We start from the raw sequence: 72,089 nt of genomic DNA, 5'->3' as shown, positions 1-72,089 counted from the left end.
ACTAAATTCTGTGTTAAATCATATACTTTCTACAGAATTTGTTAGTCATGGTATTTTTCAATAAGGTCATAAATAAGCCTGACTAAAGCAACTTTCTGGAAAGAATAATGCTTATCTCTTTTGCTCTCTAAAAGCCCAGAATTTCGAATACAAATTCCAGAAAGACCCAGTTGGTATACATAAAATATACCCTTCAGTTCAGTTCAGTTCATTTGCTTAGTCATGTCTGATTCTGAAACCCCATGGACTGCAGCATGCTGGGCTTCCCTGTCCATCGTCAACTCCTGGAGCTTGCTCAAACTCATGTCCATCGAGTTGGTGATGCCGTCCAACCATCTCATCCTCTGTCGTTCCCTTCTCCTCCCACCTTCAATCATTCCCAGTGTCAGAGTCTTTTCAAATGAGTCAGTTCTTCGCATCAGGTGGCCAAAGTATTGGAGTTTCAGCTTCAATATCAGTCCTTGCAATGAATATTCAGGACTAATTTCCTTTAAGATGGACTGGTTGGATCTCTTTGCAGTCCAAGGGATTCTCAAGAGTCTTCTCCAACACCACAGTTCAAAATTCTTCAGTGCTCAGCTTTCTTTATACTCCAACTATCACATCCATGTATGAGTACTGGAGAAACCATAGCTTTGACTAGATGGACTTTTGTTGGTAAAATAATATCTCTGCTTTTTAATATGCTGTCTAGGTTGGTTATATCTTTTCTTCCAAGGAGTAAGTGTCTTTTAATTTCATGGCTGCAGTCATCCTCTGCAGTGATTTTGGAGCCCCCCAAATGTAAATTCTCTCACTGTTTCCATTGTTTCCCCATCTTTTGCCATGAAGTGAAGGGATCGGATGCCATGATCTTGGTTTTCTGAATATTGTGTTTTAAGCCAACTATTTCACTCCGCTCTTTCACTTTCATCAAGACGCTCTTTAGTTTTTTGCTTTCTGCCATAAGGGTGGTGTCATCTGCATATCTGAGGTTATTCATATTTCTCCAGGCAATCTTGATTCCAGCTGTGCTTCATCCAGCCTGGTATTTCACATGATGTATTCTGTATATAAGTTAAATAAGTAGGGTGACAATATATAGCCTTGACATACTCCTTTTCTGATTCGAAACCAGTCTGTTTTTCTACGTCCAGTTCTTACTGTTGCTTTTTAACCTGCATACAGATTTCTCAGGAGGCGGGTAAGGCAGTCTGATATTACTATCTCTTGAAGAATATCCCTTATAGATTCGGACACGACTGAGAGACTTCACTGACTTATGTTATCTAAATGGAATTTTTAAATTAAGAAAATTTTGTAGAAACTTTTGATTGTTTTACTATTTATTATTAGCACACACTCTGTCTGTCTCTCTCTATATATGTATATAATAAATGTCACATTTTGGTAATAGACATAGAATCAACACTCATGAATCTGCCACCCAACTTCAGAAGCCAACACTGCAAATTAGTTACTCTCTATGTGTTTCCTTCCTGCTATTGGAAACCACTGTTGTGAATCATGAGATTATTCCCTTGTTTTTTAAAAATATAATTTTACCACATATTATGAAAAAATAAAATGTTTTTAAAAGTGTTGTATACGTGATTTTGTTGTTCTTTATTCACTCAGTCATGTCCAATTCTTCTGCCACTCCATGGACTGTGGCTCCCCAGGCCCCTCTGTCCATGAGATTTCCTAGGCAAGAATATTGGAGTGGCTTGGGTTGCCATTTCCTTCTCCAGGAGATTTTCCTGACCCAGTAAGTGAATCTGCAACTCTTGCATTGGCAGGTGAGTTTTTACCACTGAGTCACCTGGGAAGCCCTTGCTAAATACCTGTATAGCAATAGTAAAACCAGATAGAATTGGATTCATATATTTTTTTGTTTGTTTTCACTTTAGTTTCTGTTATGGTTATTATGCTTCATATCATCTCTTTAACTTTGACATTTTATTCTTAAAAACAACTAAATAAAAAGGTGTGGAAGATATTGTTAATACCTCCATTATAAAGTTTTCATGAAGATTAAATGAAGCTGAGAAGGTTAAAGTGTAGTTAAAGTGCTCAAGGGCTTCCCTGGCAGCTCAGATGGTAAAGAACCAGCTTGCAATACTAGAGACCCGGGTTCAATCCCTGGGTCAGGAAGATCCCCTGGAGAAGGAAATGGCAACCCACTCCAGCACTCTTGCCTGGAGAATACCATGGACGGAGGAGCCTGGGGGCTACAGTTCATGGGATCGCAGAGTCAGACACGACTGAGCAACTAACACTTTCATTTTCAAAGTGCTCAAAGCAATGTTTGGTTCATTCTAGATGTACTTATCATTATCATTATTATTATTACTATTATTATCATTATTTTCTGTTACTGTATATGTGTGATTCTTGTTTTTAATTTAATAGCTGTTTAGTCAACCAGCATGTCTCAATCCAAAGCCTTGACTGAGTTCTCAGATAATATTTTTGCTGTTATACCTGTTACTCTTTTAATTAAATTGATTCTTCAATGCTTATTAAGCAGATAATTATGAAAAACATAATTCTATATTAACTCATCATCTGTGCCCTCATGCTCCTGTAGATAGTCAACGTAAACAGAATGCCAAGGAAACTGCATCAGAACAGACTCTGTTCCCATCCAAACAAATCCTACTCCAGTGTCTATATTAAGTGAAACATGCTTGTACTCACCCTTTCAAGACTTTTTAAAAGTTTCAATAACTTACAGTTTATCACTTTATTTTTGTGAGGAACAAAACAAAATCTCTTATTATTATAAATGTGATTCCACAGATAATATCTGTATATTATAAATGTTAGATATTTTATATTTAAAAAGCACAATGTAGTTTTCAAATACATAATTAATAGATATGTAATAATGTTAAATAGTCTTAGAGATTTCCTTTGACTCTGTATGTCCCAATAGTGCTTTACTATATGTGTTATGTGGAAAAGAAAAATTATATCATTTTGATAATTTCTTTTTTTCCCCATTTTTTTTAATTAGTTGGAGGTGAATTACTTTACAATATTGTAGTGGTTTTTGCCATACATTGACATGAATCAGCCATGGATTTACATGTATTCTTATTCTCAAGTTCTTGCTTAGTAGAGCAGGTGCCATCATTTCTTCTGTTCTTTCTGTGAAGTGTAATGTTAAAAGGTACAGTGCTTATAATGGCTTTGAAGAAATTATTGCCCTGAAGAAGTCTACTGTATTATTAACTTGTTACTCAAAAGGTACTTTTAAACCATGCTTACTAAAATAGGCAGTATCATTTCCTCTATCATTTTTCTCCATTATGTGATAAAAAGAAAAAAAATAAGGGAACAAATAAACTGTTTTATTTGTTTACTATCCAGTTTCCAGTTAAGACAGAGGCAAACACAAATGAGGAAATTTAAGATGATGCTCCAATAACATCATAATTCAGTTCAGCCACTCAGTTGTGTCTGACTCCTTGTGATCCCATGGACTGAAGCATGCCAGGCCTCCCTGTCCATTACCAACTCCCAGAGCTTACTCAAACTCATGTTCATTGAGTCAGTGATACCATCCAACCATCTCATCCTCTGTCATTCCCTTCTCCTCCCACCTTCAATCACTCCCAGCATCATAGTTTTTTTCAAATGAGTCAGTTTTTCGCATCAGGTGGCCAAAGTATTGGAGTTTCAGCTTCAGCATCAGTCCTTCCAATGAATATTCAGGACTGAGTTCCTTTAGGATGGGCTGGTTGGATCTCCTCACAGTCCAAGGTATTCTCAAGAGTCTTCTCCTACACCACAGTTCAAAACATCATTTCTTTAGTGCTCAGTTTTCTTTATAGTCCAACTCTCACATCCACACATGACCACTGGAAAAACCATAGCTTTGACTAGACAGACCTTTGTTGGCAAAGTAATGGCTCTGCTTTTTAATATGATATCTAGTTTGGCCATAAGTTTTCTTCCAGGAAACAAGCATATTTTAATTTCATGGCTGCAATCACCATCTGCAGTGATTTTGGGGCCCCCCAAAATAAAGTCTCTCACTTTTTCCAATTTTCCCTCATCTATTTGCCATGAAATGATGGGACCAGAAGCCATGATCTTAGCTTTCTGAATGTGGAGTTTTACACCAACTTTTTCACTCTCTTCTTTTACTTTCTTCAAGAGGCGCTATAGCTCTTCTTTTCTTTCTGCCATAAGGGTGGTGTCCTCTGCATATCTGAGGTTATTGATATTTCTTCCAGCAATCTTGATTCCATCATAATTAGATTCTGTATAAAACTAACTGTGTCATATACTATAAAGGTATAAATAAAATAAGGTAGGGGAATTGTCTGAATTTGAAAGCAATGGTAGGTGTTCCAAAGGAGAATGTTCATAGATTTCCAGCAAAAATAATCACAACTCCAAGTATATGAAAGCCACAATTAAAAATCAAATAGCTCTGGTTCAAAATATTTAAGATAAACATTATTTATATCATTAAAGTTTAAATTCCTCAGAGAATAAGTAAGAAAATACTAATATAATAATAAACAAATGAACACACTGTGAATTGAGAATTTGCAAAAGAAGAGAACAATTATAATACTATTAGCCACCAATTTTCAGAGCCCATTTGAACATGAAACAGTTGATAAAATAAGATATTATAAAAAATTTTGTCCCCAATTCAGTAACATAATCCTTTGGGGAAAATGTGAACTCGGGTTCACAATTTTGTGGTCATATCCTAGTAGCCCTTTAAAAATTTAAACCCTGCACTATAACGAAATCCGACTTCTTCTCCACTCTGCTTGCCTGTTGCCCTTTATGATCTTTTTATGCTCTGCCTTTCAATGGTGCCCTTAGAATGTCTTTTTCTTGGATTTCATTGTGACCTTACCATCTCTGCTATTAATTAACCTTTCTTCCTTTGAACTGGTTACACATTCAGTGGGCATGTTTGTCTTTCTTTGTTCAATCTGAACTGTCTATGAATGTAGCAGAGGAACCAAGGCTCTCTCAGTGAAAGGGCACCAACTCTTTCCACAGTCTACTCCTGGTTCATGGATTCTCAGCAGTCAGTTTGAGACCATAATTGTGTTTATATGTCACAGCAGTCTATGCACAGGGGCTGGCCCTCAATTCTTTCTTCCCTTACAGAATCCTAAATACCATTTCTAGTTCCTTTACCATTTAAGCTTTTAACTAAACAACTTCAAGACAATTCTCAGGGGGAAGATAGGAGGAAAAGTGTGGTTGAAAACTACCTTCTGTTGTGTGTATATTCAGATAACTAGCAACCAAACTACGGAGAGTTCTCTGATCCTCCAGTAACACTTTTCTGAAAGAAAGTTGGGACACACAGCTGTCATAAGACCAGCAAGTCACAGGGTTTATTATTTTTCATTCAAAAGCAGCTGCAATGTGGCACTTGGTCATTTAATGCATACTAAGAACATTTTCAACATTCTGTAGAAAAACATCACTGTTACCTTTTGTCTAAAAACTACTTCTGTGTTCTGGGTAATTTTTTAAAGACTGACAACTATGTTATTTAAATATAGGCAGTTCTTAAAGTTAATTCTATCATTCTATCTATATAGGCTGAACTTTCTTCTGAAATAATTTGAGTAGCAAAGATAAGAGACCAACTGTATTCTCATTTCACATGACATTAGGTCAAGATACTCTGCCTTTGAATTTCAAACTTCTAACTGAGAGGAAGGATTAACTAGACTTCACCAGGCAAATATGACTGAGAACAGTTGAGGAAAATGTGTTGGAAACACCTTCTCTGTCAGTTAAAAGCTGAGAGTCATGGAAATATGTTCATGCTCCAAGGTAAAGCAGAACACTGGGTGGGAATTAGACTCTAAAAAACTCGTCAGAGATGAAAGATCCTTCACCACTCATTAAGCAAAGTAGTCTGGCAGGAGCTGTAACATTAACCTTAAGAATGGATTCCTTGCAGTCATGGATCATTCTGATATGGAATTTCAAAGGCAGCATCCACATTTCTTGGAGGCAGAGTGGCAGTCTACCTCACAGTGTTTGTGGAAACTTTTTGAACACCCCAGTAGAGTCTGTCACCATAAGCTAAATCACTAAAAATTAGGAAAATTTCAGCTCACACTGAAAAAGACATAATCAAACAAATAGGCCTAGTCTGAGTCAACTTGAGAGATCTTTTAATGAGACCTAGAGGCTGAAATTTTCAAAACAATGACAATAAGCAACCCAAATCAGCTATCTTTCTCTCCTAAAAAAAATTTATGACAGTTCAACAAAAATATACTTTGTAGAGAAGTATGTTGTTTTTGTTTTGTTTACATACTTGTCAAGGTAAGTTTCTAGCTGCTGAGAGGTTAACCAACTAGATTGCCCAGTCTGTTCCTGTTCCGGACATCTCTGATCTCTGACCTCTGAATTATAATTCCAGGATTGACTTTGAGCCTCTTCAGTGCAACCAAGAAAGGATATGAGAGGATGATGGAATAAACTGACATAGAGGTTTTTCCTTACCACAAATTTTATTCTGAGTCTCATTGTGTAGATTTTTCAGAAATAGGAAGTTGATATTCAAAATGCCTTCTGATCATACAGCCCTTGGTTAATCTTAACTTATGATACAAATGTATCTCAAAGGTTGGAAAGTCAGGGTAGAAGTGACCATGAAGTTAAATAAATCAGGAAAGAATGATAGTCAGAATCAGGGACTGGTGTCTAGAGTCTCGGAGGTTGCCTTAATGATGCCTGCGAGGGACTGAGCTGTTGAGTTGATGTAATATGATGAGGGACTTTCCCCATGACTCAGTGGTAAAGAATCCGCCCATAATGCAGGAGACTCAGAGACATGGGTTCAATCCCTGGGTTGGGAAGTTCCCCGGAGTAGGAAATAGCAGCCCATTTCAGTAAATTTGCCTGGGAAATCCCATGGACAGTGGAGTCTGGTGGCTATAGTCTATAAGTTCGCAAAAGGGTCAGACACAACTTGGTTACTAAACAACAACAACAAATATGATCAAATGAGAAATCAAAAAAATTGTCTTGTCATCAAACATAATGATTCTATTTCAGTGTTAATATACAGGATCACTTTGGTTACAACTGAATACTTGCCTGAAAAGAGAAATGGTAAAATGGGTATACTTTTTATATTGCATTTAAAAGTAAAATGCAGCTACCTGCATGGATACATGTGAAGAAGATGGTGTTAAAGGTCTACAATGATATGTATTACACACCAGGATCAATGCATCCCTTTCTGAAAACAGACACCATATCTGAATGAAGAGAGGACACAAAGCATCTGTAAAAATAGATGCTTTCTTTGTTTAGAAATTATGTTAGATTGCTTTTTTTATTTCTATGCAGGGAATTGAGAAAAACCTTTATCTTCTTTTCCAATGAGATCTGAAATTTACGACTTGAGGACACACTTCTGCTCTGAAAAATGAATGAGTGTCAAAACACCTCCCTCCACTCTTGATAAGTTTGACTGGTTAAATTCACAGATATTTGGCTTTAGCAGTGGAATTCTGTTGGACTTCTTCTCTAAGTGAGCTGTGGTTCTTTCTCTTGGTCACAAGGTTGCAACACCTACAAAAGCTGAGAGCAGTGAGGTAGTAGTTATACTCTACTTGTCTGTATATGTTGTAGAGAAAAAAAAATCTTGTATTTCAGTGTCCTGCCATTAATTTTTAATGTAGATTCAAGGGATAAAAGTAGCATCTAGCCATCTAGAGTGACAAGAGTCCCAATTTTAGTGGGAGGAACTCATAGATAACTATTTTTAATTTTCTAAATAGAACAAATATCCATGAAAAAGCCAAATATGCAATGTTTATCTTCAGAATATATTTTGCCCTTTTAATGCTCCTTGGGAGGGAATAATCAACACTTGGCTATCTAACCCAAACCATGTTTTCCCAAGGTATGATACTCAGAACCCTGATTTGAGAAGCTGCTTAAAAGGAATCAGATGCTAGAAAGACCTCTGTAATCAAACACATTCAAGTATCATATAGCTAACCAAATTTAAATGAGTTTCTTCTTTTTATGTCTTAGAAGACTGGATATGCAAATATGTCTTAGAATCTGCTATAATATGCAGATTTTCCACACATATGTGAATATAGCACTTTTTTTTATTGATTGTAGCAAGATAAAGGTATTTCATAAAATTAATGTCACATGAAACATGCCTTGCAAAGTACTTCCATAAATGAACCATACTTGTTTTTCCATTTCTTCCAAATAATTTTCTTTTTTTTTAAATAAAAATGTTCTGCTTTCATTCTTTTGTTCTTATTTGTTCAGTTTTCTGACCTTACTCAGCACCCACTGAGCATAGCATAGCAGGAGGTAGAAACTATGCATTGCTTTGACAGACTGTGTAGCCTGAGAGGGTAAGGGCATAGGAAGGTATAAAAAGATGTTATTCTTTTAAAAAAATCAATTTTTTCCTGATCTGCTACATACCTTGTAGACCCATTTCATTATAATATAAATGATTACATAGAATGTCAACCTAAAGTACATCTTGGCCCCAAAGCACTTTTGGGTAGACACATAAACTATTCAGGGATTTCATAAGCCTCTAAACTGTCATTATCTACATACTTGAGTTTAAGTAAAATATGATATCTTAAAAAAAAATTTATGAAAGAGGCTAAAAGTGCCATGAAAGATCACTATAGTTAGTGGCAAATGGACTTTCTTTCATCAATATCCTTCTACTCACTTATTGAATAATTATTATGTTAGATTAATAATCAGTGATTATGTCTTCAGTTAGTTTCATTTCATAATAAGAAAGTTCACCGGCAAGTCATAATGGATAATTATCCTGAAATGATTTGTTTAAATTTTCAGCCTGGTATTCCATATGACTCATTTATATCATAGAGTTAGTAAGTGACATTTCCAAGATTCAGTATTTATAATAAATGAGATTGTTCTGATATGAAACAACTTCCCATAAGTAGGTTAATTACTTAAGCTAAACCACAGCATCCTACAATGACCTTTTCCTCTCTAAACTTCTACTACTGTAAATCAAGCTAAATCACAGTATGTGATATATTTTATATATCTTCTGAGACTTATGAGGATTCTGAATCCTTAACTAGTTTTCTCTCCTAGCCAAAGCTCATATGGTAAGATATGTAGAAGGTATAGGACACACAATTATGCAAGGCTTTGACCTCAGACTCACACGTGGAACATATAGACATGGAGACTTGAGTGGGATAACTTTTGAGTCAGCATTATTACTTTGCTGTTATGGTCCAAAGTCTTAACTGCTCCTTGCTCTCTTTATTTATTTATGCTTGTCTATGGACATCACCAGATGGTCGACACTGAAATCAGATAGATTATATTCTTTGCAGCCAAAGATGGAGAAGCTCTATGCAGTCAGCAAAAACAACACCGGGAGGTGACTATGGCTCAGATCATGAACTCCTTATTGCCAAATTCAGACTTAAACTGAAGAAAGTAGGGAAAACCACAAGACAATAAAGGTATGACCTAAATCAAATCCCTTATGACTACACAGTGGAAGTGAGAAATAGATTTAAGGGACTAGATCTGATAGACAGAGAACCTGATGAACTATGGATGGAGGTTTGTGACATTGTACAGGAGACAAGGATCAAGACCATCTCCGTGGAAAACAAATGCAAAAAGGCAAAATGGTTGTCTGAGAAGGCCTTAAAAATAGCTGTGAAAAGAAGAGAAGTCAAAAGCAAAGGAGAAAAGGAAAGATAATTCCCATTTGAATGCAGAGTTCCAAAGAATAGCCAGGAGAGATGAGAAAGCCTTCCTCAGCAATCAATGCAAAGAAATAGAGGAAAACACCAGAATGGAAAAGACTAGAGATCTCTTCAAGAAAATGAGAGATATCAAGGGAATATTTCACACAAAGATGGGTTCCATAAAGTACACAAATGGTATGCACCTAACAGAAGCAGAAAATATTAAGAAGAGGTGGCAAGAATACACAGAACTGTACAAAAAAGATCTTCATGACCCAGATAATCACAATGGTGTGATTACTCACCTAGAGCCAGACATCCTGGAATGTGAAGTCAGGTGGACTTTAGAAAGCATCACTACAAACAAAGCTAGGGGATGTGATGGAATTCCAGTTGAGCTATTTCAAATCCTGAAAGATTATGCTGTGAAAGTGCTGCACTCAATATGCCAGCAGATTTGGAAAACTCAGCAGTGGCCACAGGACTGGAAAAAGTCAGTTTTCATTCCAATCCCTAAGAAAGGCAATCCCAAAGAATGCTCAAACTACTGCACAACTGCACTCATCTCACACACGAGTAAAGTAATGCTCAAAATTCTCCAAGCCAGGTTTCAGCAATATGTGAACTGAGAACTTCCAGATGTTCAAGCTGGTTTTAGAAAAGGCAGAGGAACCAGAGATCAAATTGCCAATATCTGCTGGATCATCAAAAAAGCAAGAGAGTTCCAGAAAAACATCTATTTCTGTCTTATTGACTACACCAAAGCCTTTGACTGTGTGGATCACAATCAACTGTGGAAAATTCTGAAAGAGATGGGCATACCAGACCACCTGACCTGCCTCTTGAGAAACCTGTATGCAGGTCAGGAAGCAACAGTTAGAACTGGACATGGAAAACAGACTGGTTCCAAATAGGAAAAGGAGCATATCAGGGCTGTATGTTGTCACCCTGCTTATTTGACTTATATGCAGAGTACATCATGAGAAATGCTGGGCTGGAGGAAGCACAAGCTGGAATCAAGATTACCAGGAGAAATATAAATAACCTCAGATACACAGATGACACCACCCTTATGGCAGAAAGTGAAGAGGAACCAAAAAGCCTCTTGATGAAAGTGAAAGAGGAGAATGAAAAAGTTGGCTTAAAGTTTAACATTCAGAAAACGAAGATCATGGCATCTGGTCCCATCACCTCATGGGAAATAGATGGGGAAACAGTGGAAACAGTGTCAGACTTTATTTTGGGGGGCTCCAAAATCACTGCAGATGGTGACTGCAGCCATGAAATTAAAAGACGCTTACTCCTTGGAAGGAAAGTTATGACCAAACTAGATAGCATGTTAAAAAGCAGAGACATTGCTTTGCCAACAAAGGTCCGTCTAGTCGAAGCTATGGTTTTTCCAGTGGTCATGTATGGGTGTGAGAGTTGGACTGTGAAGAAAGCTGAATACCAAAATATTGATGCTTTTGAACCTTGGTGTTGGAGAAGACTCTTGAGAGTCCCTTGGACTGTAAGGAGATCCAACCAGTCCATCCTAAAGGAGATCTGTCCTGGGTGTTCATTGGAAGGACTGATGCTGAAGCTGAAACTCCAGTACTTTGGCCACCTGATGCGAAGAGCTGACTCATTGGAAAAGACCCTGATGCTGGGAGGGATTGGGGTCAGGGGGAGAAGGGGGACGATAGAGGATGAGATGGCCGGATGGTATCACCGACTCAATGGACACGAGTTTGAGTAAATTCTGGGAGATGGTGATGGACAGGGAGGCCTGGTGTGCTGCGATTCATGTGGTCACAAAGAGTCGGACACAACTGAGTGACTGGACTGGACTGAACTGAACTATATTTGCATCTTTTAACGTTTTTTTCTATTGCCTCCAAAACCTTTAGCATATTGGTTTTTGTTTTACTTCACTCAATTTTTTGTATTTTTCATGGGGGAGATGCTTATTTGCTTATTGATAATTGTTATCAGGCGATTACATACTTTTCTTATATAAACATATTTTTTTTTAATTTCCAATTTTATTGACATAATATAATTGAATATCTTATATTGCACAATATAATATAAAACTCACTTCAGTATTTTTGCCTGGAAAATTTCATGGACAGAGGAGCCTGGTGCATCACAGTCCATGGTGTCACAAAGAGTTGGACATGACTGAGTGACTGAACACGAGCATGCACATCTAAAATTTTCACCAAATTACCTCAAAATTTTTCTTTCTTCTTTATTTCCAAATAAGTGATTAATTTTTCCAAAATAAATTTCTTATGACAAATTTAGAATGAGATCCCTAGTCCATTTTATATAGACAAAATAAAATCACTTTTATTCTACAGATAACTGAAATTTTAAAAAGTTAAGTTCTCCAATGACATTTACCTAGCTAATGGTAAAGACAAAACTATCTTAACAACTAGGCTACATGTTATCCATAACATTAAATGAAGGCATATTTAAGGCAAGTGTATGTTCTTTGGTCTTTAGGGGGATGCCAAATCCTGGTACACCAAAAGAACTGTATTATTTGTTCTGGGTTTATTTATGATTTAAATCTCTGCTTTATTTGGTCTTCATTTGTGAAATCTGGATTTATTTACATGTATCTGAACAATTTCATAGTTTAATAGTTTACCAGGTAAATTATCTGCTCAGAACCAATCACATATTAACTATCCCACAACTGTGACTTAAGCTGGCCTTAGAGTTAGCATCTGATTTCCCTAGCACTCATTCTTTCCAGATGGTTATTTGGCAAATAGGAACATATCTGGGTCCCTAGGAAATAAAGAATGCTTCTAAGTGTTATCAAACCTATTTTGGAAATGTGAGCTCTTGATAAAATTGCATTTTGGCTCTTTGTTCTATTACTTTACATGTCAGTTGTGTAGTCCTGCAGAGTTACAGGATAAATTCTTTGCTGAATAGAGTAAGTGATGCTTTTTCTCTTAATTCTCTGCTCAATTATTAGTCAGTGTTCTCATAGGACTCTGATTGAGTGAAAAAAATTATTAGTTTAGAGCCAAAGAAAGCATGTGACTGAATTGTAATCAGATGCTTGATAATACAAACTAGAAGTTCACAGGAAGAACTGGGGGATCTAAGTAATATTTTTCTGCAACATTTTAAAAAATCAAATTGTCTGAATCAACACTGCTGTATAACAATAACTAAAATGACCCTTTTTACTAACAGTTCTAACAAGCACTCCCCTGCCCTTCTATGTGCTAGTCCAATTTGCTCTAAGAAATGGAATTGCTCAAATAACCTGGAGCCAACGGCTGTCTGTAAAGCTGTGCTTATTTATGAATCTAAATCCAAACAATAGTCTCCTTCTCCTCTGTCATATTTCTCAAAGAGACCATATCTATATCACGGTCTACTTTACATGAGCCATAGAGGCTTGATAAATTCTCAAAGTTTCTGATGTCCAGATAACCATCCACAAAACGCACCTGTCATCTCAGAGACAAGCATGATGGAGGCAGAGAGAGGGATAAGACACAGTGAAGGTCTAACTTTAAAGCCAATTCTTTTAAGGAAATATTATTTTATGATAGTCATTAAACTGAATCAATACAATATGTTTTATATGATTCTTCATAAATTTTAAGCTCTTCATCTTTCACTGTATTATTTTTGAGTTTCACAAGAACCAAAGATGTACACAGCACATAAGTAATGATAGTCCCATTTTACATATAATATTAACACATTTATACAGCATCTCATACATTCCTGTTTAGCATGTGTTTAGTATTTGCCTGTTTGGAGTGTGCTATGCTGATGAATTCATTTAGTCCTTAAAGTTTCAGCTCTGAGAAAGTTCTATTATTATCCCCCTTTGCATTTAACGAGGAAACCAAGGCACAGAAAGTAGATAACTTCTCAACATCCCACACCTGGAATGGTAGAATAGGGAAACAACCTAAGTAAACTGACTCCACAGATGTTCATTTTGACCTTTGTATTGTACTGACTTTCACATAACAAATAAAGAAACTAGGGCCTCGTGAAAGTGTGATTTTTTTTTTTTTTTTTTGCATTGCTACATAAGCAGTAATATCATGTGTCTAGTCTAGAGTTCAGCCTGCAGCCATGAAATTAAAAGATGCTTACTCCTTGGAAGGAAAGTGATGACCAACCTAGATAGCATATTAAAAAGCAGAGACATTACTTTGCCAACAAAGGTCTGTCTGGTCAAGGCTATGGTTTTTCCAGTGGTCATGTATGGATGTGAGAGTCGGACTATAAAGAAAGCTGAGCACCGAAAAATTGATGCTTTTGAACTATGGTGTTGGAGAAGACTCTTGAGAGTCCCTTGGACTGCAAGGAGATCCAACCAGTCTATCCTAAAGGAGATTAGTCCGGTGTGTTCATTGGAAGGACTCATGCCGAAGTTGAAACTCCAGTACTTTGGCCACCTCATGCGAAGAGTTGACTCATTGGAAAAAGCCCTGATGCTGGGAGGGATTGGGGGCAGGAGGAGAAGGGGACGGCAGGGGATGAGATGGTTGGATGGCATCACCAGCTCGATGGACATGAGTTTGAGTAAATTCCAGGAGTTGGTGATGGACAGGGAGTCCTGGGGTGCTGCGATTCATGTGGTCGCAAAGAGTCGGACATGACTGAGCGATTGAACTGAACTGAACTGAACTGTCTAGAGTTCTTGTCTTCTGATTCTCATTAGGAGAGGTTACAAAGCTTAAAAAGCATATTGCAAAGTTCTTAATAAAAAATCTGTCTGTTTTTTCAAGTCAAAAGAAGTGCTTTAATTTCTAGATGGATGTTATTCTTTTGATCAAGGAAATGATATTTAGGAAACTGGGGCCCAAACAGCAAACTTTTTGCAATGATAGAGTATGCATTTGTGCATAATATATTCTAAAGTAAACTACAAAGGCTACCTGAGTAAAACTACAAAGGATAAATCCTAGTTAAGAGGACTAAATTGATTGATTTTTTAACAAAGGTTTACCAAAGTCCTACTTATACCAAGCATGCTTCTTCGAGGTTGCACTATGTTAGTGAACAAAAGATCCTGCCTTTGTGTAAGTCTACAGGCAAGAAAATGAAGGGATATAATAAAGCAAAATAAAACAAAACCACAGTAAATAAGGAAATTGTAAGGCAGTAGGGATTATAGAAAAAAGAAAAATGTCAAGTATGGTAATAAGGAATCAGAAATTCAACGTGGTTGATGATAATGGAATGGCTGTGGTTTTTAGCAGAGTATTAAGATTAGGTTTGACAGCTGTGGTGATAAAGGCAGTCATGCAATTTTCTAGGGGAGCAACACTTGAGAAAATGGGAACAACTTATTAAAAACAGTGGTAATGACTGGCATATTCAAGAAATACTAAAATGACCTGCAGACCCAATTATATAATTTATGTAAAATTAAAGTGTTAAGAATTTTAAGGTGGTTACAAGGCAGAATTACAGTGTGGGGTCCCTTTGAGCAAACAGTCCTGTAAAATGACATAAGCTGTATGTCCATGAAGCTGGCATTGGTGGCCACATGAGTGACTTGGGAGATGAGATTAGAAAGATGAAGAAAGGGTAGATCTTGTAGTATTACTACTATTAAGATAATAAAGACAGTGTTTGCTTTTACTCTGAGTGAAGTGTGGGGCTACTGGATGATTTGAATAAAAGAGAAATATGGTTTGATTTAAAGTTTTAAAGAGACCTGCCACTGCTGTTTTGAGATTAGAATGCAGATCATCAGGGCAGAGGCAGGAAGAAGTTGCATTAACAACTAATTATTGTTTGGGTTGGATAATACTTTAAGAAACTAGATATTTCTTTGTGATAAGCTTAATTACTCTAACATATATATAAGTGTGAATGCATATATAGTGGTATTAATGTATATTAATAGGACTGGTTCAGAGTAAAAGAGAAATGTTTGGTTTTATGTAAATTGATTGTAAGAGATAAAAATAAAGTTAGTTATGGAAGAAGGTTAAATATCTGATGGGATGGCATTGTAATTAGTATAAACTTTCAGATATGGAACTCTCATATTAGGTTTTAGTTTTGTCTGTAACATGAATACACATTTGTTGCTGTTGAGTTGCTAAGTTGTGTCTGGCTCTTTGTGATCCCACAAACTGTAGCACACCAGGCTTCTCATCTTTCACTATCTCCCAGAGTTGGCTCAAGCTCATGTCCACTGAGTCGGTGATGCCATCCAACCACCTCATCCTCTGTTGTCTCCTTCTCCTCTTGCCCTCAATCTTTCCCATTATCAGAGTCTTTTCCAATTTAAAAATATATAATAAATGAAAACATATGCATTGTCACTGATAGTAATTGTAAATGAGATAATTATAGTTGAAAAGATTTTTGGAGATTACATCCTATGAAAGTGTGTGTGTGTGTTTGTGACTCTTAAAGGTATTGCTGAGCATTAACACTTGCCTTAGTCCCTGCTTCATGCATTATGAATGATACGTTTGTAATAACAATTTGATTATGCTAGCCTCACAGTTAAACTAAGAACTTTTGTGTATATGAATACATTCTGGATACATATACAAAATTTAGATTTACAGAAGGTCAAATGGAAAAATGCCAAAAACATAAATAATTCATCCTTTAAATTTTTTGGCAATTTAATATGCACTGGATGTTGAAATTCTATTATTGTAAAGTGATAAAAATGTTCAGAGTTAATTACAGTAAGTGATTCTTCAAATAAAACTGGAAGAGTTTATCACTTTCAAAAACAATAAACAGTTGGCTATATACAAACAGCCCAGCATCTCTGAGAACTTACTATCAAAAATAGGCCAGGTTGAGATCCTGGAAAGATTGATGCAATAATCGAATGGTTGATGAATCTCGTCCAATCTCCTAATTTAAAAGAAACTAACTGACCAATCAAACCACCAAAACAACAACAGCATAAAACCTCCACCCCAATCCTACCAAACATTAATACAGAAAAACTGGAAACACCAAGGAAAATATCTATATACAAACCTAGTAATGGTATGGTTTCAGGAACTCCAAAGTATATGTGTGGAGTCAAATCTACAAGACTCACATGAAATCAGAATCTGCAGAAAAGAAACTAAAGAGAAAAAACTCTTACAGGTCTGGGACCTGAGGAATCCACAAACCACAAAAGATAGTCACTGCCAAGTGTCCCAGTTCAAACTGAGAAGAGCATCCAAAACTGAGAAGGAGTTTTCAGGCCTAAGTTTACGAGTGATTGAAAGGAGGCTGCTGGAAGAAAGGACTGAAGCTGTCTGAGCCCTGTGAAATTTAAGAAACAAACAGACAAAAAAGTTGTAAAAAACCCAAGCTTACATCAGGATAAGACCCTACATTGAGGAAAAAGTGTTGAAGTATGATGAAAATGAAGACAAAGAAGGCGCAGAGAAAAAAGGGAGCGATGCCTTCAAAATGCATGTGAATGTTTGATTATTTTACGAAAATAACAGGAGAAAAAAATCTCTAGAGTGATAGAGGTAATATCCATATGAATATTTGCAAATAGTGTCTAAAAACACACAGGAACACTAATCTCACTTAAAAATGAGCAACTGATAAATACTTTTGGTTGATTTCCATAGAGATTGCTGTTGCTTAGTCGCTAAGCTGTGTCCAACTCTTTTGCAAACCAGTGGACTGTAGTCCACCAGGCTCTCTGTCCACAGGATTTCCCAGGCAAGAATACCAGAGTGGGTTGCCATTTCTTTCTCCTGGGGATCTTCCCGACCCAGACATCAAATCTGTGTCTAATGCATTGGCAGGCAGATTCTTTACCACCGAGCCACCAGGGAAGCCCCCTATTAGTACAGAGAAATAAAAGAAAAATAAAAACCAGAATAATATCCCCCCCAAAACTAAAGGTCTAACAGAAAGTCCTGCTCAATAAACAGTTTTTAAACATATCTTAATATTTCAAGTGGTGGTAAAATTAATACAAAAATAATACAAACTCTGAAAGAACAATTTAAGTCATAAATAAAATAAATATATTTGAACAAATATATGAAAGGTATATGACAGGAAATGCATAGAAAAAACTTAGAAAGTCATCTCAGAAATGAAGCCTGATTGGAACAGAAATAATCATGAATAATGCCATAAGAAATACAAAATGCTGAAAAATGGACATTTAACATTTTAAAATAATATAAAAATAAATTCAATGGATTTGAGAAAAATCATTAGATTCAGAGGATAATCTCCTTGAGTTTGCTCAAACTCATGCTCATTGAGTCATTAATGTCATCCAACCATCTCATCTCATCTCATCCTTCTCCTCCTGTCCTTAATCTTTTCCAGCATCAGGGTCTTTTCCAATGAGTCGGCTCTTCACATCAGGTGGCCAGAGCACTGGAGCTTCAGCTTCAGCATCAGCTCTTCCAATGAATATGCAGGACTGATTTCCTTTAGGATGGACTGGTTGGATCTCCTTGCAGTCCAAGGGACTCTCAAGCATCTTCCATAGCACCGCAGTACAAAAGCATCAATTCTTTTATGCTCAGCCTCCTTTATGGTCTAGCTCTCACATCCATACATGCCTACTGGAAAAACCTAGCTTTGACTATATGAACTTTTGTTGGCAAAATATATGTCTCTGTTTTTTAATATGCTGTCTAGATTTGTCATACATTTTCTTCCAAGAAGCAAGTAAAATTGTTATAGTATTTGGATTTCTTGATACATTTAAATAGTGCTTAAAGACAGAACTTCACAATGAAATAAACATGTTATTTTCAATTATTTAAAGTTTATCAAAATATTAGCTGTCTTCCTAAAATGTGCAAGAGAGTAGATATTTATTTAATAAATATTTAGTTATGCAAATTTTTTCTTGAAAATCATTGTTCATAAGAACCTGGGGCAGTAGATTAAATGATTTAACATGGTTAATATAGAAAGAAGTTGAAATTTAGTCTGTAACAATTATTTTTGTAGAAGATAATGGTGTCAGTGTTCCTTGAAACTCTGATAGACATGGAGAAGGATCAAATTATTTTAAAGAAATTATTAGTAGGATTCAGGGCCATACAGAACATAAACATTTTTAAAATGAATAATATATCAAATGTGGTCAAGTTTTCTAGATGGGGAATCTAGAAAGTCATATGAAAAAATCTCATTGACAGAACTGGGTTAGCTGGAAAGCAAATGCATCTTGGAGAACAAAATGGAAGGGCTAAATTTTCCACATAGTGAGTTTGAGGTGACAATCAACAAAGCTTTTTGCATATACAAGTAAGAACTTCAGACTACACATATAAATATGAAGTTGTTTTTAGAGACATAAATAATGATAATCTAAAATTAGGTAAGACTCCTGAAATGCTAGATGAAAAAAAAAAAGTAGAGCAGATTTCTAAAATGAAGTAATGTCCTATATTTTTAGCCAATGGCACCTTTCAGGAGTAAAGATTTACTGAATTATGGGGTGATGTACAGGACATAGATTTGAAATGTGTCTTAGATTACTAAGTGTCTAAGTAAGCATTCTTATAAAAAAAAAATTTTCATCAAGGTTGCTGCAGGCAGATCATATGAATGCCCAGGTCTCAGTTATATTTTAACTTCAGAGATTATAATAAAGTTATCATAAGATTGTAGGAATGGGAGGAAGGAAATGCACCCAAATATGTAACAAGTTCTTTATCTTTGTATATAAAACTAAGATACTAGCTATTTTTTTTATTGCAGTGTTGTCTATTTTATAAGAAAATGTAAGAAAACAGCCTAAGGCTGTGTGAACCCAATGTCAAAACAAATTGCAAAATCCAGTATGAAAAGAGCAAAGTTGTACACTTATTTTAAGTAACTGCACTAGAATTTTAATATTTTCTCTCATTCTTGGATGGAATTCTAATAAGCTAAAATATCTAGTTACTGTATATGTTCTTTAGTATTGTATAAAATTTTGTTATTAATTTCTCTGCACATGTTAAACTTTGCAGTGTTCATACATACTGTGCTGGGTGAGTTCCATACTCAAATTTCTTATTTGAAATTTTAAATATTCATTCATATTATATGATAGCCTATTTCCTATAGTGGACTTCCCTGGTGGCTCAGATGGTGAAACGTCTGCCCACAATGCGGGAGACCCAGGTTCGATCCCTGGGTTGGGAAGATCCCCTGAAGAAGGAAATGGCAATCCACTCCAGTTACCCTTGCCTGGAAAATTCCATAGACTGAGGAGTCTGGGTAGGCTATAGTCCATGGGGTTGCAAAGAGTTGGACATGACTAAGCGACTTCACTTCACTTCACATTTCCTATAGTAGGCTATGAACAACTCATTTTTAGTTATGAAAATATTATCATCAGTTGGAATGTTTCTATTTTTAAATATTTCTATATTTAAATATTTTAAATATTTTTATATTTAAATATGTGAGTCATATCACTTAAGAATGTAATTAAAAGGTAGATTACAAAGTTCCATTCTACAGGGAGAAAGTTCATAAAGCTTAACAGTTACACCTGCCACAGTGTAGACCCTAAAATCTTTTTTTCCATTATCAAAGTGAAACAGAATTTACCAAAATATCATAAAAAACATGAGCTATCATTCGGTCTAATAACAGGAAATATGAGGAAAATTAACTGTTAACTTCCTCCCAGATAAAGGAACATGATTTGGGTAAATCAAGTCTATCTATCTATCTATCTATCTATCTATCTATCTATCTATCTATCTATCTATCCATCTATCTATCTATCTATCTATTTATTGATCCATCCATATGTCTATCATTTATCTAAAAGCCTATCTGTGTCTAACTACCTACATAAATAAATAATATGCCATGCCCACAAATTTATAAATTTCTGTAAAAGCATACATGCAATTTTTTCTCTTTATTTGAAATTACTTTATCTAGAATAATGAGATTGTTTTTATAAAATAACCAGCCACAGACTATCTTGAACTATAACGTCAGATTAAATATTATCTTAAAAATTCTCCAAAATCTCAGCTCCTATATAACATAGCTTACATAATAATATGTACAGAATTACACTTTTATCATGTACTTGTTGGCTGCTCTTTGTCTATGGATTTGTTGCTCATAACCAGGCTTAAATTTCAAGAGAGCAAGAATGCAAAGAGAGAGAAAGGTGGTAAGAAGCATAGTGTTCCCTCATTTAGTGATATAAATATCTAGAAATACATATTGTTTTCTAAACAATTCTCTATCATTTTAGTTACTTTTTCTATTCTTCCACGTACCTCAGGATTTTTGTGTTCAGAATTTTCCATTTTGGGAATAGTTTCAGAGACCTGTTAACTTATAAGACCCAGTTTCACTGATAGATGAGATAGATAGTTGTCAAGAATTGACAGATGAGATGATAGTTGTCAAGAACTGGATTTTTCAGGATCCAACTAAGCGTTAATATTACATATAAGGGTCTGATGTGGTAAGCTAGAGAAGGGAATGGCAACCCACTCCAGTATTCTTACGTAGAGAATCCCAGGGACAGAGGAACCTGGTGGACTGCTGTCCATAGGGTCGCACAGAGTCGGACATGACTGAAGCGACTTAGCATGCATGCATGCATTGGAGAAGGGAATGGCAACCCACTCCAGTGTTCTTGCCTGGAGAATCCCAGGGACAGAGGAGCCTGGTGGGCTGCTGTCCATGGACTGAAGCGACTTAGCAGCAGCAGCAGCAATGTTGTAAGATTTTCAGATTTCTCAATAGAAATAAGAAGGCTGAATTTTTAAATAAAATATGCAATTAGAAGCATTTTGTTAAAATTAAATTTAAGAAACAATTGATGTTTGAAAACATCAATTGTTAAAATCAAAGAAAATATTTTTAAAAGCATAATTCTCTCACTTCAGTTGCTCAGTCATGTGTGACTCTTTACAACTCCATGGACTATAGCCCACTAGGCTCCTTTGTCCACGGGATTTTCTAGGCAAGAACACTGGAGTGGATTGCCATTTCCTCCCCAAAGAAATCATCCAGACTCAGGGATCAAACCTGCATCTCCTGCATCTCCTGCATTGGCAGGTGGATACTTTACTACTAAGCCACTTGGTATGTATATATATTTTGCATCTGCATTACAATTTCCACCTACCATCTTAATAGATTTTTCTCTTACTTTGAATGAAGCTCTATAGAGCTTCTATAGAGCCAGGAATTTTTATTGCTATATACAAAAGGAAAAGCAAATATAGCTAAACAGTCATTTTCCTGCTTTTGGCCATAATGGTATAAATAGTACTGAAATATTAGTCCTCTCAATTAATACCTATAATTTTTGTATATCTTTGCATGGAATTCATGTTTGAAGACTGTTTTCACTGAATATACAATTGTGGTTTGACACTTGTATTCTTTTCCATGTTGTAAAAAATGCTATGACAGTGTCATAAACAAATACACATTATATAAGATATTAAAGAAAATTGTTTAGGTTGAAGAAATTGAATTTCAGGAAGGAATAAAAAGCACAGGAAATGATCATTATATGGTAAACAGAGAATGCTTTATACTTTACACTTTTCTTCCCAATGTTTTTCTAACAGTCTTTCAAACAATCATAACAATGCACTGTGGGTTTTGCAGTGCATATAGAAGGTTTATATAGTAAAAATAACACAATGGAATAGAGCTAAAAGGAACTATATGGTTCATTTGCGGTCTTTTTCACTTACGTGCAGTGGTAAAATATAATATAAATTCTACTTGTTAATGATAAGTTTAAAACACATATTATAATCCCTAAATAACCTAGGAAAAAATCCAAGAGAAAGAAGGAAAGGTGGTGAAAAGATGAGGAAAAGCTGGAAAAAAGGAAATTGTAAAAATAATAAAAATAAACTAAAATATGTTAATAATTTTAACCAAAATCAATATTGTAAAGTAATTAGCCTCCAACTAATAAAAATAAATGAAAAAAATAATAAAATCAAAGTAAAGTAGACATCTGCAAATTCCTATTTTACTTAAGGATGTTGTATTTGTAATTAAAATTTCTCCAAGATAACACCAGCCCAAGTAAATTAACTCTAAAGATTTTGAAACAACATTACAAAAGAAATTCATATAAGAATTCCTTCAGAAAATGGAAGAGGAAGCATTTTCCATCTCCTTTTCTGAAGCCCAATATAATGGTGTTAAAATTAATCAAGATAGTAAAAGAAATAAGAATTATGATGAGCAAAGGTACCTCATAAATATAAATACAGAAACCCTAGGGAGAATATTAGCATATCAAATCAGTAACATATAAAATAAACATCATGACTAAGTGGGTTTTCCCCAGGAAAAGTAGTTTAACATTAAGAAAAAAAAATCAAGGAAAGTAATGCACCAAAATAAAGGAGAAAAGAAAATGAAAATTAGGTACAGAAACACATTTGATATATTTAACATTAATTTATAATATAAATTGTCAGTAGAGGGAAAAATGTCCTTGGTCTGATAAAGAGCATCTGTAACAAACTTACAGCTAACATCATACTTACTGTGGTTTAGGTGCTAAGTCATGTCCAACTCGTGTGACGCCATGGACCGTAGCCCGCCAGGCTCTTCTGTCCATGAGAATATCCAGGCAAGAATACTGGAGGGGGTTGCCATTTCCTTCTCCCGAGGATCCTCCTGACCCAGGAATTGAACTCTGGTCTGCTGCACTGCAGTCAGATTCTTTACTGACTGAGCTACCAGGGAAGCCCCTCATACTTATTGGTGACATCAGATATTTCTCCCTTAAATTTGGAGCAAAGTAAAGATGTCTTTATTACATTGTAATGTATGTCCTTATCTGCATTGAAGAAAGAAAAAAAAAAAGATTAAAAAATAACTCTGGAACAAAGTAACAAAATTGTCCTTAAATTCAAACATAAAATTTTTGTAGGAAGTTCAATAAAATTCATAAAACTACTCCTAACACTTAATGCAAATTAGCATGGTTGAATGATAGAAAATAAACAACCATCAATTCTGATTCTATACACTAGCTTCAAACAAAGAGAAAATTAGATTTTTAAAACAGACCACTTAAAAAGCATCTAATTCATGTCAATGTATGGCAAAACCCACTACAATATTGTAAAGTAATTAGCCTCCAACTAATAAAAATAAATGGAAAAAAAAGCATCTAAATAAGAAACTATTTAGGAAGAAGCAACAGATTACATGTCCTCTACACCAAACACAATGAAACTATTGAAAGAAATGAATGAACACTAAATAAAGTGATACACATATTCAAGGACGGAAAGATAAGATACCATAAAGATGTCAATTTTCTATAAAACAGTTTATAGACAGTTCAATGTTTTCCCATAGTGACTTTAAATTCAGTTCAATTGTTCAGTCATGTACTCTTTGCGATCCCATGGACTGCATGCAGAACGTCAGGCTTCCCTGTCCATCACCAACTCTTGGAGCTTTCTCAAACTCATGTCCATCAAGTCAGTGACCCCATGCAACCATCTCATTCTCTGTCATCCCCTTCTCCCACCTTTAATCTTTCCCAGCATCAGGGTCTTTTCCAATGAGTCAGTTCTTTGCATCAGGTGGCCAGAGTATTGAAGTTTCAACTTCAGCATCAGTCTTTCCAATGAATATTCAGGACTGCATTTCCTTTAGGATGGACTGGTTGGATCTCCTTGCAGTCTAGGGACTCTCAAGAGTCTTCTCCAAAACCACAGCTCCAAAGCATCAATTCTTCAGCTCCTAGCTTTCTTTATAGTCCACTCTCATATCCTTACATGACCACTGGAAAAACCATAGCTTTGACTAGATGGACCTTTGTCTTCAAAATAATGTCTCTGCTTTTTAATATGCTGTCTAGGTTGGTTATAGCTTTTCTTCCAAGGAGCAAGTGTCTTTTAAACTCATGGCTGCAGTCACCATCCACAGTGATTTTGGAGCCCCCCAAAATAAATCCTGTCACTGCTTCCATTGTTTCCCCATCTATTTGCCATGAAGTGATGGGACCAGAAGTCATGATTTTAGTTTTCTGAATGCTAAATTTTTTGAATGTTGAGTTTCAAGTCAGCTTTTTCACACTCCTCTTTCACTTTCATCAAGAGGCTCTTTAGTTCCTCTTCACTTTCTAGGGTGTTGTCATCTGCATATCTGAGGTTATTGATATTTCTCCAGGCAGTCTTGATTCCAGCTTGTGCTTCATCCAGCTTGGCATTTTGCATGATGCACTCTGCATATAAGTTAAATAAACAGGGTGACAATATATAGCCTTGACATGCTCCTTTCCTGCTTTGAAACCAGTCTGTTTTTCCATGTCCTGTTCTAACTGATGCTTCTTGACCTGCATACAGATTTCTCAGGAGACAGGTCAGGTGGTCTGGTATTCCCATTTCTTTAAGAATTTTCCAGTTTGTTGTGATCCACACAGTCAAAGGCTTTGGCATAGTCAATAAAGCAGAAGTAGACATTTTTTCTGGAACTCTCTTGTTTTTTTGGTGATGCAGCAGATATTGGCAATTTGATCTCTGGTCACTCTGCCTTTTCTAAATCCAGCTTGAGCATCTGGAAGTTCACAGTTCAAGTATTGTTGAAGCCTGGCTTGGAGGATTTTGAGCATTACTTTGCTAGCATGTGAGATGAGTGGAATTGTGTGGTAGTTTTGAACATTGTTTAACATTGCCTAAGAATTGTGACTTTACTGAGATATAATTGACATACAGTTAAATCCATAATTCAAAGTGTAGAATTTTGAGGTTCTTACTTTATCCATGGAGTTGGCAACCATACACAAAATGTCATTTTAGAACATCATTTTCACCTCAAATGTAAGCCTTATACTGAATAGCAGCCATACCTTCCCACTCACATGCACCTGACAATTCACAGTCTACTTTCTGTCCCTGTATATCTGCTTATTCTGGACATTTCCTATAAGTTCAGTCAACAACATGTGGTTATTTGTAAATCCATTCTTTCACTTTGCAAACATTGCAAAGTATATATTGTACTATGCATAAGTGCTCCATGCTTTTTCACTATCCAGCTTTTTGTTGTAAAGATGAAAATGGCCACAAGAAAAACGACCAGATTTGAACTCTAGAATTCCAGATCTCAGCTTCTAAATAGCAATGTCTACTAAAAGGAATTAAATTTTAGATGATGCCTGATTTCTACAGTAAGACAGAGGAATAAAAGTTGAGACAGGGGCCTCATGTTGTGTCAAAAAGAAATGAAATTTCAAGTATCATGGAGAATTTTCAGCAATTATTGTGATGAGGTTTGCAATGGATAAATCAGGAACAACTTGCACATCAAAATAAATATTTATTGAATTTCATCTCACTAAATGCAAGAAAAATCCATCAGACTCACTTTAAAGAATATATATACACAAGTGAATAGATGCAGAGAAGCAGCATTTCCTCCCAAAATAATGACAAAAAGCTCATGTAGAAAGAATAAAGGAGTTAGAAAATTATCAGTATGTATTAAAATTAAAAAAAAATAAAAAGAATACTTTAGTTTTGTCATTGACTAGAAAGTTCAGAAGTTGCAATTTTCATCTTTGTGACAGCAAAAGTTGGATAAACTGAAAATCAGTTTTTCTTAGACTTAGAGAAAAGTGACGTGACTTGGACATGCTACTTCTCCCAAATCTGGAGAAACAGTCAAGTTCAAAGAGATACAGCTAAGATTTGCTTAATTGTATCAGAAACCATAAATTGGTAGAAATCAACTTGAGAGTGAAAAATTCCTGGAGTCTGGAATTTTAAGAGAGACCCTTCATATTAGTTTGATTTACATATAGGAACCCTGGCTTGCATAACTCAATGAAGCTATGAGCCAGGCTCTGAAGGCCAGCCGCCCAAAGGGATAGGTCACAGTGGAGAGTTCTGACAAAGTGCGGCCCACTGGAGGAGAGAAGGACAAATCACTCCAATAGTCTTGCTGCGAGAACCCCCACAAAGAGTTAGACATGACTTAGTGACTGAACAATGATAGGAACCACCCTAGATTCTCACAGAGAATCCGAGGAAAATCCCCTCCTGACCATAACAGGAGGAGGAGGAGAGTTATTACTGAAATAAGTTCAGAATCTTCTCCACAAGAAGGTATACTGTCTAAAAGGTGGAAATTTGGTTAGAAAGTATAGATTGCCCTCTTTCCCATCCTTACTGCTTCCATCGCAATGGATTACAGGTAGAAAAGCAGCAAGGTGTTAATTCTCCCTGCAGAGTACTTAGGGAAGCCCCAAATCAAGAGAAGGGGCATAACATGGACAAAAACACAATGTGAAGCCTCTGGACTCTATAGGTAGAACAAATATTAATGGAGCCCACGACTAATGAAATTAACATAAATCCTCACGTAACAGACCAGTTTACCTTAGTTCCTATTAATGGATACATATTTGCCTTTCAAGAGAAAATTACAAGCTATGCCAAAACACAATAAACAAAAGCAATCTGAGATGACAAAGAAATCATCAGAAGCAAAATCAAATGTGACACAGACTTTGGAATTCCTAGATAGATAATTATTAAGAGTTCTAATGGAAAAAGTAGACATGTAAGAACAAGTGAGTAAAGTAAGCAGAGCAATGAAAAGAAAAAAGAATTCACCTGAAATACAAGTCAAATTTTTTTCTAAAAAATAAATAAATAAAATAAAAAATGCTTATAGCATTATGATGTACTCTACTCTACTAAACTTGATGTGGCAGATTGGGTAAGCATGAGTATAGGTCAGTGAAAATACTCCAAACAGAAATGCAAGGAGAAAACAAGACAGAAAAAAAAATTAAAATCCAAGAATGGGGAGTAGTTTCACACGTTGTGACATATTTAAAATAGGACTACCAGGAAGGAAAGAAAAATAAAATAGTAGCAAAATTATATTTAAAATTAAAACGGACAAGAACAGATACCAAGCTACAAATCCATGAGGCTTGGAGAACACCTAAGAGGAAAATATTAGCCCCCAAGTACCTCCCCAGCTTAATAAAAAAGATAAATAAAAATAAAAATCTAGGCTTATCTTGTTCACATGGAAGAAAAATGAAGACAGAGGAAATATTAAATGAAGCAAGAAATGGGAGAAATTTACATAGAGGAAGACAGATAAAAATGATAGTAGACAAGCAAGAAGAGAATAGAGTGAAATATTTTGTGTTGATAAAAAATAAATGCAAATATAAAATATTTTATCTACTGTTAAATATACCTACAAATAAATGGAAAAATATTAAAAAACTGGAGGGTCTGAATAAAATGTGTGTGGGAATTCCTCCTTATCTGTGTATCTTTTGGAAGTTTAAAATTATATCAAAGAGTTTAAAACTAAATCAATGTAGAAAACAACCTCCCCCCCCCCAAAAATAAAATCCATCCTTCCAACTCATGACCCCACAGGACTAGACAAAAAAAAATGCAGAGAGCTCAATTTTGGAGGGCAGATTTCCCCAAAGAAAGGAATATGACCATGTATGTTAAATAATAGTGCACGGGTAAGTCACTGTGGAGGTGAGAAGTACTTCAGCTAGAACTATGGCAAGGTGGAAAAGAGGTTTAATTTGGGTGTTTGCTTGACAATTGTACCTATCTTTTTCTTGCCACCAACACATCTGATATTCTGGATATACCCCAGAAGACTGTAAGAACAAATGAAGAGTAATGCTCCTTTTAAATTCAGATAGGCACGTTTCACTTCATTGTGGTTCGAAGATACTGCGCTTTTTACAAATTGAAGGTTTGTGGCAGTCCTGCACCAGTAGATCTATCAGCATCATTCATCGAACAGCATTTTTCCAATTTGTGCCTTTGTGTCAATTTTAGTAATCTGTGTGATATTTCAAAGTTTTTCATTATTATTACACTTGTCATGGTGATCTGTGGTCAGTGGTCTTTGATGTTACTGCTACTACTAGCTGAAGCTTAACATTTTTTGGCAACAAAATATTTTTAAATTTTAAAATATTTTTCAATAAAATATTTTTAAATTTTTGGCAATAAAATATTTTTAAATTTTAAAATTAAATATTCTATTTTAAATAAAATATTTTAAAATTAAGGTATTTACATTGTAAACAATAGAGTGGGAAAGACTAGAGATTGTTTGAAGAAAATTAGAGATACAAAGAGACCATTTCATGCAAAAATGGGCACAATAAAGGAAAGAAATGTTATGGACTTAACAGAAGCAGAACACTTTTTTTTTTCTTCAGAAGCAGAACACATTAAGAGGAGGTGGCAAGAATACACAGAAGAACTATTAAAAAAAGATCTTCATGACCCAGATAACACTATGGTGTGATCACTCTCCTAGAGCCAGACATCCTGGAATATGAAGTCAAGTGGGCCTTAGGAAGCATCACTAAAAATGAAGTTAGTAGAGGTGATGGAATTCCAGTTGAGATATTTCAAATCCTAAAAGATGATGCTATTAAAATGCTGCACTCAATATGCCCACGAATTTGGAAACTCAACAGTAGCCATAGGACTGGAAAAGTTAGGTTTTCATTCCAATCCCAAGGAAAGGCAACGCCAAAAAAAATTCTCAAACTACCGCTCGATAGCACTCATCTCACACTCTACCAAAGTAGTGCTCATAATTCTCCAAACCAGGCTTAAACAGTATGTGAATTGTGAAGTTCCAGATGTTCAAGCTGGATTTAGACAAGGCAGAGGAACCAGAGATCAAACTGTTAACATCCATTAGATCATCAAAAAAGCAAGAGAGTTCCAGAAAAACATCTGCTTCTGATTTATTGACTACACCAAAGCCTTTGAATGTGTGAATCACAACAAACTGTGGAAAATTCTGAAAGAGATGGGAACACCAGATCACCTGACCTATCTCCTGAGAAATCTGTATGCAGGATAGGAATCAGCAGTTAGAACTGAACATGGAACAAAAGACTGGTTCCAAATAGGAAAAAGAGCACATCAAGGCTGTATATTGTCACTTTGTTTATTTAACTTAAATGCAGAGAATATCATGAGAAACGCTAGGCTGGAAGAAGCACGAGCTGGAATCAAGATTGTCAGAAGAAATATCAATAATCTTAAATATGCAGATGACACCACCCTTAAGGCAGAAAGTGAAGAAGTACTAAAGAGCCTCTTGATGAAAGTGAAAGAGAAGAGTGAAAAAGTTGGCTTAAAACTTAGCATTCAGAAAACTAAGATCATGACATCTGGTCCCATCACTTCATGGCAAATAGATGGGAAAACTGTGGAAACAGTGACTGACTTTATTTTTTTGGGCTCCAAATCACTGCAGATGGTGATTGCCGCCATGAAATTAAAAGATGCTTGCTCCTTGGAAGAAAAGCTATGACCAACCTAGACAGCATATCAAAAAACAGAGACATTACTTTGAAGACAAAGTTCCATCTAGTCAAAGCTATGATTTTTCCAGTAGTCATGTAAGTGAGAGTTGGACTATAAAGAAAGCTGGGAGCTGAAGAATTGATGCTTTAGAATTGTGGTGTTGGAGAAGACGCTTGAGAGTCCCTTGGACTGCAAGGAGACCTAACCGGTTCATCCTAAAGGAAATGCAGTCCTGAATATTCATTGGAAGGACTGATGCTGAAGCTGAAACTCCAATACTCTGGCCACCTGATGCGAAGAACTGACTCAATGGAAAAGACCCTGATGCTGGGAAAGATTGAGGGCAGGAGAAGGAGACGCCAGAGGATGAGATGGTTTGATGGCATCCTGATTCAATGGATATGAGTTTGAGTAAGCTTCAGGAGTTGGTGATGGACAGGGAAGCCTGGGGTGCTGCAGTCCATGGGGTCACAAAGAGTCCGACATGACTGAGCAACTGAACTGACTGATTTACATTATTCTTTTAGACATAATGTTCTTCCACTCTTAATAGGCTACAGAACAATTCAAACATACAATTTTTATGCACAGAAAAACCCAAATCTTGTGTGAGTCACTGTATTATGATGTTCACTTTATTGTCATGGTCTGGAACTGAACCAACAATGTCTCCCAGGTATGCCTGATCCTATTCTGACAAAAGGAAAAGGGAGAAAAATACGAGGTGTTAGCATGGACGTTGGAAATGTTCTCTGAGAACTAGATCCCTCAGCGGGCTTTCCAGGTGGTGCTAGTGACAAGGACTCCACCTGCCAGTGCAGGCAATGCAAGAGACTCGGATTTGATCCATGGGTTGGGAAGATCCCCTGATGTAGGAAGTGGCAACCTATTCTGGTATTCTTGCCTGGAAAATTCCATGGACAGAGGAGCCTGGTGGTCCACAGGGTCTGAAAGAGTTGGATGCACAGCTGAGCCCAGGTCACTCAGCATAACAAGAGGCATTGCCTAAGGACAGACCTTCACGTTTGAGCAAAACAGGTTTCTATGTCTACACTCAGGGAGAATAGGCTAACTCACCTAGTCCATAAGCACACAATGAGTAAAGGCTTAAAGATAAACTTTACATTATATTATCATATTTATTTTATGTAACTTGAACTTTATATACTGTCAAACATCAAGTAATAAGTGATTTTCAGGCAAAAATAAGTTTTAAACTTCTGAAAATTTTAAAAACGTTTGCACAAAGGGAGTTTCTATAAGTGACAATTTCTATTTTCATCTCATTTTGTAACTGATTATATAATAACAAAACCTGGTGATGTGAGCCAAAGGAACACTTTATTCATGCAATATAAATGATTTCTGAGCCACTCCATGCTTCTTCCTCTGCCATTCCTATTAGAGATAATTGGTACAATTCATGTATTCCTGGGAATCTTGTGAGCCTACAAGTAACATTGTAATTATGACTTCAAATCTTCATAAAACTTTATCAAACCTGAAAACCTCCCACAATTCTATACTTGATTCTAACCACAGGTTGATTATTTTTATCGTGATCTCAAAAGAGGAAAATACATTTAGTTGAAGGAATATTAGTAATCAGTTAATGAATGATATTTTCCCAATTTAATTATTTGTATATTTATAATCAATGATTATAATCAATTGAAAACATAAAAATCCTTCAGATCAGATATCATCTCTATGAAGAAAGTTGGGTTGCCATTTGTTTATGAAGTGGTAGTGCAGTAACCCATATAAATAAAAACCTTTTCCCTCAAGAAATCCCTATACTGAACTGTGAACTTTACCCTTAAAGGATTGATATTTTTACTCATCTTTGTATTTACAGCATTGAGCACAGCATCTGACATGGTACATTTTGCAGACAAGATAACTGAAGGAAAGGAAGAAGGAAAAAAGTGAGAGAAGCCGGAGGGGAAGTGGTTGAGCGGGACGGTGGGTCTTCTGAAGACGAGTAAACTAAATTTCATTTTTGAAGCAGTATTTTCAATATGAATGGCATAAATATTCCCAGGAACACTTGGTTAGTAGAATCTTTAATTCAGAGCAAAATCAAGAACCATGTGATCTTGAGGTTTATTCATAGGTAAGGTAAGTTGAGGAGCAAAATTCTGTGTTTTTGCAGTTAAAGACAACTGTGTGGTAAAAAAGATTTAGGAGCTTAAGGAAGCATGAAGGAGAGGGGCTCCCTCTGCACCACTAGCAAAGTCCCTCCTTCTCTTCTGAAGGGTACAAAATTTTAAGCTAGTGGTCTTTTTCTCTCAGCACTCAAATATTTCACTCCACTTTCTTCATGCTTGCATGGCTTCTGAGGAAAGGTCAGAGGTAATTCTCCTCTTTGCTTTTCTGTAGGTAAGAGTGTACTGCGTTTTCTTTCTTTAGCTCCTTTCAAACATTTTTTGCCTTTGATTTTTCTGTAAGTTAAATATAATGTGCCTAATTTCCATATAAAATAGCTATTTTGGGTATTTATTCTGGTAGTTGTTTTCTGAGCTTTCTGGAACTGTGATTTCAACTTGGGGAAATGTTTAATCATTGTTGCTTCAAGTATCTCTTATATTCCTATCTTCCTTCCCCTTTGATATTCCCATTATATTTATGCTACACTTTTTATAACTGCCCCAGTATTCTTGGATATTCTGTACAATTTTTTTCTTTTTTCTTTTTTGTTTTGAACATTTGAAATAACACATTCTCAAGCTCAGAGATGTTTTTCCTAACCAGGTACAATCTATTACTGAGCCCATTTAAAAGCATTCTTCATTTATGTAATAGTTTTTTTTTTTTTTTAATCTTCAGCATTTCTTTTTAATTAAAAAAATAAAATCTATTTCTCCTCTCATCACCCATCTGTTCTTACACAGTATTTCTTTTACTCATCAGAGCCTTCAGCAGTGAATCATAGCTGTTTTAAACTCCCAGTCTGATGATTCCAAAATCCTTGCTATATCTGGTTCTGAGGCTTGCTGTGACTTTTTAAATTATGCTTTTGCCTTTTGCTATGTCTTGAAACTTTGCTCTTGATAGCTAGACATTAAGTACTGATAAAAGGAACTATCATAAATTGGACTTTAGTGACAGTGGTAGGATGTGGTGGAAGGGGATTTTCCTAGAATTCTATGACTTGGTCTCAGTCTAGTGATCCTGTGCCTAGACTGTGAACTTCATAGAACTCTCCTCACCTGGTCCAACTTGGGTGGGATGGGATGGCTGGAAGAGTCTGGAGCTGGGTATTTACCTTCTCTTCATGGATGCTAGAATTGGCTAGAATTGGCTATTTCCCTCCCTCTAGGTCAGTTGGACTATTTAAAACAAATAAAACTACTGGGTTAATCTCTGGTGGCTCAGACAGTAAAGTATCTGCCTGCAATGCAAGGATGGGGAGATCCCCTGGAGAAGGAAATAACAACCCACTGCAGTATTCTTACCTAGAGAATTCCATGGACAGAGGAGCCTAGCGGGCTATAGTCATAGGGCTGCAAAGAGTCAGACATGACTGAGTGACTAACACAATCTCTAGTAAAATATTTAAAATAGTTACTTTTCCCTCCCCTTGCTGGAATCATGAAGGGATTTTTGTCTGATATTTACATTGAGATCCAGGTCTAGCTCCTAGAGACAAAACACAAAATCATGGCGGCCTCTCTGAGCAGCTTCCTCTGGAGTTTTTCACCCTCACACTTGTCCACACAGAGCCTCCTTCCGTTTGTCAGATACAGTTTAGGTTTTCCTACACCAGCCCTGGTTCCCTCAGAGGTTTCTGCTCACGAGCTTGTGCTCCAGCATATTGTGATTCCCTGTATTCACCTCTCTCTAATATTGGGGGCAGTGATTTCAATTGTCTATCAGATCTAAAAGTTATGTTCTTTTAATGTATAAAAATATAGTCATTATTTTAATATGCATTATATGTAAATGCATATAATGTATACACATACTATCGCTGTGTAGATTTTATTATGTATATTATGCATATGTGCACTTCTAATAAATATACATGCACACTTCTAATTAAATTTTATGTAATTTTAATGAATATCAGAAAATATAACTCATATATTTTGATCTAACAACTTTCTAATCTGTTATGTTAGTCATATCACAGTATACAAATCTCTTGGCATCCATAAAGAATTCAATTATTCACCTCATATCTTTGATACTCCTTTGCTTTTGATACCTTCAAATTTTAGAATTCCTTATGGAATATAGATTTCTTTGAAAATTGGTGAGAAAATTAAAAAAAAAAATGAGGGAATAAATTTTGGTATTTTCAAGCCCCAGAGATTACTGAAGCAGTATTTGTTAAGATATTATATGTTATATTCCCTGTTATCCCATGTTATCTAATAATAGATAACTTTAAGACCTCTATGACTGTTTCTACAGGTATAAAGAAATGTTTAATTAGAATTCTAATTAAATTAGAATTTATTTTGTATGTTACAGCCATTGCTTCAAAATATAGTGTAATTAAGAAACATTTCTCCTTGCTCTTTTTTAAAAAATAGGATCTTTTTCCATTTCCAATCCATAACCACCAAGCTTTTACTTGCCATTTTATACCTATTACAGAGATACGGCAAAAGTTTTTGTGTTTCTGTTTTCAAAGTCCCTGCCCAAGTAAATGTACATCCCCAAATAATGATAAGATAGAGACTTGTGTCTCTCATCTCAACATTTGCCATATCATTTATTTTCACCCTCTCGTGATGAAGTGGTCATCTTAGACCTTGATACATTTTTCTCTTTGAAGGTAAACTGTCTCTTTATGAATTATTCTTTCAGTAGAATACATGTATATACACTTAATTATTCCTGTTTTCAGTCTTTGATCACAATCTATGAAAGAGGACGATCTTAGAGTATCTGAAAGTAGTGTTGTATTGCAAGTGAATTTTCTAAAATAGAATAGTCTCCCTGAAGACACACCACATTCCTCTTCTTTTGCTCTAGATTATCTTGGGAAATGAACAGCTGATTTCTTTTATCACTATAGTTTTTCTATAAGAAACTATAAATTCTTTCCTATAAATTTAATGTATGATGGGTAAGATTGGAAAAATGAAAATACCAGCCTGAGGAATGGCTATACAACTTAGAAAGATGAAAGCATTATAAGAATTTTAAGTGACACAGAGATGAGTTGGAGCTAAAAAAAAGTACAGATTAGAAAATTTGACATAACAGTTATTTTTAAGTGTGGTGATTGTTGGCTATCAGTATTAATAGAAATAAACATAGCACTAGAATGGAAAATAAATGCATTTTGTAAACTAACATGGAATAAACCACAAAGCTCAAGTCAATTGCCATCAATTTAAATGTATTTTTATCGTTTCTATTTTGTATGCCTTCCCATGTAGCACAGTGATAAAGAATTCACCTGCCAATGTAGGAGACACAAGAGACTCAGGTTCAATCCCTGGGTCAGGAAGATCCCCTGGAGGAGGGCATGGCAACTCATGCCAAAATTCTTGCCTGGAAAATCTCATGGACAGAGGACCCTGGAGGGCTGCAGTTCATGGGGTTGCAAAGAGTCGGATAAGAGTGAGCACATAGTACACAGGCATTCAGTTAAAAGAACTCAAGATAATCTTTCAGCTCATAGTGAGTACTTTGTTGCGAGGCACAGATAACACTAGTGAACTGGACTGCATTGCATATAGTAAAATATATATTATGTATCCAAGATTTCGGGCTTCCCAGGAGGTGCTAGTTGTAAAGAACCTGCCTGCCAACACAGGAGACATGAGAGACAGCTGATTGATCCCTGGGTCATGAGGAGGGCATGCAAACTACTCCAGTATCCTTGCCTGGAGAGTTCCATGAAGAGAGGAGCCTGGTGGGCCTACAGTCCATAGGGTCACAGAGAGTTGGACATGACTGAAGTGACTTTGCATGCATGCACACATCCAAGATTTCTCTAAGGGTATGATTTTATTTTAATTTAATTCTTGTCTCCTATTGATGCAAATAAAAAAAAAAACTCAAGATATATCAATGAAGTAAATCAACTACATTATCTTAGTTGGTATTTGTTTTTAATTAAAAAGATTCATCCTTAATCCCTTCCAGTTAGACAGTGAACAGCAAGCTTTGAAAATCCAATGTTAAATGTAGCTGATCCAGATTTAAATAAATTCAACACAATTCACTTTGAGCATAGCTTGAAAAGATTACTTGTCTCATGATTGAAGCAGTAAGCAGTATGAGTTAACAGCTCTCTACTCCTAATCCCTAAATAGGGTTCTGCTTTCTAAAGCTTCAAGAGGAAAGACAGATTTACAGGAGACGATCTATATTTTTCCAAAGACATCATGTATCACTTTAATACTTAAGACATCTTTCAAATAACTTTTATTATTCCTTCAATGAAACTTTTTTGACTGCCTGATTTATACAAAATACAACCTCAATTTTGAGGATAAGAAACAGACAAACTTTGTCCATAGTCTCAAGAAACTAAAAGACTAGTAGAAAATGAGTAATCACAATGTGATTTAGTAAATGATGAAAGATTGTGAATACAAGACAGGACTGGGGCAACAAGTTACCAGGATGAACTGGGTATAGTTGAGGTTAGTGAAAACGTTACAAGAGATAATTACAGAGCCTGGGATATAGAATAGCATCTTGAAGTACAGCTGTTTTTGGATTAGGTATCTAAGGGTTAAAAAAGATTTAAGACAATCTCTTTGTCACTTCTTTTCACTTGAGTCCGTGTATTCTGTTCCTAATGCCTTTGCACATTGCATGTGTGCTCAGCCCAGCCTTGTTCTACTCTTGCGGCCCAATGAACTGTAGATTCAGGCTCCTGTGTCCATGGGATTCTCCAGGCAAGGATACTGGAGTAGGTTGCCATTTCCTCCTCCAGGGGATCTTTTTGACCCAGGGGTTGAACCCAAGCCTCCTGTGTCTCCTACACTGGCAGGCAGTTTCTTTTCCACTGCAACTCCTGACAAGCCCTCCCTAATGCCAGTGGTTACACAAAACGCAAAAGCAGTTTATAAAAATCACTCCTATCCTTTCTTTTCCACAGTGAAACTGTTCAGTATATGACATGCTAATATTTGTAAAGCCAGATATCAATAAAATGCCCCTTAAAAAACAAAGAGGTATTACTAATTGATTGGCTACACTTCATTTTCCTGTTCATGGATACAGAAAGTTCAGAAAAAAACATTACAATGTTTATTTCAGGATGTAAACTCTTCCTTTGGCAGTGTATATAACAGAAGTGGGGGTACACTCACCAAGAATGCTTGATTAATAAGGCAACAGACATCTGAACATTTTAAAGGTAGATTCTAATCATGCATACTATTTTTTGTTCTAGCTAGGTTAATTAAATTTCAAAGACTGTTTTTTAAACTGATTAGACTATAAATTTATGCTTGGTTTTGCTGAATAATTTTTTTTCAGTGAACTAATTTTCTAAGAACTAATTAAAGGAATGAAGATATTTTGGATAACATCATTATTTCCTTGATTACATATTTTTATATAAGTAAATTGCTTATGAAAACCATGAATTTCTATTTCTAAGACCATAATAAAAACAAAAGTAATTTTTACTGTTAGATAAAGTAAGATATTAATCTATATTGGACTTTTAAAAACTAAGTCAATAAAGGCCTATTAATTAGTGTATGTGTCTGTACATTGCGTAGAATTCAGCCTTTGAAGATTAACTAGTGTCTTTTACCTAATAAATGTCCCTAAACTAAAAGAAAAAAGTTTTATGAGATTATTTATTCAGTGTGATTGTAATTTGGAGGTTAGAAAAATGGAGAGATTTGTTGACATAGATTCTGAGACACCATCAGAACTTGATTTAGGAGTGGGGACAGAAGTGTGATTGCTGTAATTAATGAGCAATACCACCGACTAAAGCGCCTCTTGATGAAAGTGAAAGAGGAGAGTGAAAAAGTTGGCTTAAAACTCAACATTCAGAAAACTAAGATCATGGCATCTGGTTCCATCATTTCATAGCAAATAGATGGAGAAACAACGGAAACAGTGACAGACTATTTTTTGGGCTCTAAAGTCACTCCAGATGGAGACTGCAGCCATGAAATTAAAAGACACTTGCTCCTTGGAAGAAACTACTTTGGCCACCTGATGTGAAGAACTGACTCATTTGAAAAGACTCTGATGCTGGGAATGATCGGAGGTGGGAGGAGAAGGGGATGACAGAGGATGAGATGGTTGGATGGCATCACCAACTCAATGGACATGAGTCTGAGTAAACTCCAGGAGTTGGTGATGGACAGGGAGGCCTGGCATGCTGCAGCCCATGGGGTCACAAAGAGTCAGACACGACTGAGCAACTGAACTGAACTGAACCACTGACTCAATAAAGAACAGAAGCACCTATTGTGGCGTATATTTTCATTTGTTTGCTGATGTTATATACAACTTAAGTTCTATAATAGATTGGATTATCATGATTTCAGCAGTCCTCTGAGCCTTCTTTTATAGTAGGCTTGTTTGCTCTCTAGCTCTAATAGCAATTACTAAAAGTCTTCAAATGCTTAACTCAGTTGTCCCATCTGTATAAAGAGAAACATGAATTCTGCTATCCAAATGATAACTACTTACTCTTTATCCATATAGCTTCCATTGTCTATTTTTCTCACTGTTGGGATTATTTAAGTGGTACTAGTTTTAAAATGATACCATTTAAATTGAAAGAGCCTTTGGATTCTTTTTTCATCATTATTTTTTTTGTCATTTATCAAGGTCAGTATATGCTGGTAGCTCTTAAACTGTATTGTACACATTAATTACCTGGGAAGTTGTTATAAATGACTAATTCTTGTGCCTCATCCATAATTACTGATTAGACTCACATGGTATGGTCTAGGAATCTGCTTTATAATAAGTCTTATAAGAAATTCCAATTCAAATTACTGTGAGATTACACGAGGCTGGTTACCAAGATAAACCATTTTGTGCTTTCAGTTGAAATACACCCATTTAGAAATTTCATAGGTCACACAAAGAAAACATATTTTCAGCATGAATCATCTTGTGCCTTCGTTTAAGGATTTTAAATTTAAATCTTTGTCCTCTCTGGTTGTGAACCCAGCAAGCCCCCACCACTTCCATCCGTCTATTTGCTGGCTAACATCTGTGTGAAAGCTTCTTCCCACACTAGCAGACTCTATGCCAGCCAATCACAGGACGGCCAAGTTTGGAAAGCTGCTCTTATATAATTGCTGCCCGTGGAACACAGGACTGCTGCGCAGGATGCTCGTTCACCAGTTATGAGTTAGAGAGGAACTTGAGCATTAAAACCAGAAACTCTTCATTTCCTTCAGCTCAACTGGAGCCTCCTCCGCTCTCTGTGTGGAAGAGGCTGACTCCAATCAGAGAGTCAGGTGAGCACACCCACCCAGATTGCATTCGCTCGCTGGCAGCAGGTCATCTTTCTTTCCTCCAGCTCAGCTCCACGGGACTGCCAGCTGCAGGGCACATGGGGTGCAGCCCCCTTGAGTGGAAGACCTGATTTCTACTGAGTGGGAAATTGATGAAGAAGGTGTGATTCTAGTCAATTTCACTCACGATGGGTAAGAAGTGCCTGTGCGCAAGCTGGCATAGCACTTCCAGAGCAGCTGCTGCCTGTTTCCTGAGCTCAGTAAAGATGCAGGAAGGAAAATGAGGCAGATAAGGAACAGGAAGGCAAATGTGCAAACCTGTCTTATTTTCTGTCTTTTTTCTTTATTTTCTATCTTACAATTTACTATATTTTCTCATTAAAAGATGAGCATGTGGTCACAGTCTTACCTAAGATAATGCAATTCTCAAACGGTTTGTAAAGCTCCAAATGATACAGGTTTTATTTTTAGTAGGCTGCACAAGAGGGCACAGGTTTGTTTATATTTGGGGATGTTATTTATTTATTTTTTTAAATATGTGCTTGTTTTCAGAATGTTAGGCCACTGCAAAACCCTGAGTTTTCATGAATATTGTAGATAAACATTTACTTCAATGCATACACTTTAAGAAACTGGACAAACTAAATGTCTAATGTGACAGTGTCACTTAGAACAAGAATAGTAAAATCATGAAGTTTGGTTTTGGTCCCATCACTTCATGGCAAATAGATGGAGAAGCAATGGAAACAGTGACAGATTTTATTTTGGGGGAGCTCCAAAATCACTGTGAATGGTGACTGTAGCCATGAAATTAAAAGACGCTTACTCCTTGGAAGAAAAGCTATGACCAACCTAGACAGCATATTAAAAAGCAGAGGCATTACTTTGCCAACAAAGGTCCGTGTAGTCAAAGCTTTGGTTTTTCTAGTAGTCATGTATGGATGTGAGAGTTGGACTATAAAGAAAGCTGAGCACTGAAGAATTGATGCTTTTGAACTGTGGTGTTGGAAAAGACTCTTGAGAGTTCCTTGGACTGCAAGGAGATCCAAGCAGTCCATCCTAAAGGAAATCAGTCCCAAATATTCATTGGGAAGACTGATGCTGAAGCTGAAACTCCAATACTTTGGCCACCTGATGCAAAGACTCTGATGCTGGGAATGATCAAAGGCAGAAGGAGAAGGGGATGACAGAGGATGAGATGGTTGGATGGCATCACCGACTCAATAGACATGAGTTTGAGTAAGCTCCAGGAGGTGGTGATGGACTGGGAAGCCTGGCATGCTGCAGTCCATGGGGTAGAAAAGGGACACAGCTGAGAGACTGAACTGAACTGATGGTTTCTGCAGTTCTCTCACAGTTATCTGCACACAGAACTAATCAATTATCTGAAGTCACAGGAATGAAAGTGCCCTTCTAGCCCATTTTTACACCTAGGATTCTGCTGTCTCTTCTGCATCTGCATTCTTACTTATGATAGTAACTCTGTACCCCTAGACTGCAAACATGCCCAAGTCTTTCTCATGACAGCACACACACTCTCACTCACATTTCCCTCTTCAGGTTCAGATATCTTTCCCTATCTCTTTTAATTTTGCAGCTACATTTCTTCAGTCTATTGGTATGTATTTTCATGATTTTTCATTCATTTCTTGTTGCACTAACATCTATATATGCCTGCTAAAATTACTCTGAAAAAAAAAAAAAACAATTCAACTGACAAATTCTGTATGTCTAAGAACAATAGACTGTACTCTGTTACTGATTCAATGATTTTTAGTATTTCTAGTATCACTGACCATATATTTCTCCTTAAAATAATTTGCCTGTTGAATTCTGTGATGTCACTTACCTGCTTCATCTTCCATTCAGACACTAGAATTCCCTGGTGGCTCAGACAGTGAAGAATCTGCCTGCAATGCAGGGTTCATTCCTGGGTTGGGACGATCCCCTGGAGAAGGGAATAGCAGCCCACTCCAGTATTCTTGCCTGGAAAATTCCATGTACAGAGGAGCCTGGCGGGCTACAGTCCATGGGGTTGCAAAGAGTCAGGACTGAGCGACTAACACTTTCACTTTCACTTTCATTCCTTCCTTTACCTTGTCTCCTCTTTTTCTATTAATTAAATTCTGATATTTTCTGGAGTGCCTACCTTAGCTCTTTCCTCTCAAGAATCACTCACACAAGTTTATTCTATAAATGCTATGTTATTGACTGCAAATATGCCACAAGTAACACATTCCCAATTCATATTATAGAATATCAACTTGAGCTTATTCCTTCTTTCCCATTTTCACCCCAATTCAAGTATGGCTTTCCTCTCAATGTTTTTCCCTTTCTCTGGAGATATTAGTACCATCCATTTAATCACCACACCTAGAAATCCAAGCGGGAATCTTGATTTCTACCTTTCCCTCAGCTTTTACACTGAAACAGAAAATCATTCAAATTTTGTCTCAGTATTTTCTTGACTCTCTTGTTCTTTCTCTCTTTTCCTGTTTCCACTATGATCCTTTCAACCCTCATCATCTGTTATATCACCTTGGCACAAGCTCTTCGTTGCCAATAGAATTGAATCCAAACTTCTTAACATTGCTTTTTAGAACTTTCATGATAGATCTCCAACTATAATCCTTTCTTTCTTATCTCTTGCATGCTTTAGCAACAGTTTTCCTGTTGTTCTTAGGAAACATCAAGCCTTTCTAGATTCCTTACTATTCTAATTTTTTTCTTCTCTGTTTACAAACCATCCTTTCTACACAGAAGTCTGTTATTCTTTCTTATTTAGCTAATTCTCAAATTTGCTCAGCTATTCACCTCCAAGAAAATTTCCTTAACCTTAATTCTGATTCGTGACTAAATAAGATAAAATGGATAACATGGATTTTTTGACCCAAGAAACCCAAAATACAAAAATATTTATATTTATCACTAAATATGTCTGTAGGAGAGAAATACCTATCATCATTAGCATTAAAAAATAGTTCTTCTATAGTTATGAAATCTGCCTTCCTTTCTCTAGCTTCTAAGTAGAATTTTATTAATCTAACATTTTATAAGATATATATGGAGCAGAAAAGAGAAATACCTGAGTCTGTAGTACCTTTAGCAATCTGGCAAAAGTCACGACACAATCATCTGTATCAATCTTCTGTGGCCAGGATTTGGGCTGTGGAACTGGAAACAAAAATAAACTACATAAGTCTAAACATTTTTCAACAATTTGACCTACTCAATGAAGATATGCAGCATATGTCCATTTCACTTAAAACTACGATTAGAGAATCAGAATTTGCTGATCCATAGACAACAGTTAAATTAGGAAAATAGTTTTACAAAATGCTTTTCTTTCATAAAGAAGATATTTAACTCTGTACATCAAAATATTTTCAGTGAAGAATATAGGGTCACCACTAAATGAGTTCAGTATGATCTACAGCCACAGTCTGATCCTAAAAATGGGAACAATTAAAACTCTTTAAAGAGGATTTCTAGTATCAGAGCTGATGTGTAAAGAGCTTGGCAGCCATCACTTCTGTCCTTATAACAAGAAAAAGACCAAAAAAAAAAAAAAAAAAAAAAAAGCTAAAAACCAAGGATTCTACTTGAACCAATCAGAGGGCAAACCACCACACCAAAATCTGTAGAGATGTGCTCATTCAAAGAGACACAGGCAAGATTTGGTTACCTGGAGCAGAAGCTGTTTTGACAAGTCACTTTAGTCTGAGTGTGAATTTTAACTTGGAAGTAAAGAACTCTTAGAGGTGAAGCCAAGGTTAAGCTTTTGTGCATGTTTAACCTCCAGGGAATCACAGCAGCTTCTCAAAAGAAACACATGAGGAGGATACCCTGTAACTATGTCAGGGTATGCATGTGTGCGTGTGTGCTAGGTCACGTCTGAATCTTTGCAACCCCATGGACTATAGCCCTCCAGGGGCCACTGTCCATGGGATTCTCCAGGCAAGAACACTGGAGTGGGTACCATTCCCTCTTCCCAGAGATCTTCCAAATCCTGGAATCGAACCCACATTTCTTATGTCTCCTGCATTGGCAGGTGGGTTCTTTATCAATAGCACCACTTGGGAAGGCTTTCCTGGTGACTTAGTAAAGAATCAGCCTGCACAGCAGGAGACCTGGGTTCAATCTCTGGGTCAGGAAGAGCCTCTGGAGAAAGGAATGGTTACCCTTTCCAGTATTTTTGCTTGGAGAACTCCATGGACAGAAGAGCCTGGCGGGCTACAGCCCATGGGGCTACAAAGAGCTGGACAGGACTGAGGGACTCACACACACATGCCGGGGGCGAGGAAGAGTCATCAGTGGAAATAATTCCCTGAGCCATCTCCGTAATAAAGTCCTACTCTCGAGGGGAGAAGATTGCCACAGCATTACCCCTGTCAGGGGAAGGGCGTTCCTTTCACTTCAGCCTTCTGCAGCCTTTCTGTGTCAGCTAAGCTGGGAAACGATCGATAGGGGTCAGAACATCACTGAAATGGATTGAGAAGAATCATGTCCATGAAAGACTGAGGGGAGGAGGGGTGGGCAGTAATAATGTTGGGGGAAAATGTTGGGAAAGTCACAGTCCTCTGACAAATGCTATCAAAAAATGAGATTTCATTAGATTTTAGAAATATCTTTACCCATACATTTCTAGCATGACTCCAGTATAGTATCAAAGATTATTGCTGAAGGAGACAAAGAGGAGTTCTTAGAAAAGCCCAAAGTGAAGGTGAGACAAAAATAAAGACACCAGAGAAATTTGAAGCATCTGACACCTATAGCTACAGAAAACATTAAGAAGCACTCGATTTCTAGCTAAACTAATGTTGCGTTAGCACTAGTCACTCAGCCATGTATGACTCTTTGCAATCCCATGCACTGTATCCCACCAGGCTTTATTGTCCGTGGGATTCTCCAGGCAAGAATACTGGAGTGGGTTGCCATTCCCTTTTCCAGGGTATCTTCCCAACCCATGGACTGAACCCCAGTTTCCCACATTACAGGCGGATTCTTTACCATCTGAGCCACCAGGGAAGCCCTAATGTAGAATCTCTCACTAAACACCCACTTCCTTTATTGACACTAGCCACCACTGTTGCCTTTCAATAACAAGTCCTGTAGGCAAGGAGGATGCATTCTGAAATGGTAAAAAAAATCATTGAAGCCAAACAAAGATGTGACACATATGTTGAAATCATCAAGCAAATCATTTAAAATAATTATGGTTAATTTGTTAAGGACTCTAATGGACAAAATTAGATAACATGCAAGAACAAACATGAGAAGAGAGATAAAAATTTAAGCAAGAATAAAGAAAGTGATGTGGGAAAAAACCCAGTATGACTTAAGTATAGAATATCTTCTATAAATCTACCAGTAGACTTGATGTGGCAAAAACAGAATCAGTGTTGTGAAAGATAGGTCAAAAGTGACTTCAGAAATTAAAATTCAAAAGAAAAAGAATGAAAACAACATACATATGAAGAACTATGAGATAATTTCTAAGAGTGTAATACATATATATATATATATATATATATATATATATATATATATATATATAAATTTAAAACCAGAGCAAAAAAGAAATGAGAAAACAGAATAAACATTTGAAAATATGATACCTGAGAAATCTCTAAAATCAAACACCAAACCATAGTTCTACAATGCTTAGAAAATAAGTAGGGTAAAGTTAAACAAATCAAGCAAATAAAACAAAACCAAACCAACAAAAATGAAAGAAAAGCAATGTACGATGGAATTGTTTCCTTAATTTCTCTTTCCATTTTTAGTGTATAGGAATGCAAGGGGTTTCTGTGTTTTATATCCTGCAACTTTACTATATCCATTGGTTAGCTCTAGTAATTTTCTGGTGGTGTCTTTAGTGTTTTCTATGTAGAAGATCATGGCATCGGCAAACAGTGAGGGTTTTACTTCTTCTTTTCTAATCTGGATTTCTTTTATTTCTTTTCCTTCTCTGATTGCTGTAGCTAAAACTTCCAAAACTATGTTGAATAGAGTGGTTAGAATGGGTACCCTTGTCTTGTTCCTGACTTTCGGGGAAATACTTTCAATTTTTCACCATTGAGGATAATGTTTGCTGTGGGTTTATTATATATAGCTTTTATTATGCTGAGGTATGTTCCCTCTATGCCTGCTTTCAGGAAGGTTTTCTTTTTTTTATCATAAATGGATGTTGAATTTTGTCAAAGGCTGTCTCTACATCTACTGAGATAATCATATGGCTTTTATCTTTCAATTTATTGATGTGGTGTATCACTTTGATTGATTTGTGAATATTTAAGAATCCTTGCATCCTTGGGATAAAGCCCACTTGGTCATGAAGCATGGTCTTTTTAATACATGTTGTTGGATTTTCTTAGCTAGAATTTTGTTGAAGATTTTTGCTTCTATGTTCATTAGTTATATTGGCCTGTAGTTTACTTTTTTTGTGGCATCTTTGTCTAGTTTTGGTGTTAGGGTGATGGTGGCCTCATAGTTTGAGTTTGGCAGTTTACCTTCCTCTGCGATTTTTTGGAAGAGTTTGAGTAGGATAGGTGTTAACTCTTCTCTAAATTTTTGGTAGAATTCATCTGTTCAGCCTGGGCTTTTGTTTGTTGGAAGATTTTTGATTACAGTTTCAATTTCCATGCTTGTGATGGGTTTGTTAACATTTTCTATTTCTTCCTGGTTCAGTTTTGGAAGGTTATACTTTTCGAAGAATTCATCCATTTCTTCCAAGTTGTCCATTTTACTGTCATATAGTTGCTGATAATAATCTCTTATGGATTAAAAATCTAAATGTAAGACCAGAAACTATAAAACTCCTAGAGGAAAATATAGGCAAAACACTCTCCGACATAAATCACGGCAAGATCCTCTATGACCCACCTCCCAGAGTAATGGACATTAAAGCAAAAATAAATGAATGGGACCTAATTAAACTTAAAAGTTTTTGCACAACAAAGGAAACTATGAGCAAGGTGAAAAGCCAGCCTTCAGAATGGAAGGCAATAGTAGCAAATGAAGCAACTGACAAAGAATTAATCTCAAAAATATACAAGCAGCTCATGCCGCTCAATCCCAGAAAAACACATGACCCAATCAAAAAATGGGCCAAAGAACTAAACAGACATTTCTCCAAAGAAGACATACAGATGGCTAACAAACTCATGAAAAGATGCTCAACATCGCTCATTATCAGAGAAATGCAAATCAAAACCACAATGAAGTACCTTCTCACACCCGTCAGCATGGCTGCTATCCAAAAGTCTACAAGCAATAAATGCTGGAGAGGGTGTGGAGAAAAGGGAACCCTCTTACACTGTTGATGGGGATGCAAACTAATACAGCCACTATGGAGAACAGTGTGGAGATTCCTTAAAAAACTGGAATTAGAACTGGCATACGACCCAGCAATCCTGCTGCTGGGCATACACACCAAGGAAACCAGAATTGAAAGATACACGTGTACCCCAATGTTCATCTCAGCACTGTTTACAATAGCTAGGACATGGAAGCAACCTAGATGTCCATCAGCAGACAGATGGATAAGAAAACTGTGGTACATATACACAATGGAATATTACTCAGCCATTAAAAAGAATGTGTTTGAATCAGTTCTAATGAGGTGGATGGAACTGGAGCCTTTTATACAGAGTGAATTAAGTCAGAAAGAAAAACACCAATACAGTATATTAACGCATATATATGGAATTTAGAAAGATGGTAATGATGACCCTATATACGAGACAGCAAAAGAGACATAGAGATAAAAAATAGACTTTTGGACTCTGTGGGAGAAGGCGAGGGTGGGATGATTTGAGAGAATAGCACTGAAACATGTATATTACCATATGTGAGATAGATCGCCAGCCCAGGTTCAATGCATGATACAGGGTGCTCAGGGCTGGTGCACTGGGATGACCCTGAGGGATGGGATGGGGAGGGAGGTGGGAGGGGGGTTCAGGATGGGGGACACATGTACACCCATGGATGATTCATGTCAATGTATGGTAAAAACCACTACAATATTGTAAAGTAATTAGCCTCCAATTAAAATAAATAAATTAATTTTAAAAAGCAGTGTAGAAAAACAAAGAGGAAAATATTGAAAGAAATATGTTTTGATGTCATACTTCATTTTAAAAAATTTTGTGTACTCTTTAATTATTGTAGAAATAGATGATTTTTATCACTTTTGTCTTTTAACCTTCTTACTAGCTTTATAAGTGATTGATTCACTACCTTTACTGTATGTTTGAATTTTCCACTAAAATTTTTTTCCTGTCATAATTTTCTTATTTATAGTTGTAGCCTTTTTTTTTCTACTTAGCAGCCCCTTTAACATTTCTCATCAGACTGATTTCATGGTGAACTCTTTTAGTTCTTGCTTGTCTGTAAAACTTTCAATCTCTCTTTCAAAGCTGAATGAAAATCTTGTTGGATAGAGTGTTCTTGGTTGTAGGATTTTCCTTTCAATGTGTTGAATATATTGTGTCATTCCCTTCTGACCTGCAAAATTTCTGCTAAAAAGTCAGCTAATAGCTTTATGGAAGTTCTGTTGTATGTAACTAGTTGCTCTTGTTACTTTAGAGATTCTCTCTTTTTCTTTGATTTTTGTTGTTTTAATTGTAGTGTGTCTTGATGAGGCTTTCTTTGGGTTCATTTTGTTTGTGCTTCCTGGACCTGGATGTCAGTTTCCTTCCCCAGCTTAAGGAAGATTTCTACTATTATTTCTTCTAAGAAGTAAGTTCTATGCTTTTCTCTCTCTCTTTTTTCTTGGACCTCTATAATGTGAATGTTAGTACATTGTTGTCCTAGAAATTTCTGAAGCTGTCCTTATTTAAATTTTTTTTTCTCTGTTTAGTTTAAGTGATTTCCACTGCTCTCTCTTCAGTTTTGCTGATCCATTTTCTATATCATCTAATCTACTCTTGATTTTGTGATTTTATTTCAGTTATTATATCCTTCAGCTCTGATTTGTTCTGTTTTATATTTTCTAACTCTTCACGGAGGTTCTCACTGAGTTCATCTATTATTCTGGCAAGATTGGTAAGCATCTTTATCATCAATACCTTGAACTCTTCATTGGCTTGCTTATCTCTATTTAACTTAGTCATTTTTCTTAGATTTTTGTCTTTTCCTTCATTTGAAACATATTCTTCTGTCTTCTCATTTTGCCTGATCTCTGTGTTTGTTTTATACATACTAGGTTTGTCATATCTCCTGTCCAAAATGTTTGCTTCTAGTATCTTAGTTCCCAAGGAGAATTCCAGCTGCCTCTGGCCTCTGTGGGAGAGGCTCCACGATCAGTCAGTGGGTCTGACACAGATGTCTTTCAGACAACTTCCTTTGTGTCAGAACTCAGAGCATGTGAGATTTTGCATGCAAATTTTAAGAGCAAAGTCTCTATTTCATATAGATCTCTATTTCTTCCAAATGTGAGCCCCAGTGGTTTTCAAAGTCTGACTTTCTGGGGGCTCTTCTTCCTGTTGATAAATATTCAGGCTGGGGAAGCTGGTGTGGGACTCTCTCTCCTTGCTCCTGGTGGAGGACCTCTGTGGTCATGGCACTTATTAGTCACCAGTCTGAGGCAGGTCTCTTGACAAGACCACATCTTTGACACTCTTACCCACCTCATTATGGCTACTTTTATATATTTTTAATCATGGAAAATCTTCCTGCTTATCTTCAGGTAATTCTCATAGGTAGTTGCTTGATAAGTAGCTTTAATTTTGGTTTGCCCATAGGGAGGATGAGCTCAGGGTTTTTCTGCTCTATAAACTCTATCAATTCGATCCCTTCCATATAAAGCCAATTCTTTAAGTAAAATAAGAATTATAATTTATATTTCCCAAGGCTGATGATTAAATGTATATGCAGCCTATGGTATTTAATAAAAAGCGTTATAAGAAAACAAAATTAAAGGCAGAAAGAATATGGTGGCTATAAGAAAAAGCTAGAAACAAAATGAAATGTTTCACCTTTTAATAATTTCTTTAGGAGCAGGCCCTCTGTTTTCACAAGTATTGGTCTAGTCAAACACAATTTGAAAATCTTTTTCTCTAACAAATTGTATTTCAACCATAGACATTTCAGTTATGGAGTATTTGTGAGAACATCAATTTTTGTTGTTTTATTAAGGAAAATATCACAGCAACCCACTGGGTCTTGTTTGCATCAACATTCTTATTGGTAGAAAGTAATTATTTCAAGAAAATTATACCACAATGTAAATTAAAATAACTTTTAACTAAATTTCTTACATAGGAAAGGAGGAAAGGGCAAGACAATATAGAAAAATAATATTGATATTAGTGACTAGTTTTGAATATAAATCCCTTGAGAAAGTATTTTATATTCCAGTTAATCTTTCCTCAAGAGTACTCATGATCTTCTTTGCAGAAGACCATATGATTTATACCTTGTGAGTACAAACAAGTTTCTTAAATGAAAAGGAATATACCACATAAAATTTTCATAACCTTTTTTTTCATTAAAATGTTTGGGAAGAATTGGTAAACACTAGGCTTCTCACTTGAAATATGAAAATTAAAGCAAGTTAGGGATGTAATTAATATAAACCTAAACTAATTTCAGGGCTTCTCCACTGACTCAGCAGCAAAGAATCAGCCTGCCAATGCAGGAACTGTGTTTCAATCCCTGGGTTGGGAAGACCCCCTGGATAAAGAGACAGCAACCAACCCCAGTATTCTTCCTTGGAAAATCCCGTGGCCAGAGGAGCCTGGTTCAGCTCAGTCACTTAGTCATGTTCAACTCTTTGTGACCCCAAGGATTTCAACACACTAGAATTCCTGATCCATCACCAACTCCCAAAGTTTACTCAAACTCATGTCCATCAAGTCAGTGATGCCATGCAACCATCTCATCCTCTGTCATCCCCTTCTCCTCCTGCCCTCAATCTTTCCCAGCTTCAGGGTCTTTTCCAATGAGTCAGTTCTTCGCATCAGGTGGCCAAAGTAATGGAGTTTCAGCTTCAGCATCAGTTCTTCCAATGAATACTCAGGACTGATCTCCTTTAGGATAGACTGCTTGGATCTCCTTGCAGTCCAACAGACTCTCAAGAGTCTTCTCCAACATCGCAGTTCAAAAGCCTCAATCCTTTGGCTCTCAGCTTTCTTTATGGTCCAACTTTCACATCCATACATGACTACTGGAAAAACCATAGCTTTGACTAGACAGACCTTTGCTGGCAAAGTGATGTCTCTGCTTTTTAATATGCTATCTAGGTTGGTGATAACTTTTCTTCCAAGGAGCAAGCGTCTTTTAATTTCATGGCTGCAGTCACCATCTGCAGTGATTTTGGAACACAAGAAATATAGTCTGTCACTGTTTCCATTGTTTCCCCATCTATTTGCCATGGAGTGATGGGACCGGTTTGCCATGATCTTAGTTTTTTGAATGTTCAGTTTTAAGCCAGCTTTTCTTTCTCCTCTTTCCATTTCATCAAAAGTCTCTTTAGTTCCTCTTCACTTTGTGCCATAAGGGTGGTGTCATCTGCGTATCTGAGGTTATTGATATTTCTCCTGGCAACCTTGATCCTAGCTTGTGCTTCATCCAGCCTGGCATTTTGCATGATGTCCTCTGCATATAAGTTAAATAATCAGAGTGGTGATACACAACCCTGATGTACTCCTTTCCCAATTTGGAACCAGGCTGTTGTTCCATGTCTGTTCTAACGGTTGTCTCTTAATCTGCATACAAATTTCTTGGGAGGCAGGTAAGGTGGTCTGGTATTCACATCTCTTTAAGAAATTTCCACAGTTTGTTGTGATCAGTCAAAAGCTTGGCATAATCAGGAAAGCAGAATTAGATGTTTTTATGGAATTCTATTGCTTTTTTTATGGCCCGCATTTTCAGTACTGTGGTCTGCTGAGTTTTCTAAATTTGCAACACTTTCACAGCATCATCTTTTAGGATTTGAAATAGCTCAACTGAAATTCCATCACCTCCACTAGCTTTGTTCACAGTGATGCTTCCTAAAGCCCACTTGACTTCACAATCCAGAATGTCTGGCTCTAGGTGTGTGATCACACCAAAGTGGTTATCTGAGTCATGAAGATCTTTTTGGTATTGATCTTTGTATATTCCTGCCACCCCTTCTTAATATCTTCTGCTTCTGTTAGGTCCAAACAATTTCGTCCTTCATTGTGCCCATCTTTGCATGAAATATTTCCTTGATATCAGTAAATGAAGTCATCAAGGAGTCTGACATGACTTAGCAACTATATAACAATAACAACAACCTGATTTCAGCTGTATTTCCCATCAAGAGATTTTTTTTTTTTCTGGATCTTGGAATACACATAGTTTTTCAATACTAAGGAAAATGTCTGAAGAACAACTATTTTGAGGTAAGAACTCACACAATAGTTATTTTGACTGAGGTACTGAAGTGAGAATAAAATAAAAGGTTTACTTATTCTTTTATAGAGTCATAAATAAATATATTTATTGAAAACTAGACTTAGCAGCAGCAGCAGTCTGTGTAATAAGATATGAACTGTAAGTACTTCATGTTATTTAAAATTGGTCAGTAATTATTTTGCAAGAGAAGAGTGAAATAGTTGTCTTAAAGTTCAACATTCAGAAAACTAAGATCATGGCATCTGGTTCCATCACTTCATGGCAAATAGATGGGGAAACAGTGGAAACCGTGGCTGACTTAATTTTTCTGGGCTTCAAAATCACTGCAGATGGTGACTGCAGCCATGAAATTAAAAGACGCTTACTCCTTGGAAGGAAAGCTGTGACCAACCTAGACAGCATATTAAAAAGCAGAGACATTACTTTGCCAACAAAGGTCCATCTAGTCAAGGTTATGGTTTTTCCAGTAGTCATGTATGAATGTGAGAGGTGGACTATAAAGAAAGCTGAGCACAGAAGGGTCAATGCTTTTGAACTGTGGTGCTGGAGAAGACTCTTGAGAGCCCCTTGGACTGCAAGGAGATCCAACCAGTCCATCCTAAAGGAGATCAGTCCTGGGTGTTCATTGGAAGGACTGATGCTGAAGCTGAAACTCCAATACTTTGGCCACCTGATGTAGAGAGCTGACTTATTGGAAAAGACCCTGATGCTGGGAAAGATTGAGAGCAGGAGGAGACGGGGACGACAGAGGATGAGATGGTTGGATGGCGTCACCGACTCAATGGACATATCGGTTTGGGTGGACTCCAGGAGTTGGTAATGTACAGGGAGGCCTGGTGTGCTCTAGTCCGTGGGGTCACAAAGTCGGACACGACTGAGTGACTGAACTGAACTGAATTATTTTGTTCATGACTATCTATTCCACAAAATGTGAATATTTGACCTTACATATTTAAGGTAAAATGTCTTTTTATATTAAGGTTATAAGATCTCACACTTTACTTGTAAGTTGCTTTTTTTTTTTTTTTTTTTTAATATCTTACATTTAAAGCTTCCCTTGTGGCTCAGATAGCACAGAATCTGCCTGCACTATAGGAGGCCCAGGTTCAATCCCTAGGTCAGAAAGATACACTGGAGAAGGGAATGTCTACCCACTTTAGTATTCTTGCCTGGAGAAGTCCAAGGACAGAGGAGCCTGGTGGGCTACAGTCCATGGGATCACAGGGTGCAACACAAGTGAGCGACTAACACTTCAGAGCAGTTTTTGATTTACAGCAGATACAGCTGAGGAAGGTACAGAAATTTCCTATATATTCTCTGTCCTTACACTTGAGGAACTAAAGAGCCTCTTGATGAGAGTAAAAGAGGAGAGTGAAAATGTTGCTTAAATCTCAAATTTTAAAACAGGAAGATAATGGCATCTGGTCCATCACTTCATGGCGAATAGAAGGGGGAAAAGTAGAAGCAGTGACAGATTTTATATTCTTGGGCTCAAAAATCATTGTGGATTGTGCCTTCAGCCATACAATTGAAACACAGCTGCTCCTTGGAACGAAAGCTATGACAAACCTAGAGAGCATATTAAAAAGTAGACATCACTTTGCCAACAAAGTTCTGTATATCCAAATCTATGACTTTTCTAGTATCATGCATGGATATGAGAGTTGGACCATAGAGAAGGCTGAGTACCAAAGAATTGATACTTTCAAGCTATAATGTGTGAAAAGACTCTTGAGAGTCCCGTCGATAGCAAGGGGATTAAACCAGTCAATTCTAAAGGAAATCAGCACTGAACATTCATTGGAAGGACTGATGATGAAGTTGAAGTGCCGATACTTTGGCCACCTGATGTGAAGAGCTGACTTACTGTCAAAAAGACCCTGATGCTGAGAAAAATTGAAGTCAAAAGGAGAAGAATATGGCATAGGATGAGATGGTTTCATACAATCACCAACTCAGTGGACATGAGTTTGAGCAAACTCCGGAAGTTAGTGAAGGAAAGGGGAACTGGTGCATTGCAGTCAGTGGGGCCACAAAGAGGAGTCAGACGTGGCTTAGTGACTGAACAGCAGCGACAACGTCCACATGCGTAGCCTACCTCATTATCAACTTCACAAAAAGCTGGCACAGCAGAACATCAGAAAACAAACAAACAAAACATGAAAATATCTGATTAAAAGATGAGCAGAGGATCTGATTAGGAATTTTCCCAAAGAAGACACTCAGGTACACGGAAAGATGCTCAACTTTACTAATCATCAGAGAAAAGCAAATCAAAACCACTGTGCACTCTCCCATCACACCTGTTGGAATGGCTAGCATCAAAAAGAACACAACAAATGTGAGAAAAGGGGCTTCCCTTGTAGCTCAGTCGGTAAAGAATCTGCCTGCAGTACAGGAGACCTGGGTTTGATCCCTGGGTTGGGAAGATCCCCTGGAGAATGAAATGACAACCCACTCCAGTATCCTTGCCTGGAAAATCTCATGGACATAGGAGCCTGGTGGGCTGCAGTCCATGGGATCGCAGAGTCGGGCATGACTGAGCGACTAACATTTACTTACTTACTTACCTCCACTGCTGGTGGAAATGCAAATTTGTACACCCACTATGGAAAACAGTATTGAGATTTCTCAAAAAATAAAAATAGAACTACCATATGGTCCAAGAATTCCACTCCGAGATATAATCTGAAAAAGAAAAAGAACTAAGACTCTAATTTGAAAAGATGTACTTGTTATAGTTTATAGCAGAACTATTTGCTATAGCCAAGATATATCTATCTATCTATCTATATATATATATTAAAGATGAATAATAAATATATACAATATATAAACGAAATGTGTTTCTTTCTGATGATACACCATTGAGTGCCTGCAACAAAGTGTCCATTCATGAAGGTTTGTATTGATTCCAGTTTTTTACTTTTATGAATAAAGTTGCTGTGAACATTCTAATACATATCTTTATGGTATATTAGTATCTCATAGTAAAGAAGAAATCTCATGTGTCTTGAATGAAACTCTACTATATCTAGCTCATATTTTGAGCATGAACACACACACATGCACACCCTCACATGATACTGCATACACTCCGGGATTAAGGAATTGATAAAAAATGCAGAAGAACACAATACAATATAAAGCAGCACATGCCTATGTATTTGCAAAACAGGTGTTTGTTTACAGGTTAACATTTGCTCTTCTCATCCCAAATTGCTTTAACCAGTTTTGTCTTACTTGACACCATGCTTTATTACTCAGGATTCATATATAATGTTCCCAGCTGGAGCTTGGACACCCACTTGTTCAAGTTCACACTGTAGCAGTGAGCTCACAGAATCTGCTTCCTACCTACAATTTAGAAAGATTAAATTAGCATACGTCAGGTAGTGGATAAAAATAGAAGAGTACTAGTCCTTCATTTTCAATTAATACATGAAATTAAAGAAATTGCAGTGAAAGGTATCTTCTCAGTCTTAAAGTAATTCATTAGTATTGAAAAATTAATGAGATGCCAACATCTTTTTTTTTTTTTTAGTATCTAAAGATCTGCTAAAAAATCTATCTTAGAGTATAAGGAAGATTAAAGAAAATCAAGATAATTATACTTCACTGCCTTAGAAAAAAAATACCTTTCCTATAAAAGTGAATTTACTGATTTAGTAGAATACTTTTACTCTAAATCTGTATTTTTGTATTGGAAAACTATAATATTTAATTTCATTTATTATCAAATAATATATGATAATATTTTAAAAGCTAACAGTTGATTAAAGTTTCATTATTCTAAGATTTCTATCATTTTAAGAGGGTCATCTGTTTTAAGATCCAAGAATTTTTACTGCAATAACTAGTCAAAACAATAGATATAATTTTTACATACTGATTGTATTAGAAACCAACAGAAGCATAGCTTTTTAGAGAACTCTTAATTTCCGTCACTTTAAACATTGGAAAACAGATTATACGATGTGCCCAACATCTCACTGCTAGAAAGCAGCTGGTGAATTTTCATTTTCTCTTAAAGCATGATTAGCAAAATCTTTTTGTTTAACCTTTGAAATTTATAATGTGTTGTTTACAAGTTGAGGCATTTGGGACTTTTTAAAAAATATATAGTGAAAATACAACTGTATAGAAGAAATATTCAGAAATATTCAGAATCCAGTTTGGGTCAGCTGTATGTATACATATAAAATGCTGATACACACACACACACACACACACACACACACACACACACACACGTATATATATATATCTTCTCCATTTCCCAAAGTCAGATAAGGAAAAAAATTATAGAGCAAGCTAGAACAGGTTTATTATCTTTCCAGGTATAAATAAACCATTGAATGTCTAATGAACTATTTGTAAAGAAATGAAAAACTTATCCATAGTTGTGCATAAGATTCTTTTAAATAGAATATTTTAGTTATTAAGAATCTTGATATACATTACACTAGTTATACCAAATCTTTGGCTCTAAAAGGACAAAATATTTATTTCTTTCCCAGTCCAAGCTGATATGTGGTTTAAGGGGACAGAAGGATTCATTCTTGAGATGACTCAGGCTTCCTTGCTTAGAGTTTGTACTTGCCTCCCCAGTTCAACTTTGCACAAAATACCCACCTTCACATTACTGCCCACATGAAGTCAGAGAGACATTCAGTAGGGACCATGAGGTTACTTCTAAAGATATTACTCAGAAATTGCATAAATTGTTTAATTATTAAGTAGAACTTTATCCTCATCATAACTAGTTGCAAAAGGGCGGGGACATGTTCTCTCTAGCTCTGTTATGTACTAAAAAAGAAGGGAATCTATTGCTCAAATGATGAAAATAAAATTTGCAGGCAATTAACAATCCATGTCACATGTGAACTTCATTGTGCTCCTAAATATAATATGAAATTTTTGTTATTGTTGTTGTTGTTTTGCTTTATAAAGCGTGAAGATATTGTTTTTTTTTACATTCATTAGTTTTCAATTTTTATTACTTTAAAATTATTTTTCTTTGAATGTTTATTTCCTAGGGAATTTTATATTTGTTTATAGGTTTTGACAACAGGGTAATAAAAGATTATTTCAAATATGCTATTATTTCTCATAAATGTTCAGTCCTTATAAAATAGACTTTTAAGGCCATAGACCAGTTTCAATAAAAAAAAAATAATGAAATTCACATTGAGGCATCTTAGTGTTATCCATCATTGTAAAAGCATAGGGTTGTGAGGGTAAACTTTGCTGAAAGAGTTTTCATGGTTGCAATGCTAATGCAAGGATGAGGGAAAAAAGGAGATGAGGCTGAAAATGTAGGTAAAGCCTTGTGGTTAAAGACTCTAAACACCATCCTGTACCTTCAAACTGCCATCTTGTAGTTGGGAGATGAGAAGTCTCCAAGACATTTTATTGCATGGATTGATATCTCAATAAAAATTATTGAGCATATAACCCAAATATATGTACTTAGTACAGACTATGCAGGCATATATTATGCTACTGATATATTATGTGCATTATAAAGTATATACAGAATAGATTGTGAAAAACTAAGGAGAAAGAAAACACTTTAAATGTGAAAAAGATTTTTGCTCTCCAATGATAAAGTTTACATTCATATTCTATATATTTATATTCATATTCTGTATATCTATATTCATATTCTGCTATCTTACTGATAACATGAAAGTCATAATAAAAGAAGTTACTATACATTTCCAGTTGAATGTTATTCAGGGTAAAGTTCAACATTCACAGTAGTTTCACAAAGTTGCATGCGTGCGTGAGTGTGAAGTCTCTCAGTCGTGTCCAGCTCTTTGCGACCCTATGGACTGTTGCTCTCCAGGATCCTCTGTCCATGGGATTCTCCAGGCAAGGGTACTGGAGTGGGTTGCCACGCCCTCTTCCAGGGGATCTTCCCGACCCAGGGATTGAGCCTGCATCCCTTAAATCTCCTGAGTTGACAGACTGATTCTTTACCATTAGTGCCACCTGGGAAGTCCCACAGTCACATATGAAATCTCTACTTCATGTAGTTTTCTTGTTAATGATGAAAAAAAGAATTTCTCCCTAGTAAGGGGGAATATAAACCAGAGGGCTGACAGCTATGTGTGTTTATTTTCTGCAAAGCTAATTCCATGAAGAGCAAGAGGAAGAACCCCAACTTTCTGGCAGTTATCCCTTGCTCTCCTAGTCACCAATGTACTTCATTAATGTAAGGACTCCCTGAAAAGTCCCACTTTTTCTCAACCTTTATCATAAATATTAAACAAATCTCAAAACTTACAGCTTTCTTAAAATTTCTTAACCGTTGTCCCAATGTAGTTCTCTCTGGACAAGAAATAATCTTCACCTTTATCTCCAACACTGAAGTCAAGGTTGCCATTCAAGTTCAAATTTAAAAAGCATTTTGAGTTACTAGCTGTAAGCTCTGATGTGAATTTTTCTTTTTCTTTTTTTTTTTTTAAAGCCATGTGATACAGCTGGAAATTACCTCAGGTAAGAAATATGAGACTTATTTGGTATCTTGAAATTATATACCATATACTCTATTTGTGCTTGTATTAGTGGTATGATTTTTATCTGTCATCATTAGAATTATTATAATTTGAAATGAAATCAACTTAACCAGTCTTGCCTGTTGTGAAATTCTCACTTTTCTCTTTGGATAACTGAACTGCTTAAATACAGGATGTTTAAAATAAGTAAAGGAACCTTGTAATTTGTATAATACTATCACATCCTGGTATTTTTCTTATTATCTTACAGTCTTTAGTAATAAAAAATTAATATGAATAAAAGTGTTAATATTTTTATTCAGTTGCATGCAGCCTTCTTTGGAAACCCCTGCTCTAAGCAAAAGTTGGTGCCTGTTTTTTAAGCATTCAGATATGCATGAGACTCTATGTGATTGAATATTCTAAGTATTAAGAACTTCAACATAAGGTATAATAGGTATACCAAACTTCTGACTTTTAAAGGATAGAATGTGTAATCTACATCTAACTCTACTGGTTTAACCTAATTTAGCTTTCACCTTTTTTGGGAATATAGAATCAAAATGTTGGCAGAAATAAATGCCAAGATACTTAAAGCAAGTTATTAACATTGATATCATTTAGGCAAATCAAGAACAAATGGCATCTCATAAAGTAATACCAAGTTATATTATTTGGCAGGTTTAATGTATACTGCCTCATGAACTCTCAATAATACATGAGAATGTTGCTTCCACAGTTGTAACAGAGACATTTAGCATTCCCAAGTACTGATGAAATTCTCAATCTATGCATTTGCTGGCCCTGGAGAAGGGCATTGCTACCCACTCCTGTATTTTCGCCTGGGGAATTCCATGGACAGAGGAACCTGGCAGGCTACATCCCTTAGAGTCCCAAGGAGTTGAACACAACCAAGTGATAAACACTTTCACTTTCACTCTTTATACACTTGCTGAGCATGGTTCCATCATGGTCTGTTGATGCCGTGAGTAATCCTCTTATAAGCCACACTTTCTCTGTTTCTCGGCTACATCAGCCTCTGATCAGCCATCAGAACAGTGCGTTTTAGTAACTTCTGTCTGCTTGCATCTGTTCCAAGAAATGTCATGCACAGCAAATTAGTGACCTTAAATACCAATCTGGCACAGGTGTTTGGGTCACAAGCTTTCATTTTGAACAAGCAATTGAAAAACAATCTCTACCTGGCTAGAAGAGAAATGAACTAAAATGTCTGTGCCATATTTCTTTATTTCAGAGGGAATTCTACTACCATTTAAGTTATTTTTCTTAAGTCTTTGCTTATAGAGTAATTATATATTTTATTTTGCCCCTAACCTTCTTACTTAAGGGAAAGATAAGAGAAATAAGACCGATTTTATCAAGATGCTTACCATAGTTTAAAAGAAATAAATTCTATATTCCTGCTTTAGAGAATAGGAATATAAGTTGGCACGCAAATTCCTGCTAGAAATTCTATTCAACATTAAATTAAAAGTAATTATTTCAAATTAGAAAGTTTCAAACCTCAGTCTTCTTTGCAGACATCTTATTTTTAAAGACTGCACACAAATCTGAAAAATATATCAGTGAAAAATGTCACAACATCTTTTCTTTGTGAGATGAGCTTCTCAGGATTCATTTCTATACCAGGCATCACTTTAATATCATGTCTTCTAGCCTTTCAAAAAGGTTATTGATTTTTCATGGTTTCATCTCTCAATCAAAGCCTAACATTAAAACTTGTTTGTTGACTTGAGCCTTGATGTAAAATTTAACTCTTTTTCTAGTAATGTGTTTGTCAGTGGCATAGCAATTTTCTTGTCACTGAAACTAGTGGACCCTCTAAGTGTTCTGCTCACTAGAGTATAAAATTATCATTTTTTCCATCTTGTTCATCAACAAATGCTAATTTTAAAAGAAATTTTTAAAAAAGTTTTAAAAATACATTACATTCTATAAGATTAAAATTGATTCTTCACCTTCTGCCATGCTATTCTTTTACAATTTTTGAAGCTAAGACTCTAATAAAGCAACTACACAAAAAGAAGCATCCCAAGACTGCTTTACATCTTGGTCTTGGCTTTGCATATCCCATGGGAGACACTAAACTCTGAGCTATTGCTCTGGGAGGTTATTTGTTTCTCTGTTATTTTTTATGCACCTAATGGAGGAAGTAAATTGATGCCAGTATTAGGAATAGAACAATTTTTATCCATGAGTTTTTTAAATATGTGATTCCCATCACATTAATTAAAGCTTGGCTCCTAGACTTCATGTGACACTGTTAATTAAGCGAAAGACTAACTCTCAGTGAAACAAATCACTTTCTGAAACAAGATTGATGGATACAGATTTTATTAATTCACCAAACTCAGGAACTTCTCTATAAGCAGAATTATCTTCTAAAATGACACTTCATAAAACATATACATTTTGTTAATATTTTCTAAGAATTTAAATGAATGCTTTATGAATTTTAAAACAATATTTGGGGAAGTCATGAATGCAAATTTTATTTGACATATTTTTATTCTTTTATTCTTTTATGTACTTTTAAAATTGTCAATGTACCACTACAGGGACATGAAAAATGGAAGTTAATCACTAAAAAACAGAGTAAAGGACCTCCACTTTCTCATTCAGTTTTAATTTTCTTAGTTTTATACAACATAAAGAACTGAAACTTTTCTTCTACCACACCTGTTACCTTCTTTTGCCGAAATATCCATATATGCCGATATACGATGCTGCATATTGTCCTGTAGAAAGAGTCGGGTGTTACTCCCCTTCTAGCTTTCCTCTCAGAATCTTAGTTATAAGGGTTTTTCTTCATACTTGGAATCCTATATAGTTGTTATGTTCAAATGGCTTCTGACACATTTTTTACTGGGCTACCAAAATTTAACAGTTGGTAACCCCAATCATTTCTAGCCAGAGGGAGCCATTAGCTTTAATGAAGCAGCCATCCTTACATACTTGAATCAGATTGGCAATCAGCTTCCTGGTAATTGGATTAGTAGAATACTAACGGTTTCAAGATCCTATGCAATTTGCATATTCATACACTCCTGCTTCCCTCTGATTTATAAAGCTTTTATATGTATTTACATGACAGTCTTTCAATTTGCAAGTGAATGGTCATCCAAAAATGAATGAATGACTCAAGCTAGTTCAAATTTACATGAAATGCTTAAAATTTATAAAGCTTAGAGAGATTAATAAATATGCTTTTTTAAATTTTCATGTATTTATGAAAATAAAGTGTATTCTGTATGCAGACAGAACTCATTATACATGTTTAATTCTACAGCAAATCAGAATATTCTGTTGCAACCTGATATTTTTGATATATATATTCAATAAAATTAGGTTTCTGTATATTGTATAAGAATCTTAAAAGCAAATTCTAGGATTGTCTGTAATAAATTATCAGTGTAGTAAATACCACTTTAAAATGGTGGTATCTTCCATGTTCAGTGACATACCTCTGAACTCTTCTCTTCTTCAATTGCCAGAGCTCTTCTAATGCAATAGTTTCTTTTAACAACTGATAGAAGCAACTATAATAAGGTGAAAACATTCTAGGATGGGCATACTTAACCTCTACTATAAGCTTCAGACACTTCCACAAAAGTATAGGCATGGCAATTTCCCAGTGGTTACTGAAAGTGTCAAAGAATAAATGTTAGTTATGTTTTATATGACTAATACATTTGCTGTCTATTGCTATGTAATAAATTACCCCCAACTTAGTTATTTAAAACAACAACAAAAACATTTATTATCTCACATAATTTCATGGGGTCAGTAATCCGACCTCAGCATCTTAACTGGTGAGCCCTGATCTAGTATTTTTCCTGAAGCTACAGTCAAGATGACAGTGGGCTTGTCAGTCCATTTGACTGAGGTTGCAGTCAAAGTGGCACCGAGATGGGCTCTTGCCATTTGCAAGCTGCATTGGCCTGGAGAATTCACATCCAAGTTCACACTCATGGCTTCAGTCCATCAGATGGGTTTCTCCGGAGAGTTGATCATAATGTGGGGCCAGCTTACACCAGAGAAAGTGATGTGAGAGACAGCACAACATCAAACTGCCCTTTGTGACTTAGTTTCCAAGTCACACACTAATCATAATGTGGGGCCAGCTTACGCCAGAGAAAGTGATGTGAGAGACAGCACAACATCAAACTGCCCTTTGTGACTTAGTTTCCAAGTCACACACTAATCATAATGTGGGGCCAGCTTACGCCAGAGAAAGTGATGTGAGAGACAGCACAACATCAAACTGCCCTTTGTGACTTAGTTTCCAAGTCACACACTAATCAGTTCTTTTTCATTCTATTCTTTAGAAACTGGCCACTTAGTCCAGCCTAAATTTAATGGGACAGGATTAAACAAGGAAGTGAGCACTTGGGGGAAAAGTCACTGGGACTCATCTTGGAGACCTTGGAGGCTGGCTCCCACAAATAAGGTATCGTATCTTCTCTGTTTGATACACAGGCACAGCTGACACCAATTTAAAACTTTACTTCTGTCTTGTACTTAAGGAATGCACTAAAAGAAAGGAGGAAGGGAGAAAATTGAATCAAATTAATTATGTATAATGTAATATATAATTTATAATATTAAATATAAATCACATATGTTCATATTAAAATCTGTATAAAATATTATCAATAGTATTGAATATTATTTAATTAAATATAAAATTATTTATAATAAAATAAATGTACTTAGCATTTAAAATATCTAGTGTAAACCTATTGGTTGCTAACTGGCACAAATGATGAAAATGTTGTCAGTGATGGAAATACATATAGAAGGTAAAAATTAATTTGAGTATAGAAATGAGTAAAGTTAAATAATGGAGGGTGGAAGGCAAAGGAAACTCTAGGCTAAGGTGGCAGTATGAACAAAGTTGAGATGAAAGATTGTGGCTTCTTTAAGTAACCAAAAATTGTTCATCCTAGTGGAACGTAGGACAAGTGTTCTGAATGGAGTAAGCACGTAGTTAAGAGACGTGGACAAGGAGTCAGTCATGGAATATATTTTGCAATGTTATTTTAGTTGAAAAAAATTTGGAAAGATTTAAAGCTAATGAGTATGAATAATAAGATGAAAAATTATAAAATGAGAAAGTGCTGAGTCATTAGACTGTATTAAGTGTCCACATAACTGATGATAAAGATTTGGACAAAAGTATAGCATTAGTATTAAAATTAGAAGATGGCAGCAACAAATGCTTAAAAAAAAAGAGAGAGAGATACTTCTGGTTGCGATGGCATAGTTTTAAATGAGACAAATCTCTCTGGGAAGAGATATGACAGCTAGATAAAATTAGCATTTGGAAAGAATCAAGGAACACTGACTAGAAGGTCCAATATCATAAAGAGGTGGGAAGGGCATACACATGAGATCACTATTGTTCATGCCATTTCTTTCTAAGGGATTGGACTATTATGCTACAAGAGTTAAATGCTGAGGAGAGAAGTAAAAGAGGCAGAAAACAGATCAAACAGCTGAACTTTGAGCATGCTGGTGGGGTTGGAGACATAGAACTTGGCTATTTGTGGATCTGTAAAGAAGAACCCCGGTGAACACCTTGGGTTTCAGTTAAAAATTATGGTAGGATATAATCTAAGAGTAAGGACTAATAAAAAGTAGGGCAGGAAGGTCTAACTTTGAAGTCACTCATTCACTCATTTCTTGATTTGACCAGCTTGAGCTGCCTCTACATCTAGTATCTTCCAAAAGAAAAGTATAGACAGTCTGCAAAAGGAGTTAAAAACATCACTCTCAGCTGTTACAACATTTATACACAATTCCAGACACTTAATAAAAAAAATCACAAAAATAAAAAAATCACACTTCCACATCTGACCATAGCAGAAACAACACTGGATTTAATCTTCTACTTAATATGTCTGAGACAAAATGACTTCAAGATATTGGACATCAGGCAATTACAGATGATGATTGTTGAAGATGGAAAACCAATGAGGTGACCCTGATAATGGCACCAGGTTTTTGTTCTGGGAAAATTTTCAGGCTGCTGCAGAGAGAACAGATAATGCAACTGGAGACTGATGTACGTCTGAAGTTGGGGAAACAGATGAGACCTGCTTGGAGTCTCTTTGAGTAGTCATCAGAGAACTGATCCAAGTGCACATGAGAAGAAACTACCTGAATCCAAGAAAAGAACATAGAAAAATATTAAAAGGTATAGGGCCTGGTGAAGGCCTGTCTAGTCAAAGCTATAATCTTTCCGGTATTCATGTAAGGATATTAGACCATAAAGAAGGTTGAGCACTGCAGAATTGATGCTTTGGAACTGTGGTGTTGCAGAAGACTCTTGAGAGTCTCTTGGACTGCAAGGAGATCCAACCAGTCCATCTGAAAGGAAATTAACCCTAATATTCATTGGAAGGACAGATGCTGAAGCTGAAGTTACAATACTTTGGCTTCCTGATGTGAAGAGCTGACTCAGTGGAAAAGACCCTGATGCTGGGAAAGATTGAGGGCAGGAGGAGAAGGGGATGACAGATAATGAGATGGTTGGATGGCATCACCCACTCAGTGGACATGAGTTTCAGCAAACTTTGGGAGATAGTGAAGTACAGGGAAGCCTGTTGTGTTGCACTCCACGGGGTCACACAGGGTCGGACAAGACTTGGCAACTGAATAGCAACAATTTATACAGAGCTAAGAATAGCGCCGGTTACCACTAGCCAGATTGGAGTGTCAGATAATTCATAGGTTATTGAATAAACTATTCAGTAATGTCTTGCCTTGGGGCTTCCCAGACAGCTCAGTGGTAAAGAATCTGTCTGCCAATGCAGGAGTTGAAAGAGGAGTGGGTTTGATCCTTGGGTTGGGAAGATCCCCTAGAGGACGAAATGGCAACCCACTCGAGTATTCTTGCCTGGAAAATTCCAAGGACAGAGGAGTCTGGTGGGTTACAGTCCATGGGGTCGCGGGATTGAGTGACTGAGCATGCATGCAAATTTTCACCTTAATAGTAAGGAATATTTAGCCATAGAATAAATGCTGCTCTGGTTTGCTTGCTTAGTCGCTCAGTCGTATCTGACTCTTTGAGACTCTGTGGACTGTAGCCCGCTAGGCTCCTCTGTCCATGGGATTCTCCAGGCAAGAATATTGGAGTGGGTAGCCATTTTCTCTTCTAGGAGATCTTCCTGACCCAGGGATCGAACCTGCGTCTCCTGCATCCAGGTGGATTTTTTACCTGCTGAGCCCTAGCGGAAGACCAAATGCTCAGTCACACTAATAAATCTTAAGACTCAAACAGATTAAATGGATTCCATCTAACTTACTTGCATAACAAAACAGATCTCAAGAATGTCTATGGAAAAACAACGTTTTTTAACATGTTTAACAAATGAGCTAATTCATTTGCGTATAATCTTTGGTTAATATGAATTTTATTGTAGAATAATTTCAGATTAAAAAATTTGAGCAGATATTAGAAAATTTCCATAAACTTCTTAAACTTTCTTCATGCCTCCATAGTTTCCCCCACTATTAATATTTCACTATTAGGATGCAACTTTTCATTGCATTTAATAGAAATAGATACATTATTAGCAACTAAATTTCATAGTCTACATTAAAGTTCATCCTTTGTGTTAATACATTCCTATGTGCCTTGACATATAGAGACATAGCAAAAATTAGGATGCCAATAAAATAAGTTGAATTGTATTTTAAAGTCTTTCTACAAAGGAAACATCAGGAAACATACATGTAAAATATCTCCTACGATGTAATCAACTTTTTTGGGAAATAATTTACATACAAAAACTCCATGAATGACATGTGTAAAATTTAACAAGCTTGACAAATAATAATATAACCACCACCAAAATTATGATATAGAACAGTAGTTGAAAAACATTTTTGTAACAGATAAGCTGGTACATTATTTAGCTATGCAGGCCATGATTTTGTAAGTACTTATGTAAGACACAAAATAATTATTCAAAATTTTTTAATAAATTCAAATTATAATGATAGTGGAGTGCAATGTTTCTGTACTTTGAGCCTTTTAAGGAGAAGAATGAAAATTTTTTGAGGGAAAACATTTCATTTAATTGGCTTTTAAAACTACTGTTCTCACTTAATCAAAAACAATTGCAAATATCTATGTTTTGGGCTTCCCTGGTGGCTCAGAGGGTAAACCGTCTGCCTGCAATGAGGGAGACTCGGATTCGATCCCTGGGTCAGGAAGATCCCCTGGAGAAGGAAATGGCAACCCACTCTAGTATTCTTACCTGGAGAATCCCATGGATGGAGGAGCCTGGTAGGCTACAGTCCGTGGGGTCTCAAGGAGTTAGACACACCGAGCGACTTCACTTTCATTTTCACTTTCATGTGTTAGTACCAGACTTTAATGGGATTTTATGTATTTCACCTTTGACAATGTCTTTCACATAGAAGAGCACCGTCATATACTGATATCAATCTACTAGCATATATTTTAATTAAGCATATTCATGTAAAAACATTCATATACCTGCATTAGATTCTTCTTTTTATGCTTTACTTTTATCATGTCATTACACTGCAGATGAATCACTTCCAAATGACGAACAGGGAGGAGTTCTTCATTGCACAGTTAAATGGGTTTTGAAATATGGAAATTTCCTTTGTACTTGCATCAAAATGTAAAAAATGTATTAAAATTATAGCTTGAACACAGAAAATAAATCTCCTGCAAATTGGTGGGGCAAAAGAGATCTCATTTCTTGTTTTAATACTTGATACATGAGAAGTAAATAACATCATTTGACATTACTTGAGATATAGAAGAAAATGAATTGTCACTGAAATTACTTTTCCGATTATAAGTCCTGCATGTAAGAATTGTTTTGTTTTGTAATTTTACGTTGGCTCAACATGAAGCATGCAATAAAAGCTGGTTTCCAGTTGTTGTTTTTTTTTTCCCAATCTATTTTCTGGTTGGATCTCCTTGCTGTCCAAGGGACTGTGACATCTGGTCTCATCACTTCATGGCGAATAGATGGGGAAACAATGGAAACAGTGAGAGACTTTATTTTGGGGAGCTCCAAAATCACTGCAGATGGTGACTGCAGCCATGAAATTAAAAGACGCTTGCTCCTTGGAAGGAAAGTTATGACCAAACTAGACAACATATTAAAAAGCAGAGGCATCCGTTTGAAAACAAAGGTCTGTCTAGTAAAAGGTATGGTTTTTTCAGTAGTCATGTATGGATGTGAGAGTTGGACTATAAAGAAAGCTGAGCACCAAAGAATTGATGCTTTTGAACTGTGGTGTTGGAGAAGACTCTTGAGAGTCCCTTGGACTACAAGGAGATCCAAGGAGTCCATCCTAAAGGAAATCAGTCCTGAATATTCATTGGAAGGACTGATGTTGAAGCTGAAACGCCAATACTTTGGCCACCTGATGCGAAGAACTGGTTCATTGGAAAAGACCCTGATGCTGGGAAAGATTGAAGACAGGAGGAGAAGAGGATGACAGAGGATGAGATGGTTGGATGGCATCACGGATTCAATGGACATGAGTTTGAGTAAACTCTGGGAGTTGGCGATGGACAGAAGGGCCTGGTCTGCTGCAGTCCATGGGGTTGCAAAGAGTCGGACATGACTGAGTGACTGAACTGAACTGAATTTATTTTCTAAAAATTGTGACTTTTTTCTTAGCTCAAGGATTTTTAGCTAGCTCATAAGGTTTCTGTGTAGTAAGGCAAGTTAGCATACCATTCCAAAAATTAAGATAATGCTTAATTCTGAAAGCAAATGAAATTTACTTTTACATTACTGCATCCACAGCAATGTAATACATTTAAATGTTATCATCAAAGTCTCTGTTGATGAAAAAATATAATTCATAACTATCTATTTGCAAAAGCTTTACAATATTTTGTTCTTTTTTCTAGGTTTCTCTCTTTATTGCTCACATTATTCTTTTTTAATTAATTTTTCTTAGAGTGTAATTGCTTTGCAATGTGTTAGTTTCTGCTGGATAGCAAACTGAAACAGCTGTATGTTTACATATATCCCTTCCTTTTTGAATTCCCTCCCCATTAAGGTCACCACAGAGCATTCAGCAGGTGCTATGCAGCGGGTTCTCAGTAGTCACCTACTTTATACACAGTGTCAATAATGCATATATACATGTGTGTATATATATATCTCAATCCCAATCTTTCGATTCATGCCCCCTTCCCCCTTGGTATCCATACATTTGTTGTCTACATGTGAGTCTCTACTTCTGCTTTTCAAATAAGATTATCTATACCATTTTTCTAGATTCCACATATATGTGTTAATATGTGACATTTGTTCTTCTCTTTCTGACTTCCTTCACTCTCTATGACAGTTTCTAGATCCACCTACATCTCTGCAAATGGCATAATTTCATTCATTTTATGGCTGATCAATATTCTATTGGATTAATGTACCACACATCTTCTTTATTCATCCCTCTGTCAAAGAACATTTATGTTGCTTCCATGTCCTTCCATGTCCCACTGTTGCAGTGAACACTGGGGCACATGTGTCTTTTTGAATTGTAGTTTTCTCTGCATATACGCCCAGGCACTCCTGGATTGCTAAGACATGTGACAGCTCTGTTTTTAGTTTTATAAGGAACCTCCATACTGCTTTCCATAGAGGCTGTATCAATTTACAATCCCACCAACAGTGTAAAAAGGGCTCCCTTTTCACCATATCTTCTCTAGCATTTACTCTTTATAGATTTTTTGATAACGGCCTTTCTGATAAGTGTGAGGTGATACTTCACTGTATTTTTTATTTCATTTCTTTAATAATTAGTGACATTGAGCATCTTTTCATTTGTTTGTTGGCTATCTGTGTGTCTTCTCTGGATAAATGTCTATTTACGCCCTCCACCCATCTGCTGAGTGGGTTGTTTGTTTGTTTGTTTTTTATGCTGCATGAGCTGTTACAAAAACTTTGTAATTTTGTCCAAATAAAGCTTTTTCTGCTCTACACATATTTTTTTGAGTATACTTGATTTACAGTGTTGTGTTTATTTGTACTGTACAGCAAAGTGATTGAGTTACACACACACACACACACACACACACACACACACACACACACATGGATGGAGGAGCCTGGTAGCCTGCAGTCCATGGGGTCATGAATACTTGGACATGACTGAGCGACTTCACTTTCACTTTTCACTTTTATGCATTGGAGAAGGAAATGGCAACCCACTCCAGTGTTCTTGCCTGGAGAATCCCAGGGATGGGGCTGCACAGAGTCGGACACGACTGAAGTGACTTAGCAGCAGTAGTATGCATATTTAAGTGCTTCCCAAGTGGCGCTAGTGGTGAAGAATCTGCCTGCCAATGCAGGAGATGTAAGAGACACAAGTTCGATCCCTGGGTCAGGAAGATCCCCTGGAGGAGGGCAAGACAACCAGCTCCAGTATTCTTGCCTAGAGAATCCCATGGACAAAGGAGCCTAGCAGGCTACAGTCCACAGGGTTGCAGAGTCACACGCAACTGAAGTGGCTCAGTATGTATGTATGCATATATATGTGCATTCATTTTTCTATTCTTTTCTATTATAGTTTATCACAGGATGTTGAAGATAGTTCCCTATGCTACAGAGTAGGAACTTGCTGTGTGCGCTACACATACTGTTGCCATGATCCATTGTAACACATCTTAGTAGTTTACACTTCAAGTTGTACTAAATTGTGTTTTCTCAACTTTGAAACTTATCTCCACTGTAGTTCTTCAGGGCAGGCTAATTTTTCATTCACTTCAAACTCAGTATCATTTCCCTGAACAAACAACTTAGAAGGATTGATAGAAATTGTTAACTCATCAAGAGCTAAGAAAAGCCACCTCAAATAATTTGCTTTGTTTTTTGACTATACATATATCTCTCAGTGATCTCAAATTTTTAACTGTTTTCCTCAAAACCTGTCTTAAACAGTTGATTTTTTTCTGAACACATTTTTCAGTTGTTGATCAAAGTGATTCAATCAACTCATTATTGATGCATGACTTTTCCTTTTTTTTTTTGATACATGGCTTTTCTTAGTTGACTAATAATTAATTAGAAGTGGATGTTAGCTACAGTCTCTCATTTTGGGGGAGGTGGGTGAGAAAATTGCTGTAATTTCTACTTTTTCACTGCTTTTTTATCATGATGGGTGCTTAGTTTAGTAATGTAGATGTGTATTGTATACTTTGACATAGCTACAGTGACACTGAATAATGAACTCAATACTTTGCCATCTAATTCACTAACAGAATAATACAAATCCCACTGTGCTTCAAGAAGTCACCAAATTACTCACTATAACATTACCCTTTCACAATTTTGCAATTTTTAGTGTCAGTTTGGATCAAGCAGCTTTTTTCCTAGAAATATTTTCTTTGTAAATTAAGTCAAGTTCTAATGATTCATTGAATGTAGGTCAACAGTGTAAAAAAAAAATTACAATAAGGCCCAATTGTTGAAATAAAACAAGATATTCAGGGTAGCAGGAGATAGTTCTTTCCACTGTGTTATAAATCTTTGTTTCCAAGGCCAAAAAGGCTATTTTTCAGGCTGCAGGAAATTTTTTCATTTTATAAATTACTTACATACAGCTATTTTCTCTAATGTAATAAAAAAAATTGGTGATTAATCCTAATATTCATCAAAGGACTTCAATCTATTAACTATACAATTGAGTGAATATTAAGAGTGCTTCTAAGTAGTCAATTTATGGCATAGTACATATTATTATTATTATTATTTTTTTTGCTTTGCATGCTCAGTCGTGTCCAACTCATTGTGACCCCAAGGGCTGTAGTCCACCTGGCATAAGTATCAAGATGTAAAAGTACCTTCTTGGCCAGTGTTAATATAATGTCAGCAAGGAAAGAAGAACATAGGCAAACACTTATATCTTTGCTGTGTTCATTGGAAATAACTCAATTAAAAATTCACACAAACAGATCTTACAGGATTTAGCAGTATTTTAAAAATGAAGTCCATATTTCATTTTACACATCCAAACAATTAATATGTTTTTGTGGTGTGAGTATGGTGGGTGAGGCCCCACCTATCAGCAGAAAATTGAATTAAAGATTTACTGAGAAAGGCCCCACTCACCAGAGCAGGGCCTAGCTTACCCACAGCCAGTCCCTTTCACCAGGAAGCTTCCACAAGCCTCTTAGCCCCATCCATCAGAGGGCAGACAGAATGAAAACCATGATCACAGAAAACTAACCAAACAGAGCACGTTGATCACAAGCTTGTCTAACTCAGTGAAAATATGAGCCATGGTGTGTAAGCCCACCCAAGATGGATGGGTCATGGTGAAGAGTTACAAAAATGTGGTCCACTGGAGAAGGAGACTTCAGCAAACCACTTCAGCATTCTTGCTTGAGAACACCATGAACAGTATGAAAAGAAAAAAAAGATATGACACAGGAAGATGAGACCCCCAGGTTGGTAGGTGCCCAAAATGCCACTGGAGAAGAGCAGAGAAATAGTACCAGAAGAAATGAAGAGGCTGAGCGAAATGGAAATCCCCCAGATGTGGATGTGTCGGGTGGTGCAAGTAAAGTTCGATGCTGCAAAGAGCAATATTGCATAGGAACCTGTAAAGTCAGGTCCATGAATCAAGGCAAATTGGAAGTGGTCAAACAGGAGATGGCAAGAGTGAACATCAACATTCTAGGAATCAGTGAACTAAAATGGACTGGAAAGGGTGAATTTAATTCAGATGACCATTGTATCTACTACTGTGAAT

Source organism: Muntiacus reevesi, chromosome 4 (genome assembly GCF_963930625.1).
Source record: "Muntiacus reevesi chromosome 4, mMunRee1.1, whole genome shotgun sequence".
Taxonomy (NCBI): Eukaryota; Metazoa; Chordata; class Mammalia; order Artiodactyla; family Cervidae; genus Muntiacus; species Muntiacus reevesi.
Note: the sequence above shows the minus strand (reverse complement) of the source record.